The sequence below is a fragment of the Nyctibius grandis genome, chromosome Z (assembly GCF_013368605.1).
Source record: "Nyctibius grandis isolate bNycGra1 chromosome Z, bNycGra1.pri, whole genome shotgun sequence".
Taxonomy (NCBI): Eukaryota; Metazoa; Chordata; class Aves; order Nyctibiiformes; family Nyctibiidae; genus Nyctibius; species Nyctibius grandis.
Window position 1 is genome coordinate 18,644,070 of NC_090695.1, and position 71,461 is coordinate 18,715,530.

A 71,461-nucleotide genomic window follows, 5' to 3' on the forward strand; every position below is an offset into this window, starting at 1 on the left:
CTTTTAAAATTGTCTTTTATGGCAGTAGCCAGATTAAGTTCTAGTTGGGCCTTGGCCCTTATAATTTTCTCCATGCGTAGCCTCACAACAACTTTGTAGTTCTCCTGAGGCACCTGCCCCTTCTTCCAAAGATCATAAACGCTCCTTTTTTCTCTGAGTTCCAGCCAAAGCTCTCTGTTCAGCCAGGCCGGTCTTCTTTCCCGCCCGCTTGTCTTTCAGCACAAGGGGATGGCCTGCTCTTGCACCTTTAAGTTTTCTTTCTTGAACAGTGTCCAGCCTTCCTGGACTCCTTTCCCCTTCGGGACTCTGTCAAGCAGGTTCCTAAACAGGCCAAAGTCTGCCCTCTGGAAGTCCAAAGTAGCAGTTCTGCTGACCCACCTCCTTCTCCAAGAATTGAAAACTCTATCATTTCATGATTGCTATGCCCAAGACAGCCTCCAGCCATCACATTACCCACAAGTCCTTCTCAGTTTGCAAAGAACAGGTCCAGTGGGGTGCCTTCCCTAGCTGGCTCCCTCACCAGCTGTGTCAGGAAGTTATCTCCCACACCCTCCAGGAACCTTCTAGACTGTTTCCTCTCTGCTGTATTGTATTTCCAGCAGACATCTGGCAAGTTGAAGTCCCCTATCAGAACAGGGGCTAAGCGATCGTGAGACTTCTCCCAGCTGCTTATAGAATATTTCATCTACCTCCTCATCCTGGTTGAGTCGTCTAGAGCAGACTCCCACCACGACATCTGCTCTGTTGGCCTTCCCTCTGGTTCTTTCCCAGGAACACTCAACCCTATCACAACCATCCTCAAGCTCTAGACAGTCAAAACACTCCCTAACATACAGGGCCACCCCACCGCTTCTCCTACCTTGCCTATCCCTTCTGCAGAGTTTATAGCCATCCAGTGCAGCACTCCAGTTGTGTAAGTCATCCCACCATGTTTCTGTGACAGCAACTATATCCTAGTTTTCCTGCTGCACAACAGCTTCCAGCTCCTCCTGTTTGTTGACCACACTGTGTGCATTGGCGCAGATGCACTTCAGTGGAGCTATTGATCCCACCACCTTTTTGGGGGGAGAAACACTAATTCCTACATGACCATTCTCAGGTGCTTCTGTGGTTTCCAACCCATCCATAACCCTTATGTCTTTGCTGTCACATGGCTCTCCATCCCCTGCCTCCACAGAGATGGCAGACAGAAGGACCTCGCTAGCACACTGTCCCACAAACATTGGCGTGCTGCCCCCAGGCTTATCTCTAGCGAGCCTAGTTTTATCCCTTCCCCCCTTCAAATCTAGTTTAAAGCTCTTTCATGGAGTGACACAAAAATGTTTAATATTAAGGAATTAAGTATGTTTCCACATTTTTCTTTAATATTTGCTTTCTTAACAATCTAAGTGTGTAATATACTCGCAGAAGTATCTTGTATTCTACTCCTAGAACAAATGAAAGTCAGCACATTTCAAGTGCCTGCCAAAATACATTTTTAACTTTTGGTCTCGTACTTCATCCTGTCATCCAAGTTTGTGCAGTAAATAATTTAATTTTAAATTCATTATACATTTTTCATTTTAAAATGAGTTCTAAGACTTGTATTTAAATATGCAAGGTTAGTATTTGGTGGGAGTTAAAATGTTTCTGGTTTAATTTCTTATACCTCATCATTTCCCATACATTTTTGTTCCATTCTCTTTAGTCAATGCTTTCATATACTGATGTAGATAGTCCCTGAATATGGAATAAGCTATCTCTCTTCAGTTATCTCACAGTCCATAGTCTGACCTACACCAAGTGGAACCTTTAATTACATATGGTATTCAGAATGCTCGATTTCACTGAAAGTGCTGAATGTGTTTTTCTTCTTTCTTCATCGAACTACCCAGAAGTACCCCAGTCATTCAAAACCAGTAATTCTTAGCTTTGTTCTTAAATCTCAACTGTTGTCTAAATTCTGCATGAGTTACCCTTTGCTTATATCATGGTTCATTGAAAGGACTTTTAAAAACATGTGTGAGCACCTGTGGCAAAAATCTTGGCCTACTTTTCGAAGTTTGCTTAACTACAGAGAACTGCTCATATGAATATATCTTTTCCCCCTCATATTAATTTCCAATGTAAATGTCATCGTAACCTCCTACAGCAGTTCTCCAAAACAGACATGTTCTGCTTTACCTAGTTTCAGAAGCTGTTTCTGTTAAGTTCCGATCACTTTGATGCTCCCATCCTCTTCTGTGCCCTATATACTTCTGAAGATTCAAGTGCAGTTTGGGTTCAGAAAACGAAAAGACATGTTTTACAACCAAAAAATGCTATAAATATTGCTTCACAAATTTGCCATTCTGGTAATGTTCTGTCTTTTCTCTTGTTCTTCATGACAGACAATGCCTATGTCTATGCTAGGATTTCAGTAATAGAATATGTATGGTTTTATCAGTGTAGTTTAATTATTACCCACACAAGCAAAACAACCTGTATTAGTAGAAGCATTGCTTTGCTGGTATAAACTATGTGCATACCAGGAGAACCATCTGGTACAGTTAGGCTCTGCATGGCAGGAACCTCTTCACAAATCAAATTCACATGCCAGCAGGCATGCAGATAAATTCCTTTAAACTAACCCTTGCACACTAGGAATGGTCCTGTTGATTTTGCTGGAACTGCTTGAATGCTCGTGACATGTAAATTAAAGCGTGCTGTAAGAGGAGAGCTCTTGATTTGAATTCTGTGTGAAGTTTGGCACTGCTCTCAGTAAAGTAAGGGCATCACCTCAGCTGTTCGCTGGGTCAAAGCCTTGCTTTTCATGGAGTGGAAATGGCATTATACCTTCTTCTATGAAACAATTAGAGAGATATAAATCAAACCCATTTTCCATCACTACTTTAAAGTAATTTCCCCAATGACTATCACAGCTTTTCCTGTGGTTACTGAAGTTGATGTGGTTATTGTCACTGGAGGGAAACAGAAGGATCATATATGAAGCAACAAAAACAGAAACCTATTAGGAGGATTGATACGGATGAATTGATAATCTGCTGCTACTTAACTGTGTTTCTCTTTTGATGCCCACGGTATATAATGTACCACAAATCCAGAAGACGCTCAGAATAGTTGGGCAGCGTGGAGGCTTTAGCCATAACTCACTTGAATGAATTGAAAGGTCATTTCAGATCATTAATATAGCCTTAGGTGTGTGTTACCAAGGTGGCCTGGAGATGCGTTATTGGCTCTATATACTTTGTTTCCATATTGCTTTCCATTCATTTATCTTGTTTTCCTAGATAGTTACCCTTCATATTTTAGGATTGTATATGTTGCTTTGGGACTTGTATAGGATTCCTTTGGTCGGAGCTTTCTTGGTATTACATGTGGTTGAATCACACAGTGTAGTGATTCCTGGCGTCCTGAGATGTTTTTGGTGACTTTTCCTGATTGAACAAACCCGTTAGCTTCTAGCTATTACTGCAGCATATGTCTGATACGGGTTAAATTGATCAATATGTAGGTTACAAATTACTATTTTGAAAAAGATTTTAATAATGAAACTTGAGAGTGTGAGCAGGTTTGGTGCTACGGTCCTAGTGACCGCACATAGACGCATCAGACTTGGCTCCTTGATTGGCGCTGTGGTTCATGGTCGGTCCAGGTGGCAGAGCACTGCCCTACCTTTCCTGGCTGTGGTTTCAGGCTTGGCAACAGACTGTGAACATAACCGAGAGGCATGGGGTACCATCTTCAGTATGGGTCAAGGTAATAAAAGGACAAACAATTTAAAGGGTGAGGCAGAGAAAGGAGATTGCAATGCCATCAAGGTTGTGATGGGAACCCAGAAAAACACCGTTGCCACTAGGAATTGGAACTGGGGTTGACTATTCAGAGTTGAGCTGAAGGTAGATGTGACCATAGCAGTTTCAGAGGTTCTGTTGGTTGTTTAAAGATGAAACTCTCATGTATTTTTCTACTTTCTAAATTTCTCAGTTGTTCATTTTTAGTATTTTTTCTATTAATTTTATCAAATGATGAAAATGGGTTATTTTGACAGCATATATACATCTGCAAAATACATTAAAAATCCTATTTGTCAGGGACTTTGAGACATTTTCGTAAAAAATCAGTGCATAATTTCAGTTCCTACAATAATTTAAATCTCTCTCATAGAGGAAACTGCCACTGAAAGAAAATCCAGGATCAAATGCAGGCTCTAAGAACACTTGCCAATACCCTTTCTAATGATATTTAAACATAATTTCGTATATTTTTCGCCTAATTAATTGCAAAATAATTTGACTTGCGTTGGAAATGAGATTTCCAAATCGCGAAAAGGTCACTTCAGACTTTCAGTTCCCTGGCTGCAAAAATCCATCACGTTTCTCTCAAAAAGGCGCCCGCCGAATGGCAGCGGGTACCCGAAGCGTATTTCCACTCGTGCGCTTGCAAGGGGCAGCGATCGCCGTCGCTTCGGTGAAGGCGCTGGTGTTTGGTTGTTGGTTCCACCGGCGGTGATTTGGCTCTTTTAGTCGCCTTGGGCACCGCCGGCTCCGCAGCTGTATCCCGCTGCCCGTGCCGGCGGTGCTCACCGGCCTTGCTGCGGAGCGGGGGGGCCCTGCGGCCCCACTCTGCCCGCCGCTTCCCGCCGCACACCCGCACCTCGTCGAGGGGGCAGCGGGGCTCCCCACCGATACCCACCGGGCCGCTGGCGGGGCCGCGCTCACCGGCCGTTCCCGCCCACGGACGCGGACCTTCCAGCGGTCAGCCGGGGCTCCGAGGCGCCCGCCCGGGCTGGTTCGACCCACCCGCGGCCTGAGCCCGAGTCTCGGTTTCAGTGGCCCGTTTCGGGACCTCAGCGTTGTACCGCGCGGCGCGCCAGCTGCGGGGCTGCGCCGCTGCGCGAGTAATTACGGCGGCGCCGGGGTCTCCCGCGGGCGGGGTGGGGGCGGGGCGCGCGCTGGGGATTCCCCCGCCGCCCCGCGCGGAACGTTCGGGATTGTTCCGTGACGTCACGGCAGAGGGGCTCCCGCCGGTGGGGGCGGGGTCGCACCCTCGGCGGCGGCCGGGAAGCCCCGCCCCGGGCTCCCGCGGCGGCTCTCGCGAGGCTTGTGCGCACAGAGCACTGCGGCGCGGAGCGGCGCCATTTTGGGAGCGAGGCGAGCGGGGTGTGTGTGTGGTGTGCGTGCGCGCGCGGCGGGTGTGCGCGTGCGGCGCTCTCGCGCCCGTGGCACCTGCGGCTCGGGCCCGGGGCACATACACCCCCTGTCGGGGCGGTCTGGCGGCGGCGGGCCGGGGCAGGAGGCGCGGGGCGGCCGCGGCAGGGGCTGGCGTGCGGGGTGCCGGGCCGCCCCGTTCCCTCCCCCGCCGCGCGGCCAGGCACGCCCTCGGGGTGGGCAGGGGGAGCCGTCCCCGGGCCCCCGGCGGGGCGCGCAGCGGCCACGGCGGCTGCGCGGGGGCGGTGCGGACCCCCGGACGGCCAGGGCGAGCACCCGGCGGAGCCATTACCCATGCCCCGCCGCGGCGCCGCGACTAAAGGCGGGTGGTGGCCGGGGAGCGGGGGCCCTGCGCGCGCACACCTGGCAGGCGGGCGGCCCCGCAGCGGCGAGGCTTCCCCCGGGGCTCGCTGGGGATTCCCCCGGCGGCTGCCGCGGCTCCCCCGCTCTCGCTTTGTGCTTCCGCTCGGTGTCCCTGGCCGCCGTCGGCGCCTCCCTCCCGGGTGCTTTCTGCAGACCTGATCATATTTCCCAATAAAATGAGAAATGCCCCTTTCCTTCTTTCTTTCTTTCTTCTCTCCCCCGCCAATTTTTTCTTTTTTTTTTTTTCTTATTTTTTTTAGTATCTCGGTAATAAGAGGCAGGATAACGTTTTCGCTGAGAGGCTGCCTTCTCTGATAAACACGTCTGCTGCTTTCTCCGGGGTGTGAGTGAAGGTTTAGCCGAGGCTTCTGTACCCGGCTTCGGCTCCCCGATTGCACGTGTGTTTGCTTTTTAAGACTCAGGTTTATGTGTTTGTCTAACGTCAGTTCAGATTTCAAAAGGGAGAACTGATTGTTCTGATGCTTTTTACCCAGGCAGTTCGGATTACGGAGAGAGCCCTGGATGTTCGAAGCCTTCTGCTGATAGGGAGGAAGAAAGGTGGAAACCGACCTGCGGCAGTTGCTTCTCGTGAAAGGGGAGAAATACTGGACACTGTTTTGGGATTATTTGTCCAAGTGGTTCATCCTGAAAACGCTTCTGAAACAGTCAGTGGGCATCGGAAGTGAACTGGAAGTTTGAACTCGTGAGATTCTTCTTTCTAGCAGCGCTAAGCAGCTCACCCTTGGATGCTTTTGTCCACATGGCATGGATACGTGGCTAAGTTTATCAAGTTCTGAATACTTCAGCTGCCAAAATAAAGTGTTCTCTTGCTTTTAGGTAGTTTTTTCTTTTATGCAGCCTTCTGTCTGAGTCGTAGGCATAACCAGTTTTGTTAACTGGCTCCAGGTTAAGTGCAGCCTGAGTCACTGTGTAGACATTGCTGAAAAGTTTCATGGCAGATATTTTTCCCCTTATTTTTTAGATTTTCTGACACAGCCTTCTGTCATTTTACAGTGAGCCCTATTTTCTAAATGAAGAATCTAATAGGTGTTTGTTTATCATTTTTTATTTTATATTTTATTTAACATTTTTGTTGAAAAATGTTGCCAATAAGCAGTATGGAGGTATCCAGATAGCTGTCGTTTACAAAGGCCTCTGTTATCCGAAGCTAGGAAATGTTCCACAGTTCAGATGTGAAATTTGGATTTTTGGCTTCGCAGTTTGTGGTGTAAAAAGTGTATTTATTTCACCTGGAGCTGATGCTTCTTATAGTGATATGTACATGGAATAGACAAGAAGCTGTCAGAGGAAAAAAAAAGCTTTTTAAGACAGAGAGTTTGCAAATTTTGGAAATAGCCTTGTGGAATCTGTAAGCAAGAAGGATGGGCAGCTGATTGCTGTGAGGTCGAATCTATGTCAAACAGCTACGAATGTAGTATCAACAAGAACTCGGGATATTATCTCAAGGAAAACAAACTGGAAAAACATAAATCACGCAGCACTAACACCTTGTGCGGTCGTCTTGAATTAGGTAAGTGTTGTAGAGTTCATAAACCAATTTACACCGGAATAAATATTTTATCAGTAGAAGGGTTAAACCAGTAACGTTTATTGCCTAGAGGCTAATGTTTCTTTTGAGAACGTTGAAATGAGCTTGCAGAATCTAATTTTTACTTGCTTTTTAATAATTAATGGAAGAATTCTTTAAGAATTTGAAGAATACATGTACAAGGAGAAATGTGTAGGTAGGAGTGTGATTTTTCTGGGAGATTAAAAAACAGGTACATCTAGACTGAATCAGTAGATGACTTAGCCTTCACATTAATACTGTAATCTTGACAATGAGCTGTTATACTTATTGAACAAGTCTGCTGGATGGCTTGCACATCTCAGTCTTTTCATTTGTATTAGATGTTTTTGCAGCATGAAGGTACTAATAATGGAGTGTGTTTTTTGGGTTTTTTTTTGTTTAATTCCCTTTCGCTGTTCATTGTCACTTATGGAAGCCAGATATTTTTTAGCAAAAATTAGTTTACTGCCTATGCAAACTCACTTTTTCATGTGTTGATATTTTAAGGTTGGGTTCAGAGTGATTTCCTGTTCTGTAATGGGAATGAATGAATCTGACTGTTCTACAAGTATAACACTACAAAAAACCTCCACCTTTTTGGAAGGATTCAAAACAAAATCTACTGGTGAACTAATTAATTTTACGTGTTATTTTTACATGTGTTGCTGTCCCCTTCCTCCCATGGTGGTTAAATGTTTCTGAAGATAGATATAGTTTAAATGTTGAAATTAATATGCTTGCAATAATTTTCTTGCAGGTTTGCATTCAGATGAACTGCTACTGCCTCAAAGAAAATTAAGATGGACAGAACAACTTAATTCAAAAGTCAGTGTTTTTTACTTAAGTACTCTCCCCCCTGCCTCACCTTGATTATTCATAACGCTTTAAATAATTAAAGCATTACTGGGTAGACTGTAAACTGAGTGTCTGGTAAAGGTGACACATTTACTTTAGTCGCCACCTTTTAAAAAATTTTTCAGAGCTTCTTCAATACTGAAATATTAGTGAGCTAATGGAAAAATAAGATTTTTTTCTAAGGGCAATGCAGAGATGTTTGGGAAGGTGGCTTGGGTTAAGGCCTTGTAGAAAAAGTAAAGTTAAGCATGTGAAACTGTATCTCAAGATTACTCCAGTGTTTTTTTCCCCTTGGAACTTGTTATTTGGACCACAAATGAAAGACTTGCATCTAAATGTTTTTAAATTCTCGGGCTCACTGAACTGTTCTGTGTGTTGTCTTGTCAGTATCTAAAAGTTGATCTAGCTTCAGTATTTTGCTTTCTTTGGATGGCCTTGCTGTTTTGTTATTTTAACTTATATTTAGTTTTGTTGTTTTGAAAACATGAAAACTGTGGAACATGAATAGGAGTTTCTGTTTCTGTAATCTGTTGTGACTGTGGCTTGTAGCTCTTCTACATCGAGTCTCAGCATGGCTGGGGATTGAATGAACTGAGCCACATGTGAAGGAACCAAACCAACAGAGAAAAATGATCTTCCTCGTTCTTTTAGTCGGACTAATCTGTATTTTATTTGAAAGCATGTGGTAAATGGAAAGAGTTCAGGCATGAGTGGCCATTTAATTTAATTTTTCCCTGTTGTATGGTCATAAACAATAGTAATACAAGTACTTGCTTCTTTACTCATAGAAAAAGTGATGTCTCTTTTTTCAAGCTATTAATTTTTAGTGCTGTGAGATACTTCTACCTCTTGGCAAGAGGCTGTCACTGAAATCAAGGAGCTGCATCCCCCATTTACTATTTTGGGTGACATTCTTTATCTGGACTCTTCCCTCTGGATGTTTTGAAGAGTTTGCTTTTTAGCTTCGTTAAATTAACTCTGTCTTTACATCTCTCTGCTGGAAGGGTAATTATTTTTTTCTCTTCACCGTGTTTGCACTTGGAAGTGCAGTTGTTCTTATTTGTATGCATATGTATTTGACAAGGATTCAGGCGTGTTTTACAGCTGTGCCCTTGTACCCTAAGCAAAATTAATACTTGGGTGAAGCCTACTGAGGAGAAAATGCCTAGCATGCTGGTCCACTTTAAATCCTTCTTTAGGTTTTTATTTGTATAGTACTGACAGTCTGTTAAGTGATCTGCAGACGACTTTGAAGATAAGGTCCTTGCCCCCAAGAGCTTATACTCTAAGTCTTGATGTAAACATAGCTTTTGTACTGGAATAACTGTCAGCAGCTTGGCTCTTTTACTGATGTGTTTATTCTGGTAGAATCCTAAAATGGGTGCATTTGTATTGAGAAATTGTCTTGAATGGTGTAGGCTGCTCTGCTGTGTGAAAACACTGTTGGTGGAAGCTTGTAAGAGTAAGCAGAGTTTAAACTTGCAGCAAACCTTAAGCGGAATTACATCTCTAAAATGATATAGGGAAATTGTGTAGATATTTAGCTTTGTTAGTACTTCACAAGTTAATGGACTTTATGCTCCTTTTTTTCCTCCATTCTAATGAGATTATTCTTTTTAAAATGTGTGGATAAAACTGACAGCGATAGTTCATCAATACTTCTGCGAAGTTGCTTTTATTTATTTTTTTTGTACTAGAAGTAAATTCTGTCCTGCAAGGAGAACTATTTGCAGACCGTATTATAAACAAACTTGAATGAGACTTGGCATGCTTTTTGTTTTGTTTTGTTTTGTTTTTTACTGTGTGTGTTTGAGCAGTAGTGTTACACAGTAACTGATGATAGTGCCCTATGTGATGCTATCAACTCTTCACAATCACCTCCTTTCATATTTTGGGTAAACATAGACAGGGAAACAGCTGAAATACACAGAATTGTTTTTCTGTTTTATATGCTCAGGATATGTCAAAACCACTACCTTTTTCAGCTGCATTTTCTTCAGATCCTTGTGAAGACTCCAAAGTGCAAAGGAATTCCTGGTGATCTTGTTACATAACATATGCTGAACGAGGTGGTGATGTTATTGCACTAACACTTCAGCTTTTGGACTTCAAACCTTGCAAAGGGCAAGAGATCAGTGTTTATTTAGCTTTCCGCTAAATGGTACTGCAAGTGTGTAGGGTTTCAAGCAGAAGGAACCTGGTTGTAGTTTACCTTCAGATATGAAGTTATTCTGTGTTACAAAATAGTTTGTGTTTTTTAATTTATGTTTTGGTACAGTGCAAGAAGAAAAAAATTTTTTTGTTAGAAGTGATGATTGAGATATTTGAAGCTCTCTTATTAACTTTGGCTGTTTCTAAAACATTTCCTAAAAGATGTTTTGATTGTTGTGACATTAATATTTGATTCACAGAAGTGATGTAAACCCTGCTGCTTGTAAACCATATCTATATACAGAAAGGGGACCATACGATAAAGGGCAATGGTTGGGATTTTTAGAAATCAGTGTCCCCCCAAGTCTGCCAACATTCTAGATCCTTCTGCAAAACAGTGTACTTTAGTTGATTCATCCTCACATAAGGAACTTGAGCCCTAAGTAGAAAAGAAGGTGAGTTTTCCTTAGTTTTTTTTGTTTGTTTTTTTTTTTCTAAGTCACTGTAAAGCTAGGTTTTAGGGCTGTGGCTGTACTAGAGAATGTGTTGGCTTTGAATGGTTAAAAAATTGACCATTACAATTTGACTCCATACACTTCTCATAGCTAGGCATGTCAAAACTTTTGGAGGTGTTCAGATTTAACAGAAGACTTCGCTCCTTCCTCGGTGTTCTGCAGGAAGCCTTAGTTCTTATACTTCTTTTTAAAAGATGAGGCAAGAAGGTAAATTTAAAAAATGTATGGATGTTTTGTTTTATTATTTGTTATTGTCCAGTGCTAGAATACTCATCAGAACAGGTCTGTATTGGATGGTGTGGACAGCGACACTAAAACTGGAGATTTTAGTTGCTCTGCAGTAACACAGTTGAGAAAGAAGAGGCTTCCGCTGAATTGTTCAGAACTTTTTGATGTCTGTTGAACCAGTGGGAGAGAAGACCTTTAAAAGTTCAGCTCCCTTTCCTTTTGTTGGAGGTGTGAGTCTCTTGACAATACATTTTAGAGAACCAAAGAACTTGAGAGAATTACCATACCCCAGCTTAACCTTGTTTGTAAATTTTATGTCTGTAAACCATCTTCTACATTGAAATGTAGCAGGGGAGTGACATGCATACTTTCCCTTCAAAGTGTTAAAAAGTTGATTGTAAATGTTTAAGCTTATTCTGTTGTTGTGGCTGTGCATTTGCATGGAGAGAAAAGAAGGGAAATAAATAATCTTTAGTTCAAGTAGTTGTCATGCTTTTGCAGCAATTTGTGGTCAGCAGGAATGCTTCTGTTTTCAAAAACTCTATGAAGCTTGTGTTAGGGTTTGAGTATTATTTTCTGTTTTATTAACGTGCAAATTTTGGATTGCAAATTAACTTGAAATTAGCTTATTTTGCTTTGTTCAAACTAAATGAACAATGGAGTAAGGAAGGTCTCTAATAAGCTGTGTCTTTAAAAGAGGAATGAAAATTGAGACATATAGGGTTTAAACAGAAGTGTTTAAAACTTACACTTACCAACTTCAAATTAACACTGTTGATTAGAGATAACAGGGAAGGATCTGTTATCACAAGAAATTTTTTGTTTAAAAGATGATGTGTTTTGTGGCAGAAGGAAAAACTTAATGGAGTGGGTTATTTTAAAGGCCTGCTTAGTTTGAGAAAAATCGTGAATGTGTTTGTTTATGAAAAAGAGAGGCTGTGTAGTCTGATGACTGGGACTTGTGCATATAGTTTCCTTGCCTAATTCAGAGCAAAACTTTGTTGTTTTTCTATGGCTGATGCTAAGTAGTTGAAATAAACATTTGAAGCTGGCCCAAGATGGGAGAACTGAAGGGTCAGTTTATTCTGCAGCTTGGTTATTCCAGAGTTGCTCTGTTTTAGTGAGAACTTTGCCTGCTACTGATGCTTCTTCAGGGGAAAAAAATTACCTTCGCAAATAGCTTTCTGTTTTTGCTGTCATGAAATGCAGTACAGTTGGTGTTTGGCATATCTCTGATACTAAACGTTCAGTTTTAATTCCCTTGTAGAAAATTATGTGCCTCCTTTCCATTCTTGTTAGATGGTCACTCTTTTCTAAGATGTCAACCAGACTTGCTTATTAGACCCCTCTGAAATTCATATGTACGCTTCATTTGTCTTCCTGACTTAATAAGGATTTGATATACTTGCTGTAGCTCATTACCAAGGAAGCAAAGCAGCAGCAACAAACTTGAGACACTGAATAATATATAATCTTTAATTTTTTTACTGTCTTAGCAACACTATAGTATACTTAACTTCTGATGGCTTACAACCTTCTTTGACCCGATTTATAAATATTATACTAAAAATTATGGTGACAAGGTGAGGGTGGGTTGTCAAACAAGTGTGTAGCTGAGAGGTGTAGTTAAGTTCCTACATGTAGTTTGTGGTGTGCTGTACTTATGGTAATAATCTGTGAGGCATTAGGTAAAAGATCATAGGTACGTGCCCCTTAGATATGCGTACATGCTAATTTTAAACTTTCCTGAAAACTATGAATGTGCATATATCCATGTGTGTTTAACATTTGTTCTGTTCATGAGTTTGTCTGTGCAAACCCATACACTGAATTTCTAAACTGATCTTCAAGGAACATCAAGAAATTTGAATTCATATCTCCCTTCTAACTTTGGGAATTCATGGCTTGAAGCTTCCTTATTTTTTTCCCTGTTGATAACTTTGCGATTCCACTCACAAGCTTCAGGTATTCCTAGCTATTTCAGTTTATATTGCCTTTTATTTTAATCCTCTTCTGACAATCTCTGAAATTCCTGGTGTCACAGAAACTGCTTCCTGTAAAGTAATACAGGCTATCCGCATAGCATGGGAAGTATAGAAGCTGAAAAAGTGGAACTATTTTTCCTTGTCTCTTGCTTCTGGTGAGATAGGTTCAGCAGTCAGGGATTTTTTTTCTATTTTTTAGCATTGTTTTAAAATTTTTCTTATAAAATTTTGGTCAGCTCCATTTAAATTGGATATCTTTATTAATATGGTAAATCGATAAGATGGCCAAAAGCATACAATCTTTTATTAAATTAAGTTTTTAGATAGTAGGTGTTTTGGCTATTTTACTATTATACTGACCAGCCTTTTCTTTATTATAGCGATGTCACCATTTTTATCTGTTTCTTCGTGCTAGGACATGATGAAAAAGCAAAGCTGTTTTTATTTATTCTGATAGTTCAGACAAATAGTGTTACCAAATGTATCTCGCTAACAGTAATGAAACCTATCTTAAATATTGAAGACAGTTTTCTGGGCTAGGGAAATATTTTTTATTTTGTACACTTGGAGAGACCTCCTTGAAGTTGGAGCTTTTCAATACCAGTGGGACTGTCTTTCCTCTGCCAGCTAAATACAGGTTAGGCAAGTTGAACAACATGCCCTTAAAGTTGGGTGGGGATGATCTCTGATCTCATGCCCTTGTCATCTTAAAGTTCTGTGCTTTTTTTCTCCACCTTCCGTCGAGAACGGATCAGATTAGGGAACACTTAAATAACATATATGCAGACCCATGGAGCTTGACAGCATGCTGCGATGAGTGCAGAGGGAGCCGGCTGATGTCATTGCAAGGCCGTTCCTTATTGAGCGGTCTCACGGTCATTGGGAGAGGCTCTTGAGTACTAGAAGAGAGCAAATGTCAATCCTATCATCAAGAAGGGTAAGAAGGAGCATCCAGGGAGCTAAAGACTGGTCAGCCTCACTTCAGTGTGTGAGAAGATGATAGTGCAAATAATTCTGGAAACTCTTCCCAAACACATGAAGGACAGGAAGGTGAGTGGGAGCAGTCAGGATGGCTTTATGAAGGGGAATCATGCTTAACCAAGATAATAGCCTCTACAATGAGGTGACTAGCTTGGTAGATGAACAGAGAGCAATGGATGTTGTTTATCTTAACTTCAGTAAGGTTTTTGGCATTGTCTTCCATGGCATCCTCATAGAGAAGCTGATAAACTATGTGTAGAGACGTGGATGATGAGGTGTATCAAAAACTGGCTGAATGGTCAGGCCCAGCTTGTCAGGGTTGTGATCAGTGGCACAAAGGGCATTTGGAGGAAGCCATTATTGTACCTCAGGGTTCAATACTGGAGCCCATACTATTTAACATCTTCATTGAAGTCCTGGACAGTGGGGCAGAGTTTACCCTCAGCAAGTTTGCAGATGATACAAAATGCGGAGGAGTGGCTGATACAGTAGATGTTTGTGCTGCCATTCAGAGGAACCTGGACAAGATGGAGAACTGGACAGAGGATCCTCATGAAGTTCAACAAAGGGAAAATGTGAACTCATGCCTCTGGGGAGTAGTAGCTGTATATGCCGGTACATGGTGGGGTCTGACTAGCTGGTAAGCAGTTCTGCAGAGAAGAACCTGGACAATAAGCCAACCATGAGCCAGCAATGCATCCTCATAACAAATAAGGCCAACTTCTCCCTGGGCTACATTAGGAAGATCGTTGCCAGCAAATCGAGAGGAGTTCATCTTTCTCCTCTACTCAGCCCTGGTGAGCGCACATGTGGAGCGCTGTGTCCCGTTATAGGCTCCTTGGCACAAGAAAGATACAGACTTAGTGGAGCGAGTTCAGCAACGGACCATGAAGGTGATTAAGGGACTGGAGCATCTTTCCTATGGGGAGAGGCTGATACTCTTTTTGATCTTCTGAGGAAGCATGAGTTGGTCCTCAGTCTTTCAGAACACTCTCTGGATGTTAGGTTTTAATTTTTCAGAAGACACTTCCCGCATTTAAAATTAGTAAGTCATCAAACTCATATTTTTCTCATTTAAAATTCAGTGAAGGTGAAAATGATGAGGGAGACTTTATCTTTGTTAGTGCTATTGATGGGACTACAGGCTGTTGGGACAGGAGTAGACAGTATGCCCTCAGAAGCATGTTACAAGGTAGCAGTGCTTCATTACAAGGTGGTGCTTGAAGTTCATAGCCCTGCCTGTGATAAATTGAAGAGTTGTGTTGTTGAGACATTCCTCCTATTATCTGCAATGTGTGTGGACATGGGAAAATAAAAGGATTACATATTTTTACACTTTACAACAATTTTGCAACTCATAAGAATAGTGTTTATAGTTAAATATATTAAAAATGTGATACTAAATGCATTTCCTCTAGTTAGAACTACTTAAACCAAATAATGAAAATAGTCTCAAAAAATCCTGGCAGTTAAATGTGAATGCCTGTTGCCTTCTGTGCCATAATCCTTTCAGGATTCTGTACTTTAATAATCAGGCTCTTTTTTTTCTTGTTTGACCTGATTATAGAAAACAAAACATGAAACTAAAATTCAGAATGCTTTGATTACATCTGCTTGCTGTGCTCTCTGCCCTTGCAGCATCCCAGAAGATTGTTTCTTCCACGCCCCCATCTGAGGGCTCTCATGTGCTCTTATGCAGCCAGTGCAGAGATTCCCTTGAGATGAATTCTCATGGGAGTCACTGTTCTAACTCCTGAAGAGTATTGTGCACTTCCAGAGATGCTATGTGGCTGTTTTTAGTGTTGTGTAAATAGACAAACAGAGAGAGGGGGGGCGTTTCTAATGCTGGAAAGATTTGATGAATGGAAGTGAAGCTGGAAGAAATTCTGGATGAAGGATCTTTTTTATAAGGGAGCAGGAGTGATCACTTAAATTATTTTTTGTGTAACCAGTTTATTTCACACCTCAGTAGCCTTTGTTTTCGTGATGATGTAAGGCCAGGTTGAAGACATCTGTGAAGAAAATGACTACTGTTTGACTGTGTTAGCAGGAGCAGTGCTGGAGACGTGAATTTCTAGTATATGAAGGAAGTCAGGTTAGATTGTCAGTGTTCTAGTATTTGAGTTGGAGACTTGGTGGCATTTTTTTTTTTATTTTAAAGCTTTGTCAGGTCTTAATTGTTTCCAGCATTTTATGGATGCCTGACATGGGGAAAAAAAAAGTCTAGGTCTGTGTTCTTGCTTCCTGGTTTAGTGCTGCAGCTGAGTGAGTTAATAAGTGCACCTGATTCTGTTTGTAGTGACTGTACAGTTACACTGTCTGTAATGAGTCTGGTATGTGACTGCACTGTATTCCCATTGTTGATGTGCTACACAGAGGTACAAGCTGGCCTAACAGATGCTTGCTAGGGTTCTGCACTATGCTTAGCCTGCAATGCTCTCACACTTCACTAGTGCCATGTATTGCCAGTCTGCCTGTTTGAAATCTTTTAGGAGCGAAGGAGGGTGAAATCTGTAACTGACATCATTGTGGTGGCAGGAGTCCCTAATTTAGGACAAATGGTATGAGAATGAGCAAGCATCCTCGCCCCCACGGTGAACATAGAGGGGAAAAAAAGAGATTTTTAAAAAAAATATTTCTACTGCAAGAAATTACACAAATTTTATTAAAATGTGAGAAATGGTGTTTGTTAAACCTGAGAAGTATTCCATAACACTGTTTTGGATATTATGTTCAACTGGATCCCCTTGATCTATGTATTTTATGCCCCTGTTTTATGTGCTATATATGGAGGTTTTTAGCTTACAAACAAGCTTTGCAAACAACACTTAAATTTTAGTCGTTTTGGCCTTTCCATATTTTGTCCCAGTAATAGTGAATTAAAGGTTGCAGGTAAGGTGAAAATTGTCATATAAGATGAAGCTTGAAGAAGCACTTTGCTAAAGTAATCTGAAAGTAAGTTCCTAGAATCATAGAATGGTTTGGGTTGGAAGGGACCTTAAAGATCATCTAGTTCCAACCCCCCTGCCATGGGCAAGGACACCTTCCACTAGACCAGGTTGCTCAAAGCCCCATTCAGCCTGGCCTTAAACACTGCCAGGGAGGGGGCAGCCACAACTTCTCTGGGCAACCTGTTCCACTGTCTCACCACCCTCACAGGAAAGAATTTCTTCCTAATATCTGATATAACTCAACCCTCTTTCAGTTTAAAACCGTTCCCCCTCGTCCTATCACTACTTGCCCTTGTAAAAAGTTCCTCTCCAGCTTTCCTGTAGGCCCTTCAGGTACTGGAAGGCTTCTAGAAGGTCTCCCTGGAGCTTAATTAATTAAGTTAATCGAAAGTTCATAAATACAGGGTGTTTTCTGCTCTTGCAGCTTATTGAATTCTGTGTTATTGCCAGAAAAAAAAAATTGATTTATACTTTGGTTGTAGTGGGTGGTCTTCATTCTTAAAAAGTTTATTTTTAAACACTATATTGATTTCAGGTAGCAGGGGAGAGAGGGGAAAAAACTTGCTGGGGATTCTCATACGGTTACCACATAAGATGAGAAAAATGGATTAATTATCACAATGTTATTTTTGTGTACATGCATTGTGCTACACATTAAACCTCTTTAGTTACAATTATTAGTTTCTGACTTAGAAGCATAATAGGAATTGACAGGTTCGAATATTTGTCTTAAGTGTTAAAGTTGTTCCAGGATCTTGTGCTTCTGATCTTCAGGACTGTGTGTCCAGCCAAAATCTATGGTTTGTATCTTTTTGTGATTCTTACAGTGCTTTGGATTAAGACATCTCTTTTCTTGGTGGAATTTACTCCTTCAGATGTTTATAACATTTAAACAACTGTTTAAATACATCTTAGGTCCTCATTTTGTGAGGCAAAGCAAGCCAAGTAGTTTTCTTAGACTTTGCTTGTCCCTGATCACTGAAATAGTTCTATTAGTGCACCAAGTAAAATTTTAAATTTCTGTACTGTTATTCTAAGTCTGATTTTACTTGTGTCTTTTTCTGTGATGATTTAAAAAAGAAAAATGTAGTAGTGCTGGGAAAATTGTACTGTTTAATATTTGTTTTCTTAACAATATGGTAAGCACAAGCTAAACTAATGATAGTTATTTTAGTTCCATTTTTTTTGTTATTTTTGCAGAGTTTTGGGAGTTGACTCTAGATGGTTTTTCTTAGCCTTTTCACACAAGTCTTGGCTCCTGATTCATGCAGTGGATTTCTACTGCCCTTTTCTGCACGTTACTTTTTCTAAAACAGAGGCAGTATATTAAATTTTCCCAAATTTTCTTCAGATAACACAAATAAGTTCATTTAAAAAGTAGTGTTTCCAGCTGCTTAAAACCAGTGAAAATAGTTTCTGTCACAAAAGGACCTTGTTGACTCAACCAAAAAAAAAACCAGCCCAACATTTTTTCAACGTTGGTTAAACATACTTAGTGCAGTGTTCTTATTCCAGCTGCTAATGTGGCTCAAAGCAGATGACTGAGTTATATTTATACAGATCTCTTCACTGTACATCGTTTGGAACCAGCTGTTCATTATTCCTTGGCATTTACTGCCTTATTATTGAAGATTATACTTCACACAACTATAGAATTAAATTTTATATGATTGAATATTAGAATAATTATTGCATGTTACCTGAAACAAAATGCTTTAGAGACTTCTCTCAGATCCCCCCAAGATGTAAGATTGCAGAACAGGGCTTTTTCTTTGCTGAAAGTTTTCTACTATCCACAATACAGCAAAACCATAAATTTTATCTGAATTTATGGGCTATGGAAGACTTTCTTTTCTATAGTCACGTTGCAGTACTTGAATCGGACACCAGCAGCTATTGCTGAGATGAGACTGACTATTTAAAGGCATTTGAGTGTTAACAGTATGAGGATAGGAGTATTTCAGTATCTTTTTCTTCCCTTTCTAGAATTGTGCAGCTCAGCTTTGGTGAAAGACAACCTGAGCCAAGTTAGCTTTTATGGCACTTTGGTTAAAGAATGGCATATATATTTTGAGTTTGTGATGCTAGGGAGCGGTGACTTGAGTCGGCAGCAGTGGTGGCAGCGATAGCGACTGAGGTGAGTGTGGGCGAGGGTGAGATCGGGCTGTACCGGGCGGGTTCCGTACTCAGGGCCACCCGAGCAGCAGCCCCTGAGTCCCGTCCTAGGAGAGGAGGGGGCGTAGCCGGAGGCACCGTGGGAGATTTGAAGAGCCCCTGGGGAGCGCGAGCGACCTGGAGCGTGCAAACAGGGGCGTGGCAGTTTGCACAGCAGTTCTCGCAGGCAGGGCGGGCGAGCAGGGTAGGCGGGCAGGCAGGTATGGTTTCCACTCGGCGGGGCCCTAAGTCCCTTGCGGGTGCCAGAAAAGACATGGCAACCCAAACGGACCTGCCACGGAAGCATGCGGAGGTGCAGGTGGCAGGCTGCAGGGAGTGCCAGAGCCTGGCCCTGGCACTCGAGGGTAACGGAGACCTCACCTGTGTGAGGTGCAAACAGGTCGACGACCTGATCTCCTTGGTGGCCCAACTCAAGGAAGAGGTGGAAAGGTTAAGGAGTACAAGAGCATCCCAGGAAGAGGATGGCGGGCAGTGATGTTCCCTGCCTGTCCTGGGGAAAATGGACGGGCCTAATGCTCCCCGGGTAGTGGAGGATCCTCTTCCTCCTCCACAAGGAGCAGGAGGAGACCTAGCGGATGGGGGGGGAATGGAGGCAGGTCCCTGCTCGGGGTGGCAGGCGAATCCCATCCCGACCTTCCTCCCCTCTGCACGTCCCCCTGCAGAATAGGTATGAGGTGCTGGAGCCTGAGCATCTTCCTGAGTGTCAGGAAGATACAAATCTAGGTGAAAGATCCTCTACGGGGCTACGTCAACAGAAGCAACCAAGTAAGAGGGTTGCAACCAGCTCCAAAAAGGAGAAAAGAAAAGTAATTGTTATAGGCGACTCCCTGCTAAGGGGAACGGACGGCCCCATATGCAGGCCAGACCCGACTCACAGGGAAGTCTGCTGCCTCCCAGGGGCACGGGTAAGGGATGTTGCCAGGAGGATTCCTCAACTGGTGAGGCCCCTCTGACTACTACCCACTATTAGTATTCCAGGTGGGTAGGGATGAGATTGAAGAGAGAAGTCCCAGGGCAATCAAAAGGGACTTCAGGGCCCTGGGGCATTTGGTAAAGGGGGTAGGTGCGCAGGTGATATACTCTTCAATTCCTTTGGTATTTGGTGAAAATAGGGAAAAGACTATGAAAGTACAACAGATTAATATGTGGCTAAGAGACTGGTGCTGGAGGTGGGATTTTGGGTTTGTTGACCACGGGGCGGCTTTCATGACACCGGGCCTGCTTATGCCGGATGGGGAACAGCTGAATCAGAAGGGGAAAAGGGTTATGGCCCAGAAGTTGGCAGGGCTGATCAAGAGGTCTTTAAACTAGGTTCGATGGGGGAGGGGGATAAGACCAGGGCAGCCACAAATGAACCTAGGGGTGACAGGCCTGCGTCGGGGGCAAGGCCGCTAGCCCAGCTGAAGTGCATTTACACCAATGCACGCAGTATGGGCAACAAACAGGAAGAGCTAGAGGCCACTGTACAGCAGGAAGGTTATGATGTGGTTGCCATCACAGAAACGTGGTGGGATGACTCTCATGACTGGAGTGCAACTATGGATGGCTATAAGCTCTTTAAGAGGGATGGGCGAAGCAGGAGAGGCAGTGGGGTAGCGCTGTATGTTAGGGAGTGCTTGGACTGTGTTGAAATTGAGGAAGATGGTGAGGATGACAAGGTTGAATGTTTATGGGTGAAGATCAGGGGGAAGGTCGGCAGGGCGGACATTACGGTGGGAGTCTGTTATAGACCACCCAACCAGGATGAGCAGGCGGATGAGGCGTTTTACAAGCGGCTGTCAGAAGCCGCCCGGTCGCCGGCCCTTGTACTCGTGGGCGACTTCAACTTGCCGGATGTCTGCTGGAAATACAACATGGCAGGGAGGAAGCAATCTAGGAGGTTCCTAGAATGTGTGGAGGACAACTTCCTCATGCAAGTGGTAAATGAGCGCACTAGAGGAGGGGCCCTGCTTGACCTGTTGTTTGTGAACAGGGAGGGACTAGTGGGAGATGTGAGGGTTGGTGGTCGTCTTGGAAATAGTGACCATGAAATGCTAGAGTTTTCGATAGTGGGGGAAGTAAGGAGGGGCAAGAGTAGAACTTCTGCCTTAGATTTCTGGCGGGCTGACTTTAGCCTGTTTAAGAGGCTGGTGGACCGAGTCCCTTGGGAATCGGTCCTGGAGGGCAAAGGAGTCCAGGAAGGCTGGACATGCTTCAAAAGGGAATTGTTAAATATTCAGGAGCAGGCTGTCCCAGTCTGTAGGAAAGCAAGCCGTCGGGGAAAAAGACCGGCCTGGTTAAACAGGGAACTTAGACTAGAACTTAAGGAAAAAAAGAGAGCCTACTTGCTCTGGAAGAAGGGTCAGGTAACTTGGGAGGTCTATAGGGACGTGGCCAGGTCGTGTAGGGAGAAGATTAGAAGGGCCAAAGCTCAATTAGAGCTTGATTTGGCTGCTACAGTCAAAGACAACAAAAAAAGCTTTTACAAATAACATCAACAGCAAAAGGAGGGTCAAGGAGAGCCTCCACCACTTGCTGAATGAGGAGGGTAGTGTAGTGTCAGGAGATGAGGAAAAGGCAGAGGTGCTCAATGCCTTCTTTGCCTCGGTCTTTAATGTCAAGATTGGTTGTCCTCAGGAGACTCGGCCCCCAGAGCCTGAAGTTAGGGACGGGGGGCTGTGTGAACCTCCCATGATCCAGGAGGAGACGGTTAGTGACCTGCTGTGCCAGTTGGACACCCACAAGGCTATGGGCCCAGATGGGATTCACCCTAGAGTAATGAAGGAACTGGCAGATGAACTTGCCAAACCACTCTCGATTATCTACCGGCAGTCCTGGTTAACTGGAGAAGTTCCAGCTGACTGGAAATTAGCAAATGTAACGCCCATCTACAAGAAGGGTCGGAAGGACGATCCAGGGAACTATAGGCCTGTCAGCCTGACCTCGGTGCCAGGCAAGGTGATGGAACAGATCATCCTGAGTGCCATTACACGGCACATGCAGGACAATCGGGGCATCGGGGCCAGCCAACATGGATTCATGAAAGGCAGGTCCTGCTCGACCAACCTGATCTCCTTCTATGACAAAGTGACCCGCTTAGTAGACGAGGGCAGGGCTGTGGATGTAGTCTATCTAGACTTCAGTAAGGCATTCGACACTGTCTCCCACAGCATCCTCCTGGACAAACTGGCTGCCTGGGGCTTGGATGGGTGGACTCTTAAATGGGTTAAAAACTGGCTGGATGGCTGAGCCCAGAGAGTGGTGGTGAATGGGGCAAAGTCCAGCTGGCGGCCGGTCACTAGCAGTGTTCCCCAGGGCTCAGTTCTGGGGCCGGTGCTGTTCAATATCTTTATAGATGATCTAGACATAGGGATTGAGTGCACCCTCAGCAAATTTGCAGATGACATCAAGTTGGGTGGGAGTGTCGATCTGCTGGAGAGTAGGAAGGCCCTACAGAGGGATCTGGACAGGTTAGATAGATGGGCCGAGACCAACGGCATGAGGTTCAACAAGAACAAGTGCCGGGTCTTACACTTCGGCCACAACAACCCCATGCAGCGCTACAGGCTGGGGGAAGAGTGGTTAGAAAGCGGCCCGGTGGAAAGAGACCTGGGGGTGCTGATCGACAGCCGGCTAAACATGAGCCAGCAGTGTGCCCAGGTGGCCAAGAAGGCCAATGGCATCCTGGCCTCTATTAGGAATAGTGTAGCCAGCTGGTCTAGGGAAGTGATCGTCCCTCTGTACTCGGCACTGGTGAGGCCGCATCTTGAGTACTGTGTCCAGTTCTGGGCCCCGCACTTCAAGAAAGATGTTGAGGTGTTGGAGCAAGTCCAGAGGAGGGCGACCAAGCTGGTGAAGGGTCTGGATGGTCTGACCTACGAGGAACGGCTGAGGGAGCTGGGGTTGTTTAGCCTGGAGAAGAGGAGGCTCCGAGGTGACCTTATTGCAGTCTACAACTACCTGAAGGGAGGTTGTAGTGAAGTGGGAGTCGGCCTCTTCTCCCGGGCAACTAGCGATAGGACAAGAGGACACAGCCTCAAGGTTCGCCAGGGGAGGTTCAGGTTGGACATCAGGAAGCATTTCTTTTCAGAAAGGATCATTAGACATTGTAAGGGGCTGCCCAGGGAGGTGGTGGAGTCACCATCTCTGGCTGTGTTTAAGAAAAGACTGGACATGGCACTTAGTGCCATGGTCTAGTTGACAGGGTGGTGTAAGGGCAACGGTTAGACTCGATGATCCCTGAGGTCTCTTCCAACCTGGTTGATTCTGTGATTCTGTGTGACTTAAACATTCAGTGATAAATTTTGGGCCTAATCTTTTGTTACCAAGAGAGTTTCAGAAAGCAGTGAAGTAGTGTTCAGATCTGTGGTGTTTACCTCAATATGCTCACTTCTGGTAGCTGGGAGTACAACAACTGTTTTATCTGCGTTAATGAACGGCAGTTGATCCGTTGTGTGGTGTGTACATAAGAGAAGGCTTGCTAGCAGACAAATGGGTTCTTCATGTCTGTCAGTATAATGAAAGCAGTTTCTTGTAAATGCTGGTGTGGGTGCATATTGCTGACTTTCATCGTATGCAAATACTTTAAATGTTTTTGGGTTTTTTTTTTAATTTAAAAGTAGTCCTATGCTTTTGAAAGGCAGAAGTGTTCTTCTGAAGTACGTTGCTAATCAATGTTACCTATTTGCCTTAGTGGCTCCTCAGTTTTAGTAAAGGCATCTCGTGTCTGATGTGGAGCTGGAAGGATGTATCGAGTAAGTTTCTAAAGAAGTCTCTTCAGTATTTTTATTAATAACTTCAGTCATGAAATAGAGTGTATGATTATTAAATTTGTAGATAGTACGAGTCTGAACAGAGGTCACAAGTGCTTTGAGGGACACAGAATGCAGAAACGTCTCTGACTGCTGGGGATAGCTTAGGTAATGGACCTGAATAGCAGGAAGAAACGCTTAGGTCAGACCTGGTACAAGGAACCTTTCTAATGAAGGAACGTGTTGCAGAATAATGTGGTAGTCTCAGTTGTTGGTCTAACTTAAGAGGGAAAGCAATCAAGGAGAAACTGGTGTTTGGCAACCCAGCTGATCATGAAGGGTTTAAGCATAGTAAATCCTGCCTGTGGCAGCACAGTGGTGTTGCTGACATCCCACTCTCACTTTTTGTGATCTGTTTTCAATTTACTAAAAATAATCTTCCTCAGAGTGAAGAATACCCTAGAGCTATCAAATATTTGCCAGATCATCAAAACAAAGCTCATGCTTGTAATGAAAATGTTTTTATATTAAAATACATTCTAGGACAAACTTGTTGGCAATATCAGAAAGATAGCATCTGTAAGAGTATTTATGAAGCCTGATAAAACATGGAATTGGCAACTTAAAGCTGGGTAGACTATGTACTCTAAAATACAGTTTTTAAAAAAATATGTTAATATTTGTCCTTTCCGGATCTGCTGTTTGTTTCCCAATTTAATTATGGCTAGGGGGTGTGTGCCTATTAGAAGTTAGTCAAGTTTAATAATGAAACTACTTGATTTTCCCATGTCTAATTGCCAGACCGATAATATGTACAGTCAGATGAGAGGAAGTGTTTTCTTGACTTTGGTGGTGTGGAGGTCTGTATTCTCAATGGTTGCTTTTCTTGGTAGTCTTTAACTGTAAACCTGTGCAATTGGTCAGGTAGGGTTCTAAAAATACATCTGTGCTTTTGTTACTGCTGTTCTTTTCTCAAAACTAGCTGGACGAATTAGGCCTAAAAGAGTTATTACTTTATGGGCTTATTGAAATTTACAGATACTCTGCTGCTGACTTTGCAATCTGAGTATTGTGTAGTTTTGGCCCAGGCCTCTGTCTTTATCACTTTACTATACTGCTTTGTAGGAAAGAGATTGACTCATCTGTCAGAGCAGCACTATCAAAAACCTTTTTAGAGCTTTTAGTTGAAGAACTGAGAACATGAGGAAGACTTAAATCTGCTTCTAGGGTAATTTTTGCAGGAAGAAATACACACCCAGTATCAGTGAGCTGTGGACAAAGCTCTGTTGAAAACACCTTTCCAGTCCTCAGCTACTTGGCAATTACCAGATCTCACCTGAGCTCTTGATTTATGTGCAGAAGGTAGAAGGTGGGGATGTTAGTGAGTTAAAAATAAACTCTTTTCATGGCAGTTGGATAAACAGTAGTGTTAGGAAGCTTGACTAGTTTTCTAAAACCAGTAAGATGGATTTATTAAGAAATCACATTGTTAATGCCTTTGTTGTCCCATACCTTAATAGCTGATTCACCAATAACTTGGTAGTACTTCTTGGATCCTTTGTTATGTTCTTATTCGGTATAAACCTAATCTCTCCCTTTGTTTTCCTCGGTCTGAAGACGTTGTGCTGATCTTCCAGTATTGATACCTGTCTTGATCCTTTCTAAAGATTTTGTGATTCTCCTGTTTGGAGATGAGAACTGTAGCTGAGGGAAGGAGAAAAAGAAATTTTTCTTGCTGCAGTCTTCTCATGTTTAATTTGCTGTTTCTTAATTTACCGTCTGTTGTATTAGTTCATTTGTAAACTTATAACCTTTTATGTTTCTATATCATTGCTGAACGTGATTAATTGGTAAAAGTGAACTTGTTTCCTCTTAGAAAGAGAAGCCATTTTTGTGGCAGTTCTGTGACTCTAGGACTTCCCTGATTTGTTTTTTACTTGTCTGACATAATTGGATTCTTTAGAAAATTTCTCTGGAATTTTTGTTGAAGTAAATTTAGAAGAGTGTTGTATGACTTCAATAGAGTAATGAATAACAAGTTATTTTGTGTGAGACATACCTTTAAACTTGTCTCTATTTAATGATAGTGGATTTTGTGCATCTTACATTACAGTTTAACTCTGATACCGGGGGTACCTGAAAACCTAAGTATGAACTCATGGCATAAGAAAGAACCAGCAGCTCAAATAAGTGTAGTGTAACACTTACAAATCTGTTAGACTTCGTTTTAGAAGATGGAGCGTTCTCGTCTGTCATTGGAAATCTGCAATAGCATGGTTCAGACCAGAGTACAACAATAATTATCGGTTAACAAGTTCAGATTCCACAGCTCTTACTAATACTTACATTACAGTAGCCTTAGATTAAAGTGAACTACATCTGTGCTCACTGACTAACAGATCTGCACTCTGTTGTGCAAAGATGTGGAATCCACGGTTATTTGGGTCTCCCTATGAAATGCATGTGGGCTTTTATTATGTTTTCAGTAGCTGAATTTCTAATGTGTGTATCTCATACTTAAAATATTTTCGAATCATTGACAATTTTGCAGTGTCTAGCTAGAGCATGACTCAGATACCCTTGTAATTCAGGCAGTGTTTCATCCATTTCTTTCCTTTCTGTGCTGTAGTTCAGCTTCGGGTAATATAGTTCACATTATCCTGCATTCTCTTGCTACTAAGAGATGTTTTCCTACCTGTGGGGAGAGCGTGGGGTAGAAAAAGTATTCTTGGGTTTTAATCTTAAGCCATTACTTTCTCTTGCCTATTTTCAAACTAGGGAATTGTACTGGATTTTGGTGCTGTTTCTGGACACGTAGACTCTGTTTCCATTGAATCTAGAGAGAATATAGAGTTTGTGGTGGCTCTGAGCATTTAGTTTTTTCATAAGGAACCTTAGTATGGCCTCTGATACTGACTTTTATGGACTAATTAAAAAAATCAGCTTCTTCTGGGAAGCTAGTGAAATAGCTCCTGAAATCCATTCTAGATAGTACCAGAAGGCATTTCAGCAAGCTAATTTTGCCACAGCTTTCTGGATCAGACCTTACCCAAGATGCTTCATCTCATTTGTAAGAGGAAATAAAGGAAGGAATATTACAGTTGTATTTTCATGATACCTGTGATATATTTGATTTGTGTGACACTTTGGTAATAAAAGCACAAATGTGATGCTATAAATGAGATGAGGATAGTTAGATTCTAAACCAGATCTGTGTGAGAAGGTAATACCAGAAAACAGAAGGGGAATAATGATCAAAACACCACAAGTATAATCCTCTTGTAACATAAGCATCTGAAAAGTACTTTTTTCTTGTTTTACCAATTACAGGGGCTTGCCATGAGGTGCTGAAGCCTTGTTTCATTGATTCAGAGAGACTGGACCTAAATGGCGCAGCATGACTTTGCTCCAGCCTGGCTTAATTTTCCTACTCCACCGTCGTCAACAAAGGTATGTTCTTTGTTGTTCTTTTGAACAGGCACTTTCGTTATTAGAGAAGTCCAAATGTCATAACCTCACTCATAGTAAAAATGCACATCTCTTTATGAATAAGGTGATAACAGATGATATCTAGCAAGTCTTGTTATCGTGATTTAAGTATTTGTACTGTGGTTGTCAAGCTCATACCTCCAGTAGAGTTTTTTGCCTGAGCAGATGAGTTCATGGAAAGAAGCATGTGCCTGGTGACATTATCAGAGCTGTTGTTGGATTAAGATTGCCTTCATCAGGACTTCAAAATGAATTATTGCATTTTGTGCTAGAAGTACCAAGACAGAGGCATGTGCTCGATGTTCTTGCTTCTGATTTTGCTCTGTGTCTTATAAATTTTACAGAAGTGTTATTCTGTCATCCAAGTGACTGAAAAAAATGCTTTTGAAATAGACCTTCTGAAGTGGCTCTTCAGTTGCTGGTGGGATGCTTGTTACTACTGGTGGAATGTGGCGCTTTCAAATAGATGTGCATCTTCGCTCTGGTTGTTTCATCTAGACTACTGTTATTCACTTAATACAATGGAACAGTCAGCTTGGAAACAGGAAATAGCAATCTCTGAATCGTTAGGGTTTGTAAATATTCTGGGAAGCCATGAGTATGTCTATCTAATAAAAGTCTATTTTTTTCTGGCCTATCCTTCTACTCTTCCTTAATTCGTGTGAATGCAGAAGCAGAGGCAGCACTGGATATTCAGACTCCTGTCATCTCTTCCCCTGTTTGTAGACCTGTCTTCTTTATTATAATCTTTTGAGTGTAATATCCATATCTGCAGCTATGAGAGTGGCATTGACTTACCTTAATGTATTTATCTAAGTTTCTTTTCGTCTTTCATGGCCATGGAAAATGTTTGGCTTTTATAAACTAACAGAAATAGGCTTTTGCTATTGTTAAATGCACAATTAGTTGTCAGTATTCGTTGTGTTTGCATTGCTTTGCTTATGTATGTCTACACACGCATACAAGCATGCGTTTTTTTAGACAGGTCATTGAATGTCCTTATTCATATTGCTCTATTTATCTTTCTTCTACACTGACCTAGCTAGCTTCTTTGTCTAGTATAGTTTGTCAGCAACTGTCAGTTTCTGTTCTGGGAACATCAGGCCTATCTGTTCCAGGGTGGTTCCTGTGATCTGTTTGTTTTCATTCTACTAGATTTCTGATATATTCAACTCTTTTGATCTGCTTTTTCCAATTTAATACATTTTTGACTGGAAAAGTAATCAGAGCTTAGTTTAATATGGTGTCACAACAACAAAACAGTCTTCACCACATATTTCAGGAACCTGCTGGAAGACCTTTACCAGCTTAAAGTGTCAATGTAGCAGGATAAAAGTAAGTTCCAGAACTACTCCAGTACCACTCAAATATATCTGAGGTATGGATTGTATTTGTCACCTCATTCCTGAATTGTGGGAACTTTTGCTGCAAGCATATGTGGATCCTGTTCTCTTCCATGATTCTTTGCCTCAAGGAGTTTAGATAGACTTTCTTTCATTTCTTCCAAAAACTCCATGCTTGTATGCTTTCTCCATTATAGTCTTTGTGCTTTGTTATTTGAAATGCAGCTTATTTCCTCACATTACCTTCTTCCTCAGTGATCAGCATTCTGTGATATACAGCACATTTGGATATTAAACACTTGCAAAGTCTTTTTGGTCCTACCTGGTGTGTAGTAATTCTTATTTTACAGAGTAAGGCTTGTTCTGTCATTCCTCTACAACAGAGCTCCCAAATGTTGTGGCCCCCTGTCCCCTCCATTTCTTAGAACAGGTTTTTATTTCTGCTTCCCATTTATCAACAAAGCAGCTGAAGAGAAGAGCAGAGGGGGATGGAGATGAAGAGGAGGGACGGGGTGAGGAAGGCAAGGTGTCTCGTGTTTCATGCAGAATGGAACTGGGGTGAGGCTATGGTATCAACAACATTTAGACTTGAGAAAGAGAAACTGAACTCTGCCCAGTCAGTTTTTATTTCCCTGAAGAGGCACTTCTAGGAATTGTGTCTTTTGGAGCTTGGTTTCCTTCCTTGATGCTGGGTTGCCGAGGCTTTTCCTTACATAGGTAAAGGCTAACGTTAGAAAAACCTGATGCCAGGAAGCTGGGACTGTGAATGAGTTTTCTTAATGTGACTGGTATAGATACAGCTTGACTGAAATCCATCTCACCTATTGCTGATGATTTCCTCTTAAGGATAAGCTTTTATATTTTCTCTGTGTCACTTACATAGCAAAGTCCACCTAAATAGGTGGGTATCCATTGCTCAGTATCACAGAATCACAGAATCAAAGAATGTTAGGGATTGGAAGGGACCTCGAAAGATCATTTAGTCCAATCCCCCTGCCGGAGCAGGATTACCTAGGCCATATCACACAGGAACGCGTCCAGGCAGGTTTTGAATGTCTCCAGAGAAGGAGACTCCACAACCTCTCTGGGCAGCCTGTTCCAGTGTTAGGTCACCCTCACCGTGAAGAAGTTTTTCCTCATATTTATGCGGAACCTCCTGTGTTCCAGCTTGCACCCATTGCCCCTTGTCCTGTCAAGGGATGTCACTGAGAAGAGCCTGGCTCCATCCTCATGACACTTGCCCTTTACATATTTATAAACATTAATGAGTATCTTTCGTTAAGGTCTGGAACGACTATATTTGCAGCAGTGCAGTATTGCAGTTGGGCAGATAGAAATGGGAAGTGTTGTGAATAGTGAAGCCATCTTGGGATATGTATGAAACTTTTCAGAAAAGCTTGCTGTAGAATGTGTATGGGGAGATTGCAGACAGACTGGTAAACTCTGCAGTCTTACTTTTCTGGAAGCTTACTTTTATTTCATGTTAAGCAATAAGACTTCTTATACTTCAAAAATCTGTGTTGCATTCTTTCTCGGCTGGCTGAACCTAGTCAGATAATTTCTTAACTTCCAGAAATCACCAATAGATTTCCTGTTGATTATAAAGTTTACTGTCATCTCTGCGACAAGGGGCTTCGTAGACTGATACCTCCATCATGTGGGGAAAATGCAAACTGCGTGATCTTTGCACACAATTTAAAGACTTCAGGTTCATAATATCATGTACGATGCAAAACACTATACTTAAAATGCTGTCAGTTATACTTCGTGAAAATGTGATTGTTCTTCAAAGTTCATACAAAAAAATGAAAGTTAAACTCCAAAAGCAATATTAGAAGATTGTCGTATGTAAATGAACACATGAAACTGTGTTCTAAAATTTCAACTATGATCAACGGATCTGGAGCTTTTTGAAATTTTTGGCAGTTTATTCAAAATTTGCTTATAGAGATTTATTTTTTTTACTTAAGTATTGAGATTCATTATGATAATTTTTTGAACTACTTAGATATTTTAATAGTCTCTTGTGGTTTTCTGTTTTTTCTCTCTCTCCAAGTTTGTCAAGGAAGTAATTCACTTCCCAGGTCTCAAATTGAGAGGGCAATCACTTTCCATTTGACCTCTGTACTGTTTGGAAATACATGCTTTGTATGTTAAACATATCTGTGGCTTACTTGAGTTTGAATTTTAAGCAGTGAATTTTAACAGCCCCTTGAGCACTGCTGGACCATTGTCAGTAGAACTTGGGTATAATTTTTATGTGTGTTTGTCTCGGGCAGGGGAGGTGAGAAGAAGGAAATAATTTTCTTCATCATGTTTTCCAAAGTAGTTAAACTTATTACTGTGATTTCCTTTTTTTCCCTTACTCACTTTGTTCAGTGGAGTACTTTAAATATTAACATAGCTTGATTAGATGTTAGTGGGTAATAACTGTTGAAATAAACTTGGGGCTTCCATTTTCAGACGTACACCATTACCACTGTACTTTTTTTCCTGAATGTTACTCAGTCTGGAGAGGGAGTGAGCTTCAGGCAGTAAAGTTGATAGTGTGGGTGCAGTAAAGTTGGTACTACCTGGAATCATTAAGCTTAGTTTGCTGACTCAGTACATTTCCACACAGCTGTGCGTTTATACATGCGTAGCTCTTACGGCCCTGGGACGTGTTGGATCTCTTGTACATGTGCAATACAATGGACATATGCGCAGAGTAAGTCCGCTGGGAGGGGAGGGGGCTTTGCTTCATCCGCAACAACGGCTGGCTGTGTGGCAGGGAGGTGCTGGGTAACACAGCCCTCTGCTGTCGCTCACTGGGAGTTGTGTGGTGTGAACAACAGTAAGGCTGAGCATAACTTTTGCAGAATGAAAATTTATTCTTGAATTTTTAAGATGTAACTGCAAAATAAATGTTGTAGTGTTAAAATAGTAAAGTCAGAAGTAATAGGGAAAACAACTGCTGTAAGATGTGATTTTTTTTGGTTTAATCCCCTTAGGTATGAGTTCTAGTCAGGATGTATTTTGATTTGAGTGCTGTTATCAGTATAAGGTTTTAGTTTATAAAGTACTTCTTACTGACATATTAAAGATTTATTTCTTTAAAATTTCTACAGTGCCTTCGTATAAGCTTAAATTTGAAGTATATTTTTGAATCGGTACACTTTTGACTCTAGATTTTTATTTGTATTTCATAGCTAGTTGCATTTGCCGTATTAAATTATAATGACAAGACTAATAAATTGGGCCTTTTTTGTGTACAGCTGCCTCTGGTGGAAGTGACTCCTTGCTTTCCATAGAATGTCCGTGTGTAGTCTCTGACTACCCAAATTAAGATCCCAGACTTCTTTTCTGCCTTCCACACGGTGATCTCTGTCCTTTCTTACCTTGTTTTAATTTTTCCTCTGCTGCAACGCATCACCTGTGCTCTGTTCTGCTGTCAAAACTAAATAGACACTTGGGTTTTTTACCTTGTGTCACAAGCATTGTTGTTAGCTCTGTTTCAGCGTCCTGGAGCAGACGATACAGCTTCCACTTTGCTAGCATGGGAGATGGTGACATAGCTCTGAACGTATGCATACTTGAGGACTGCTGCATTGTCTGTCATTCAGAGTCCTTTTGAAAATGAATTGTATATACCATGAGTAATGTCCAAGTTACAGTTCTGATAATTCAGTTTTGTTGTTAATCAGGTATCTCACGTCTACCACTTGTGCTCATTTACAGTCATCATTGAAATTTGAGAAACATTCTGAAAATTTTCCGTGGACAGAGAATCGTTATGAAGCAAATCGCAGAAGACACAACTCTTCAGATGGGTTTGATCCAAACATTGGACGGCCTAATGGAGGTATAATTTAACTTTAATGGAACATTTTGAATACGTTTACATTATTGCTTTGTAGCCCTGTAGCTAGGAAAAAAGTCTGATAATAGCTGTCCTATGCTAAATTCTTACTCTGTAGTAAAATAGAGATAATGGAAAGACAGATCTTCTGGGAGAGAATGTGATGACTAAAGGTTGGTTTTATAGTGTGATTCCATGTGTATTTCTCTCTTAAGAAGAGTGTTGAGTTAATATTCTAGCCAACAACATATAAGTGAGCAGCCAGAAAAGAAGGCTGACTTGTCTTAATGTTAGGCTGCTATCCTCTTTCTCTGGCACTGTTTTGTAAGATTCTTCCCCGCTGCTTACATGAATGCAAACTTAAGTTTACTAGGTTATCACGTCCCAGAGTATAGAGCTGCTGACTTAACTTCTCTAACAATTTTGCAAAAGTAGAATATTCTTTTAAAATTGTTTGTGGTTACATTTCTTTAAAATTTAAAAATCTAAGGGCATTTTGGGAGAAAAGAGAAGAATGGCTGGCATTCACAAGGCAGAAATGGTACAGAAAATACAAACCATCGTGGGGGATACCATGGTGGAGGTTCCCGTGGTCGTACCAGCACTTTCCACTGTGGAAAAGCCCAAGGACTGCGTGAAAACAATGTACCTGATAATGAAACCGGGAAGAAGGAAGACAAAGAAGTTCCCAAACAGTTTGAGGCTGAGGATTTTGTAAGTTAATTATAATAAACAAGGTTTCATTGTTTGCGCAAGTGCCATTTTGTCCATTACAAGCTACCTCATGAGATTTCACCAGTTTCAAATCATCATATAAGGGACCACCCTTACCATAGGTAAGAGGGGGTTAGTCATTTGTCCACTAACTTTCTTCTCCTTTTATATGCAGTTTTTGTTGTTATATGTTTACTACTGTCACTTAAGTGTTTAAGTGAAACTACAAGTGGGTTCCAGTTTACTGTGGTATGTGTATGTATTAAATTCTACACAGTTAACTTTACTGGAAATCTGAAGTACTAATGAAGTGATCTTTCTGCCAATGGCCCTTTGAGATCCTGTGCTTCAGCCTAGAGTTGTAGGATGTAAGAGGAGGGGTGAGCTTCCTCTTTAAAGAATGATATATAGCTATTTTTTGCTTTCTCTGGCCAGTTCATTTAATGGTATTGACTGCTGCCTGAGATGTTTTGTTGGAGAAGAGAAACAAGTGAGCATTGACCTATTTGGGTCGCAGGGGGAAGTGTCTAGTCTGTCTCCATTTAAAAATCTGTGACAGCAGAGGTCATACTGCCAATATTATTGTGACTCTTATTTCATTGTTCCCAGAATTCAAGACTTATTTTTTTTTAATAATGATAAAACTTTTTTTCAGCCATCTTTGAACCCTGAATATGAGAGGGAAGCAAACCAGAATAAATCTTTAGCTGCAGGTGTGTGGGGTGAGTATTTTTGATGTTTTTAAATGTAAAAATGTAGCGGAGATCTGAAGTTGTTCTATTTGAAACATAGGATTTTGTTTAGAATTATAAAGGTATAGATTGAAATTGAGTAAATTTCAATATTATTTCACTCTAAGTATCTTTTTGTTAAAGAGGTAACACTTGTATTTGAATATCAGTCTGTTGGTCCGTAGATGCAGCCACAACTAGGATTCTTTCCCAGAACAAGTATACATCTTTTTTTGTAAAGATGTCAAGAATTTATCTTCACCTTTATTTTCAAGAGGAAATGCAACAAAGTTTGGTCACCTAAACTAGTGATGTGATTGCTAGCTGAAGACTTCATAAAAGAATGCTTCTGACTGATCAGAGCTGTTGGAAGCATTTGGAGAGGAACCTGGGAGGGCTAGGAAGAACAGGTTAGCTTGCAGAGGTTTAAGATCTCTTCCTGGAAGCGAATGTCTTGAAATGTTGGTTGTGTTTACGAATTACTTATAACAAATCCAATCCTGAGAGTGAGCCTTGAACTGAACTGTAATCTGGGATTGTTTTCTCATCTCTTCCTGATTAAATTTGGCTACCACTTTACAGTTCTGTGGGCTTTATGTAGTCAGTTGTTCACCCTTCAGAAGGTGGCAGCTTTAGACTGCACAGGTTTTAAAGTAATAAATATACTCAAGATAAGAACCTTTCTCTTTATGAAGAAATAACTTTAATTACATAAAAGCTACTACTTAAACTGTTCCTAATACTGAGATCTGAAACTTGTTGCTCATTTTAAATGGTACTTTAATTTGCTGGTTCTTTTTCTCATACTTCCCCAGTATGTTTTGCATTCTTATGTAACACTAGATATAGGCCAACCCCTCAATATAAATATCTAATTGCTAAGAACTTTTGCAGGACCCTAAACACTAGGACTGCTTTCCATTTTGTGTGTTTAGTAGCTTGCATGTGAAAGTCAGGAAATACAGTTATCTTTCAATGAAAGAGTAACAATAACTAAATTCTTTCCTAATCAAGTTGGGAAGAATTACATAGCAGTTTTGAGTGTTTTACAACCTTTGCAGCACTCTGGCTGTGGCTGCTGCGTGATGTGGCTCAGTTTGATCTGAAGGAGGGCAAACTTTCCAGGCTTTTTGGGTATCACTCTTCAGAAGCAAAGGAAGGACAGTTCCATTAGCTACATAAAATCATAGAGTGGTTTGGTTTGGAAGGGGCCTTTAAAGATCATATAGTCCAACCTGTAAGCTACAGTGCAGTGGCTTGTTACAGCTTACAGCTTGGTATCTTTATTACAGCTCTGCTATTGTAAACTTTGTTTTGTAATTGAAAAACTGAAATTAAGGCTACTGTTCCCTTTTAAAGGAAACAATATTCAGGACAGAAAGAAAGTTACCATCTGCTTCTAATGGCGATTAAAAATGTATGCTTCTGTTAGATTCCATATCATAGTATCATAGAATAGTTTGGGTTGGAGGACTAGGACCTTCAAAGGTCATCTAGTCCAACCCCCCCTGCACTGAGCAGGGACAACTTCGACTAGATCAGGTTGCTCAGAGCCCCATCTAGCCTGACCTTGAATGTTTCCAGGGATGAGGCATCAACCACCTCTCTGGGCAACCTGTTCCACTGTTTCACCACCCTCACTGTAAAAAATTTCTTCTTTAAATCAAGTCTGAATCTACCCTCTTGTAGTTTAAAGCCATTACCCTTTGTCCTGTCGCTACAGGCCCTACTAAAAAGTCTGTCCCTATCTTTCTTATAGGCCCCCTTTAAGTACTGAAAGGCTGCAATAAGGTCTCCCCAGAGCCTTCTCTTCTCTAGGCTGAACAACCCCAGCTCTCTCAGCCTGTCCTCTTAGGAGAGGTGTTCCAGCCCTCTGATTATTTTTGTGGCCCTCCTCTGGACCCATTCAAGCAGATCCATGTCTTTCCTGTGCTGAGGGCTCCAGAGCTGGACACAGTACTGCAGGTGGGGTCTCACCAGAGCAGAGTAGAGGGGCAGAATCACCTCCCTTGACCTGCTGGCCACACTTCTTTTGATGCAGCCCAGGATACAGTTGGCTTTCTGGGCTGCGAGTGCATATTGCCGGCTCATGTCCACATTTTCATCCACCAGTACCCCCAGGTCCTTCTCTGCAGGGCTGCTCTTAATTCCTTCTTCCCCCAGCCTGTATTGATACCAGGGGTTGCCCAACCTGCATGTAGGACCTTGCACTTGGTCTTGTTGAACCTGAGGAGGTTCACATGGGCCCATTTCTGAAGCCTGAATGGTCTCTGAATGGCATCCTTTCTCCTCAGGTGTGTCAACCACACCACTCAGCTTGGTGTTGTCAATTTTACCTTGTGTATATGTGATGGGAGCATGCGAGTATTATGAAAAGTCTTTTCATAAAGTTTAATGAGATCTAAGTATACCGTTATCACAAATGTTTTGTAACATCTGCCTACTAAACAAAGCTGAAGTCATTTATGCTTTAAGATAGGTTTTTTTAAATGTAGGATATGGTGACTCTGACCGTGAAGTAGAAAAGCATGTGCATTGGAACACATGTGCAAAAAAAATGAAGTATTTTTTTCACTTTTTGAAAATTTTAGAACTGTTTTCAAGAAGTGTTGTTTAAAACTGTTAAATGTGAGTTACTTAGTGTGGCAGCTGACTGTATGTCTCTTAATTAGTGCTCTCTTGAACGTGGAAATGTAACCTTTAATGTTCTGTTATGCCCATCTGAGGCATGGAGATAGAGAAACTGGTCATTGTCATGGTCTGGAGTAGTGCCCATCTCTTGTCGCGTGTTAATAGAGCCTCAGTGTGGAGCATTTAGCTCTAAACTGAGCTGTTAATAAATATATAGTAATTATTCTTTTAGTAACCTTAAAGGGAAATATGAAAACCATAATCTCTTTTGAAGATTAGGTAACTATGAACAACTAATAGTATTTGGATTTTAGATTTGCAAACAAGAACTGCGTAGCTGGCTTCTTTGAAGAATATCTTTACTTTCTGAAAGTAAAATTTCTGCATTGCCAAGTGAAATACTTTGCAAATGGTGGTTGTAGAAAATGGAACAGAACATGTGTTTATCCAAGTTTGTACAGTGTGTTATTTGTGGAACTAATACTGGACTAAGTTCCTGATTTATGCCTGTTTGCTCTGGACCATAGGGCTATCCAGTACCTTACGAACCAGAAACTTAAGACTGTATACTCATGCACATATGTTTATATATACACACTTCTCTTTTTTCCAGAGTACCCTTTGAATCCTAAATCTAGATCTCCGAGAATGCTGGTCATTAAAAAGGGCAGTACAAAAGAACTGCAGATATCTGGATTCCCAGTAGCAGGAAGTCTTCATTCACAGCCAGTAAAGAATGGAACTAGCACAAGTGTTTATAAAGGATTAGTCCCTAAACCTGTCACTCCACCTGCAAAGGTGAGTGTTGGATGAAAAACATGCTGAAAAAAATCATGCTGTAATTCTGAATCTGCTTATTTCACCCCGGGAGTACTGTTCCCAGAGTATTATGTTTTCAACTCTTGCTAAATGCAGCGCACCCCAAAAGTGAATGGAAACAACTTTTTCTTATTTTTCTTTTTAAACTATACTGTAATTGGATCTCTCTTTGTTTCTCATTTACTTTTTTTGAGAAGTGCAAGAGCTGTCTGAGTGAGAGTGAAAAGGATGTTTTTAACTTACAGAATAGCAGTACCTTTTGTATATATGATTATAACAGAAAAATAGATACCTAGTGGGGAGAGATAGTTGACATAACGTACCTTCAGAATTTATCCCAATAATTGATAGAGATGATGCTGCAACCTATTAGTGTCATTCTGATCCCTTTCCAAATGCAACTGTCCATGTTCATCTCTTGATTTTTGTTTCAGGAATTTTTCTGTGCTCCTGAGAGCATATGATGGAGTAGTTCTTAACTCTCTAATGTTCTACATTAGAAAAACAATACTTGCAGCTGTTGAAGGCTCGTATTTTGATTCTTAATACCTCAAATATGACGGTCTTAATTGTTTTGAAATTTTACTCTTTATATAAAAAGTATAAACAGTATTTGTGAGTGGATTAATTGCTCATAGTGTCTCTTCCACAAGAGAAAAGGTGTTTGCACTAATTATGGTTGTAGCTATGATTTGCTTTTGCTTAATCATTTTTCTGAAGATTTCTGAAAATAATCACATTATAGTTAATGACTCTTTAATTTCTGTTTAAATTTTTGTTTAGCCTACGCAGTGGAAAAGCCAAGCAAAAGAAAATAAACTTGGGAATCCATTTCCTCATGAATCTGCATATGGTGTTGGCAATTTCAGTCCTTTCAACTCAACTGCCAGGGCATTTACTGTATCACAAAATTCAGTGAAAGAGGTAAAGGAACGTGTGTAGTTTTTTATCAAATCTATAAAACGTTTAATTTGGTTAGATAAGGGCATCGGTACATTTTAAGCAGAATTGTATTAAATAAGTTTTTTTGGAAGTTAATGTGGGAGAAATATGGAAGGCATATCACTGGCCTTTAAGTACTGCACAATTTGCTTTGTAGGATTGATTTGGAGTAAAAAAATGGTGCATTAGGAAGTATAACCTGATAGGTTTAAACATCAAAACTGCTAATGGTATGGTACACTTCAGAAGGTCCACTCTTCATTAGCAGTGCTCCATAAACCTGCATCTCTGGGTTTACATGTAAGAACTGTATGTACTGAAATGACAAATTTCAGTAATTTCTGCTTTTGACTGTGGATGTATGTGAAACCTGAAACTACAGGTGCCAGGGAATCTTTTTGTCTTTCATTCAAAGTTTTCTAAATGAATAAACTTCTAATATTCTTTCTTTTTCTGACTTTCTACATTAGTGTAATAGGTCAAATTCTTCATCCCCTGTTGACAAAGTTGGTCAGCCTCGTTTAACGAAATTGACAAGAATGCGGACTGATAAGAAGAGTGAATTTTTGAAAGCATTGAAACGAGATAGAGTGGAAGAGGAACATGAAGACGAGAATCGTCCTGGGCAAGAGAAGGTAGTTTTGTTCATACCTATTGTAGATCCAGCAGTAGTACTTTTCAGACAGACCATAAACTACTTATTTTGCTGTAAACAGCTGTTAAGTCATGGTCTTGGATCTCTACATGAAGGAAAGGAATTACATGTTGATGAATTTAAAATTGTTCCAAGTACTACTTTTCCTCCAGTGCTTCTTAGTAGTTTATTTTTTTCTTTCTGCAGTGTCTCTTCATACATGTTAATAACTCAGGTACATCTCTGTCTTTAGCAACAATAAATAGACTAAATGAAGCTTAGTACACTAACCTAATCATAGAATCATTTAAGTTGGGAAAGACCCTTAAGATCATTGAGTCCACCCGTTAACCTAACACTGTCAAGTCCACCACTAAACCATGTCCCATATATACACCACATATACATGTCCTTTACATCCAGGTGTGGTGACTGAACCACTTCCCTGGGCAGCCTGTTCCAATCCTTGACAACCCTTTTGCTGAAGAAATTTTTCCTGATATCCAGCCTAAACCTCCCCTGGCGCAACTTCAGGCAGTTTCCTCTCATCCTATCGCTTGTTACTTGGGAAGAGAGACCAACACCTAGCTGGCCACAACCTCCTTTCATGTAGTCTTCTCCGAGCCTACTTATCTCCAGGCTAAACAACCCCAGTTCCCTCAGCCACTCCTCATAAGACTTGTGCTCTAGACCCTTCACCAGCTTTGTTGCCTTTCTCTGGACTCACTCCAGCACCTCAATGTCTTTTTTGTAGTGAGGGGCCCAAAACCGAACACAGTATTGGAGGTGCAGCCTCACCAGTGCCGAGTACAGGGGGACGATCATTTCCCTAGTCCTGCTGGCCACACTATTTCTGATACAAGCCAGGATGATGCTGGCCTTCTTGGCCACCTGGGCACACTGCTGGCTCATATTCAGCCGGCTGTTGACCAGCACCCCCAGGTCCTTTTCTTCCAGGCAGCTTTCCAGCCACTCTTCCCCAAGCCTGTAAAATTGCATGGGATTATTTGTGCAGGACCCGACACTTGGCCTTGTTGAACCTCATACAATTGGCTTCAGCCCATTGATCCAGCCTGTCCAGATCCCTCTGCAGAGCTTTCCTACCCTCAAGCACATCAACACTCACACCCAACTTAGTGTTTTCTGTGAACTTACTGAGGGTGCACTCGATCCCCTCATCCAGATTATTGATAAAGATCTTAAAGAGAACTGGCCCCAGTACTGAGCCCTGGGGAACACCACTTGTGACCGGCCACCAACTGTGTTTAGCTCCATTCACCACAACTCTTTGTGCTTGGCCATCGAGCCAGTTTTTTACCCAGTGAAGTGTACAGGCGTACACTTAAGGCCATGAGCAGCCAGTTTCTCCAGGAGGATGCTGTGAGAAATGGTATCAAAGACTTTACTCAAGTCCAGGTAGACACATCCACAGCCTTTCCCTCATCCACTAAGCGGGTCACCTTGTCACAGGAGGAGATCAGATTAGTCAAGCAGGACTTGCCTTTCATAAACCCATGCTGACTGGGCCTGATCGCCTGGTTATCCTGTACGTGCCATTTGATGGCACTCAAGATGATCTTCTCCATAACCTTCCTCAGCACCAAGGTCAGACTGACAGGCGTGTAGTTTCTTGGATCGTCCTTCCAGCCATTCTTGTGGGTGAGTGTCACATTTGCTAATTTCCAGTCAACTGGGACCTCCTCAATTAGCCAGGACTGCTGATAAATGATGGAAAGTGGCCTGGTGAGCACTTATACCAGCTCCCTCAGTACCCTTGGGTGAATCCCATCCGGCCCCATAGACTTGTGGAGGGCAGTGTTTCATACCTTGGCGGTTAGTTATCCTACAAAAGAATTAATGGAAAAACTTGGTTCTGCTTCTCAAACCATTTCCTTTCTAATTACTGTGTTTAGATAGACAGAAGTTCTCTATTCTTGATCTAGTCATAGGAGCAATAGTCACAGAATCACAGAATGTTAGGGATTGGAAGGGATCTCAAAAGATCATCTAGTCCAATCCCCCTGCCGGAGCAGGATTACCTAGATCATATCACACAGGAACGTGTCCAGGCAGGTTTTGAATGTCTCCAGAGAAGGAGACTCCACAACCTCTCTGGGCAGCCTGTTCCAGTGTTCGGTCACCCTCACTGTAAAGAAGTTTTTCCTCATATTTATGCGGAACCTCCTGTGTTCCAGCTTGCACCTGTTGCCCCTTGTCCTGTCAACAGATAGTTCAATTTATGCATCGATAAAGAACCTGTTTTTACTTCCTAATTGAGAACTTGGAGACCTGTGCTGTCTGTATATAATATGTGTCAGGTTTCTTGCAATCTGAATTGGTTTATGCAGTGCTTGGCTGACACCAGAGAATATTTGTGTCAGTGCTGCCAGCCACCAACAAGCCATAAGCATAATTGTCATACACAGTCCAAGTGAAGATAGGTATTGTAGTATTCAGGATGAGGTGATTACAAGCCTGTTTGCTGTAAATGAGTGGTTTAAAGTGTTTCAACAAAACAAAAAAAAAAACACACCATAAATTACAAATCAGCCGGATAAATGAGTGGTTTTGAGGAAGTTCTATTTAGATTCAGAGATGTTAAAAAAGAAACAGTGCCAGTGTGCATTGCTCATAAAAGTAAAGTTGACTTTTCTGACCCTGTTCCTATTTCAGGCAAAATTAGATTTGCTGTAATGGGACGGTACAACTTAGCTCTATGTGTGAGTTAAGAAAGGTCTGCATCTTTCCATTAGGCATTCTGTGGCTGAGCACCTTGAGATGGGTGTGGGGGTAATGTTCATGTGTGTTTAAGAAATACACAAAGATTTTGATTTAAGATTAAAAAGATATTGGGAAACACTGTCTTGAGCTTCAGAATTCTGAAAATAGTACATGAACTTGGTGGGCGTTTCTCTTCTTAAATTGTCTGGAGTTCATATTATCTTTGTGATACATATGTCAAATGCATTGTCAAATGGAGCCTGAGAAGCTGTGGTGAGTGCATGTGCATAGGGGAAGTTGTTGTCTGAACTTAAAGAGTAGCATCCAGTCTTTCTGAACTTGTGGCAGATTAATTTGCAGGTTGAGGTATGGTGGCTGTGACCTGCCCCTTACACTAAGTAAACTTGAGAACTTGTGCTTTCAAACTTCTCCTGACACACATGGATGGCTCTGATATTTAATTAGGAGCATTTTTTTGTTAGTTCAACAGATAACCTGTTATTTCTGTAAGTATGAAAGGCAGCTTAAATAAGTTTGAATGTTAAGATATGTTTGAAACTTTGTAGAAAAAAGTGAGGCAGAGCATGGGTGTTACTTTCCACATTACTTGATCAGTGGCATAACTTAAGATTTCTGTAGTATCCAGGTATTGCAAACTCTGGAAGTATGAACAGAATTACCCCCAAAGTGTAGTATGGAGTATCTCCATTTAAACTTAAATTAAATGGAATCACTGAATTACAGCATTTGCAGACACTTACTTGTGAATGTAATTAACTTTCAAATTTTGTAATATATAATTATTTTTAACAGGATGATAAGTCCTTCAACTTGCTTAACAGCAACAGTCCTCATCATGAGCGAGATATAAACCGAAACTTTGAAAATGAAATTCCACAGGAGAATGGCAATGCTTCAATTACATCTCAGCGGATCATTCGATCTTCAGCTTTTCCTCAGGCAGATATTCTTTCAAGCTCACTTGAGGCAGAGCATAGGTATGTACTTTATATAACATAAAGAGTGTTCATTCATGGTAAGTGAGCACGTCATAAATTCTTACTAGTTCAGAAGTCAGAAACTGAAAACTGAGAACACATAAAATGTTTAATGAGTATTGTCAGAGTTTAACTTTTAGCCATGTACTAATTGAACGTGGAATACACATAGTTTCTACTAGACTTGTGTACTGACTTAAACTTGCTTACTAAAAAATTTGAGGTATTTCCTTATAAAGAAATAAAGCAAACTGCATAGTGACTTCATCCCTCTGATTTTGGTCTGCATGTCTAGGAGGAACAATGCATGTAGTTGCTATTTGTATTAATAATACTTTAAATGCTGCATCTTATGTAAAACTCCGGTGAGTTTTTCCTCATTGTTAAAGTAATTAATTGTTCTGTAGCTGACTAATTGACACTGTCAGTGATATCACAAGACCATGCACTGGAAAGGGAGAAGGTAACTTCAAAAATAGTTTGAAACAATTCTAGTTATCTCATAAAAGTAACCACAGAAGCAACTGGTAGAGATGAGAATGATGCAGCTGGGAAAACACAACTCAGTCTGGAGATGGGCTTGTCATGAGCTCTGTCAGATTCTTACTCTTTCTGGCAACTACAGAATTGCAGTGATTGATTAGATAGATTTTTTTTTTTTTTTTTTTTTTTTTTTTTTTTAGTGAGAGATTATAGATATATGTTGGACTAGAGAACTTCCCCTTTTGTACTACCTGCAGAGGAAACTTTCATGACCTCTTATCCCTCATGAGTATGAAAAGTGAAATGCACCCTGCTCTGTTCCTTTTTTTCCCACCATTGGCTATGGAGACAGAAATCTTTGGCCACTAGAGGCTGCTGATTACAACTTTTTGACTAGAAGATAGGAGGCAAACCTAACTCTCATTTTTCAGTTCAAATGACTTTAGCCTTCATAGGGTTTCTGGGCAAGTGTTGTTCCTTTGTGGTATCCTGGAGAGGCTGTCTCCATATTGTCCCAGCCCTTTGGCTGTGACCTCTGCATGCATGTAGACAGATGCGATGGTAAGCCTTTTTGTGGTAAATTGGACTTGAAGTGAACAGCTTATCTTACAAGATACTTGTGCATACCTAGTTAACAATATTGGCACATCTTGTACAAAACATATCTTGGGCTTCCCTTCTGCTGGGGAAGTTTCCAACATGCAGCCATCCTGTTGGTGTCAAGTTTGCTAATGTGAAGTTTAATTTTTTGTGTAGTTCACACTTTTAACCGTTCTAGAAGCCTAGTGTCACTTTAAAGGAACAATGGTCCTGTTAACTTTAGACAACGTTGCTTAAAAGTTGATTAGCCATAGCCCTAAATTTTATTTACATTAACAGGAACTTTATAACTATTCACTTTATTGTACATAATAGTGTTAACAGCTTGCTTGCAGTAAAACTTTCTAACTCAAATTACTGTTGCCAAAAATACAACTATTATTTAACTGCATTTGGTATTGCGAGTCTTTTTCTGTATGTCTATACAAATGTATGTAATTCTCTTAAAAGAGAGTTTTGGATGACTTGTATATTATTTCTGCTGCTTCCTGATGATTTAATTGTTCCTAGCTATAACACTGTCCAATTTGGTCCAAATACTACAGAGGATATAATTTCCATTTCTGTTATTGTCCTGTTAACCTTTTTTTTTTTTTTTAAACAGAGTAGTGCTGTTCTCCCCTTCTCCTTCTACAATTCCAGGCTTTTATTATGGTTTTAACAACAGCCATTGGTGTCATTGGTCGCCTCCAAGTTTGCCTGCATATTGTATTGGGAGCTAGAGTTCTTTGTGGGGAGGGTTATGTTGAAGGGTGTTTTTTTTCCTGACAGCTGGCTAAATGAAGTACCTGGCACATGACATCAACTGTGAGTGCATCTTCCCTGTTTTAGTATATTCACCATTCTTCAGCTCCAAGCGTCAGTTTCGTGTGTCAGTTCCTTGTGTCAGTTCTGGCATATACTTTAGAAACCTCTTTATTTTTTGTGAAATAGCTTTAACCTCCTTTAACATTTAAGGTCAACAGGCGCATGGTTTGCCTGGAGAAGGTGCTGATCCTTTTGGCAAAAACTTTGCAGCAAGGCAACATACTGCCTTCATTGTTAAATGTCACGGTGTCTTCACCCTCAGATAACCCCCGTTTTCACAGCGTCTTTACCTGTAAAACCACTTTCTTCCTGCTCAGATACTGCTGTCCCACTTCTGGCACTAGCTAAAACATGTTGATTGTTGCATCTTTGGATATTTCAAGCTTAGTCACAAGAGGAATCTGTCTCTTGTTTCTTTTCCTCCCCTCATCCCAAAACTCACTCCTAGTTGTAGTCTGTGCTGAAATAGCAGCATCTACCTTTGGGTGAGACGCAATTGCAAAGGAGCCTATCCTGGCTCTGACATTAGCATGTGCTAGAAAAAAGAAACTAAATGAGGCCATTGCATCCCAGATTGGTTCCCAGCGACACCACCAGTATTCCTCATGGCTGCTCTGTTATCTAGGAAAATATGCAGATTCCCTCAGTGTGAGTCTTTGTCTCTTCGTACCGTTTTCAAGGGGGTACACTGCTGCTCCACCAGAGCAGTTATGCAAAGGAAACACATTCTTATTTTCCCACCTGACACAGATTTTGTGCCTTAAAATCAAGGTACAGTTTTTACCATGTGTAGTGGTAAAACAGGGTCAACTGTGAAGAGCCTGAGAACTTCTCATCTTCTATGCTTTGTGTATCTTTTGTAAGGCTTTTAACCTACATTTATGTAAGAGTTTGTCTAAAAACAATTATGGACTGATTAATCCATTTGTTACAAATCTTCACACATATATGGAGGCAGAGCTTGAAATGTCTGAGTGCATATAGAAAATTCCTTAATGTTGTCCTTTTTAATTTAAAGGTTGTTAAAGGAGATGGGCTGGCAGGAAGACAGTGAAAATGATGAAACATGTGCTCCGCTAACAGAGGATGAGATGAGGGAATTCCGAGTCATTAGTGAACAGGTAACACCAAGTTAATGTTGCATTATGAACTTGTAGTTGGCTACCCTAAATGCCTACCTTTGAGGAGGATCTGCAGTAATTTTGATGGTTAGGGATGTTGCTGTTTTAGTACCATTTCAGTGTTGTGCTTTATGAAGAACAGTTGCTTTAAAAAGATAGGGGACCAATGCCTATTGTAGGTAAGGCCTATTCTCAAAATAGCAAGGGAAGGGTAAGGGAGTGCTTCTGAGTAGTTTCAGCATTGCTGGTAGTAGTATTGCACAGGCTTTCCAGCTCCTCAGCTTAACCTGAGAAAAGGGAGTTTTCTTTCGAGGTTTTTATGCAGTTTCCTTGGTTCTCCAAAATCTGAATTTTCTGTGTTGGAAATTGAGAGACATTTAATTTACTAGTAATGAAGTCTGAAAAGGCAATCTAGACTTTATTTTTTTTTTAATTTATTTTTTTTAAATTGGAAGTGTTGTATATACCTGGTGGGGTCAGTGAGGAGGAGCTGAAAGGGAGAATCTTGTGCAATGTTAAATCTGAACATTTGGCATTTCCATGAGTCTAGCCACACACATACTAATTAGAGCATTTGGAATATTAAACTCTTAAATGCTTGGCTTATTGCCCAGCTTCTGGGCTATGTGTGGAAATGAAGTAATTCCTTTCTTGTTGTAGAATCAATTGTTTCTCTCCAGTGTCTTTGACTTTCCAACAGCATCAGGTAGACAGATTGGGATACCCATTCCTCCCTGCTGCTTTTCCTCTGCTGGGCCCCTTCCTTACTTCAGACCCTGCCCTTCTTAGCACAGATAATGGCGTCCTGGTGGAAAAAGGGACTGCATCGCAGGAGAGACCATGTGGGAGGAGGGATCACTGGGGCAAGATGTCTGAGAAAGTGGGTGAGAAGAGGGTAAGCTCTCGTTGGCTGCAGGAGCTTAGCACAATGGAAGGTGATCGGATACAGGTGGCTGGCCAAGAAGTGAGGGCTCTTAGGGGAGTTTTCCTTTGGATGTATATGTGGAAAGGGAGTGCTGTGGATCTAATGTAGCCCAGAGATGAAGATGTAGAGAGTGTTGAAAAGCAACAGATTGTTGTGTTTAGCTTTTTCTTTCTCTAAATACAGCTTGTTTTCTCATTTCAGTTACAAAAAAATGGCCTTCGTAAAAACGGCATTTTGAAAAATGGCCTCATCTGTGGTTTTAAATGTAGCCCCTGGAAAAACAGCACTTTCAAACCTGCTCTGGAGAATGAGGATTCTGAGACAAGCAGCAGTGATACATCAGATGATGATGATGTGTGAAGGCTTCTGTAACATCTGTAGAAGCCCGTTGTGATCTCATGAAAATTTGGGGATATGTTGTCCAAAAAAAATTTCTAATTTATGTAGTAACATACCCACTAGAGGAAGAATGATGGGACTTTTCTCTGAAGAAAGCAAGGAATGTTGTGTTGGGTGTGTTGAACATTACTATAATTTCTTTGTAAGCGAATGTTGTAGAACGAGGACTTGGGTTGACCCAGTATTGACTTTCTTCGTCACTGAAGCATTTCTGACTAGCAATGTGACAATGTAATGAATCAGACTTTCTCATTTAATAATAAAAAAAATTGTGTAATGTCTTGAAAAGCTTCTGTCTTAAAATGTCCAAGTCTATAAGGAAAAAAAGGGCAGCTTGACACAGTGTTTTGTTTGCCAAGTCATTTGTTTCTTAAAATGGTAATCCTTGAGTCCACTTTGTACACAAAAAGGGCAACGTAGCATGTTGGCTAAAATGAACAAAGTGCACTAAAACTCTTTTCCTTAATTGAGCTGTTGTACTGTTCTACTTCTTCCACACATAACTGCTCTTTAGCCATTTGTAGTGTAATCGTTGTTACTAATGGCAAAAGACCCTGATGTTACAGTTAAAAATTTCTAGAACTAACCTTTAAATTGAAAGCTTTATGGGGTATTGCAAGATCCAATATTCTCACAGTGAACACATTGTGGGAAAATAAGCCCTTTGATTTTATTATTCACATGCAGAAAAGTAATTACACTGACTGGTTTTGTCCACTACATGGAAAATAAACTGATTTACAGAGTATTATCTCAGTGCATAGCATCAAGGATATTGTTTTTAAATCTAGTAAGTTTTGTTTGCATTTATATTAAATGTACTCTGGCAGCAGTGACTGCATTTCAGAATGAGATAAAAATATTTTCATCACCAGATCTTGCTTTTATAGCAGCAGAAGTATATCTATGCAATAAGCACCTGTTTTGCTTACTTTGTGTCAAACTTTTTCTTTATGACCATGCATTTAAAAACCAATAATGTATTATTCATAGTTTTGTTTGGTTCATTTTAGTTCTTTAAATATTTTCCACAGGGTTGTACACACAAACTATGTAGCATTAATTCATAAGCACAACTGCTATTGGTGATGTCACATACATTTATAGCGTAGTTTATATATATAGGTAGACATTCCCCCTTCAAGATATTTTTGAATTGTACTATTTCTTATAGTAAATAATTTGCAATTTATAACTCTAAAGCAAAAAATATTTATGAATGCTGAGATTTTGACCATATTTAACTTCTTTAGGAAAAGACACTTTTTATAAAGTGTCATCTACCAATTTTGGGCCAAAAGTGGTATGTTTTAGTTTTTTTTAATTACTTTAAATAGAGATTTCTATTGAAGAGGTCAGTTTTTGTCTTGGAACAGGCATGCAAATGTTGATGTACTTAATTTTGGCACAATGTATTGAAATACGCCATTTTATTGTCTAAGAGGATAAAAATGTTCCTTTTTTTTTTTAAGAGAAAGCTGCCATATCAGTAATGAAATCTTCCCTACCTGTATGCCTTACACACCTTTCTCCTTCCTCTCTTGTGCATTTTTTTTTACTAACTTTGACTCCTTGGTGTAGTCTATTCCCTTTTCGGTTTTCACATCCTGTCAACAGGATCTTCTCCCTATCCTAATTACTTAGTTGTATGTGAATACCCTGTTTTTATTACTCAGTGAAAACTTTTTTGCCTTGGTATTTCTCAAAGTAGGACATAGACTTTTTTTTCCCTCTTTATTCAGTTCAATAACAAGTGTCACCTCTGTAATTAACCCTTTGGGAAGATATGTTAAGTGTATAGACTTGGGAAATTTACTGGTTGCCATTGAGAAAATTCTCTTTAGAGAAAGTAATTGTTACACTTAGTACTTCTGTTTTGCTAGTTTAGATCCTGAAGCTGGTAATGGAAGCACTGGTTATAATGAGGTGGGAGCAAAGGAGGTAGCAGGAATTGAGCAGTGGTTTTGCTTTGGGGAATGAAATGCCTTTACAGCCTTTGTAAGTTCTTTTCTATTGTGGCTTCTTCTCTTACGTCTGGTGTGTTGTCTGTCCTGGACATAATATATACATGACATAATTACTCTGTACTCCTACTACACCGTGTTTGCATTTCTGAAGTCTGGTGTGTTTGATACTGTGATTCGATGATGTGCGGACACACAGCATTAATCAACTGATACTTGTGGATTCAGTTCCAGTCCTATACAGTGGGCCATTCTGCTAGTTCAGAGGCGCGTCAGAGGCCTACATAACCCCTAGCTTAAATGGTTACCTGCCTGCTCTGTTACTTTAGTTTGCCCTTCACCGCAGTTTGGAAGTGGGGAAGCTTTGATGTTTCCACTGGGAACTGGATTGCCTTATGTTATATTTACTTACGGGAAAGCTGAGTAGTGGTCACTGAGAAATGCTGTTTTCAGTTGAGTTTTTGATTTTTGTTTTCCTGGGAAATGTCACTTGAAACAAAGCTTGGTTTTCATATTTTACTTCCATAAAATGTATGAAAGCTTTCTTTTATGCTGTCCCCACCCTTTTGTTCAGTGCTTGAGGATGTAAAGCATAATGAAATCTGATTCTCTAGTATGTAACAATGCAACATTTTCCATCTTTAACTTTGTTCCTTTCCCAGGACAATTTTAGTAGTTCACTGGCTTTTCTCTTCTGTTGAACCTAAACCATGATCCATTCACAGGATACATCCTCCCTTGTTTTCCTGCTTAAACACCAGCAAGGAAGTCTGCCTTAAAGGCTTAAGAAGTTGGTGGGCTAAGCTTGCCCGTTCCCTTAGTAGGTTCTGTCAAGCTTTGGATGTTAAACAATGTCTGCTGGCGATAGTTCGCCAGTGCTGGGCTGAAAGAGCTTGACTTTAATGACAGTAATCACTGATTGCTGCATGCAGACAGGGCACTGCTGTACGATTTGCAGTCACCGCCATTTCTCCTCTTCATCCTCTGTTGGCAGAGAACCATATCTTCCTGGTTCCCCTTTCCATCCTTCTTCAAAAGAGAGATGAGTGATGAGTCACTCACTGATTTTCTGATGGTGAGGGATGTGCCCTCTGTCTGCTGATGGTGTGGAGGGTACCTGTGTTTCTGGTAGGGAGCTGGAGCTCCTTTACCTCATCTAGAATGACCAGAGGCCTTCCTTGCTGACTTGTACAGGGCCTTTTTCTCTCTTAACTGCTAAGAGAAGCTAGTTATCTTTCCTGAAAAGTGTTAATTACAGTAAAGTTGTCCATTGATGCATATTGGACCCAATCAAGATTCTGAAGTAGATTTTTGATGCTTGTTATCCCAGTCTTTGAGAAATGTTAGCAAGTGTGAAGGAAATTGATCAAATCACAATTATACAGCAGGTGAAAGATGATGAGCAGAGCTGGTTAAATGAGATCTTCTTTAGTGGCATAACATTATAGAAATAACAGTTATATATTAAGAGAAGCAAAGTCCTACACCCCACAGATCTCTGGAGCATTGTTGGTAATAAGTACAATATTCTCTCCATAGCGATGTTCTGCTTTATTATTAATGGGCAATCTAATGAATTAACCATATCTATAAGTGCAGTCAGCACAAATGCCTTTAGAAAATTACTTCATTATTCACAGAATCAGAGAACCGTGATGCTGGAAGGAGCCTGGGAGATCATCTGCTCTCTCTGTCTGCCAGAGACATCTCAACATTTTCAAAGGGTGAAACTTCCCCAATGGCAAAAAAAAAAAAAAAAAAAAAAAAGTCTTAAAAAGGCTGTGATACACCAGCTGTGGTTGATGGCAAGTGTTTTTATTTTCCTCTACCTTGATTAAACAGATAAAATAACTAAATCATTAGAAAAGGAGGGCAAATTTGCAAGAAGCACAAGTAGCAAAACCAAAAGCTTGTTATAAACTATGTCCAGGTCATACTGAGCTGTCAGCTCTTGTAGGTGCCTCAGTGAGTGAAGTTACTTGCGCACTGCAGGCTTAACTGGCATGTGGAGATCGACTGACAGCTAGGAAAATGCACAAAGTGCTCTTTGCAGCTACAGGGTCAGAGGAGAAAACATACTGAGGAGAGGTTCTTGGAGCAACCTACTGGCAGGCTTCACATGGGGCAAAATGTTTGCACCTACTGACTGGCACTTCCCTGGCCAGCTGGCTGGCTTGCGTGTGGGATGTGCCTGTACTAAAGGCACATTGTGCACATCCACAACTAGCAAACCACTTGAAAACAGTTTGGCTGTTCCGTGGTCCTTGCAAGATCGCTGATACGCAGCAGCATCCGAGGTGAGGCTCCTGCAGAGCAGACTTTGCATCAACTTCCTGCACGAGTGTAGGAGATACCCTGCAGTGCGGGGAGGCTCAGGCTCCAGCTCACGAGGATTTCACCAGTTCCACATGACAACTGCGAAAAGCAGCCACTCTGCTGTCCCAAAGCTGTCTTTTGGAGGGGAGCCTCTACCACATCTGCTGCAGGGTGCTCAGTTTTTATGCGGACACGCAGCCAGCTGCAGTTTACCTTGTGGCTGAGAGCGAGCATGGCAGAGAGGAAGCAATCTAGGAGGTTCCTCGAATGTGTGGAGAACAACTTCCTCATGCAAGTGGTAAATGAGCGCACTAGAGGAGGGGCCCTGCTTGACCTGTTGTTTGTGAACAGGGAGGGACTAGTGGGAGATGTGAGGGTCGGTGGTCGTCTTGGAAATAGTGACCATGAAATGCTAGAGTTTTCGATAGTGGGGGAAGTAAGGAGGGGCAAGAGTAGAACTTCTGCCTTAGATTTCCGGCGGGCTGACTTCAGCCTGTTTAAGAGGCTGGTGGACCGAGTCCCTTGGGAGTCAGTCCTGAATGGCAAAGTTGTCCAGGAAGGCTGGACATGCTTCAAAAGAGAATTGCTAAATATTCAGGAGCAGGCTGTCCTGGTGTGTAGGAAGACAAGCCGTCGGGGAAAAAGACCGGCCTGGTTAAACAGGGAACTTAGACTAGAACTTAAGGAAAAAAAGAGAGCCTACTTGCTCTGGAAGAAGGGTCAGGTAACTTGGGAGGTCTATAGGGACGTGGCCAGGTCGTGTAGGGAGAAGATTAGAAGGGCCAAAGCTCAATTAGAGCTTGATTTGGCTGCTATGGTCAAAAATAACAAAAAAAGCTTCTACAAATAGATTAACAGCAAAAGGAGGGTCAAGAAGAGCCTCCACCACTTGCTGAATGAGGAGGGTAGTGTAGTGTCAGGGGATGAGGAAAAGGCAGAGGTGCTCAATGCCTTCTTTGCCTCGGTCTTTAATGTCAAGACCGGTTGTCCTCAGGAGACTCGGCCCCCAGAGCCTGAAGTTAGGGACGGCGGGCTGTGTGAACCCCCCGTAATCCAGGAGGAGACGGTTAGTGACCTGCTGTGCCAGTTGGACACCCACAAGGCTATGGGCCCAGATGAGATTCACCCCAGAGTAATGAAAGAACTGGCAGATGAACTTGCCAAACCACTATCTATTATCTACTGGCAGTCCTGGTTAACTGGAGAAGGTCCAGCTGACTGGAAATCAGCAAACGTAACGCCCATCTACAAGAAGGGTCGGAAGGACGATCCAGGGAACTATAGGCCTGTCAGCCTGACCTCGGTGCCAGGCAAGGTGATGGAACAGATCATCCTGAGTGCCATTACACGGCACATGCAGGACAATCGGGGCATCGGGGCCAGCCAACATGGATTCATGAAAGGCAGGTCCTGCTTGACCAACCTGATCTCCTTCTATGACAAAGTGACCCGCTTAGTAGACGAGGGCAGGGCTGTGGATGTAGTCTATCTAGACTTCAGTAAGGCATTCGACACTGTCTCCCACAGCATCCTCCTGGACAAACTGGCTGCCTGGGGCTTGGATGGGTGGACTCTTAAATGGGTTAAAAACTGGCTGGATGGCCGAGCCCAGAGAGTGGTGGTGAATGGGGCAAAGTCCAGCTGGCGGCCGGTCACTAGCAGTGTTCCCCAGGGCTCAGTTCTGGGGCCGGTGCTGTTCAATATCTTTATAGATGATCTAGACATAGGGATTGAGTTGCACCCTCAGCAAATTTGCAGATGACACCAAGCTGGGTGGGAGTGTCGATCTGCTGGAGGGTAGGAAGGCCCTACAGAGGGATCTGGACAGGTTAGATAGATGGGCCAAGACCAACGGCATGAGGTTCAACAAGAACAAGTGCCGGGTCTTACACTTCGGCCACAACAACCCCATGCAGCGCTACAGGCTGGGGGAAGAGCGGTTAGAAAGTGGCCTGGTGGAAAGAGACCTGGGGGTGCTGATCGACAGCCGGCTAAACATGAGCCAGCAGTGTGCCCAGGTGGCCAAGAAGGCCAATGGCATCCTGGCCTCTATTAGGAATAGTGTAGCCAGCCGGTGTAGGGAAGTGATCGTCCCTCTGTACTTGGCACTGGTGAGGCCGCACCTTGAATACTGTGTCCAGTTCTGGGCCCCGCACTTCAAGAAAGATGTTGAGGTGTTGGAGCAAGTCCAGAGGAGGGCGACCAAGCTGGTGAAGGGTCTGGATGGTCTGACCTACAAGGAACGGCTGAGGGAGCTGGGGTTGTTTAGCCTGAAGAAGAGGAGGCTCCGAGGTGACCTTATTGCAGTCTACAACTACCTGAAGGGAGGTTGTAGTGAAGTGGGAGTCGGCCTCTTCTCCCGGGCAACTAGCAATAGGACAAAAGGACACAGCCTCAAGCTTCGCCAGGGGAGGTTCAGGTTGGACATTAGGAAGAATTTCTTTTCAGAAAGGGTTATTAGACATTGGAATGGGCTGCCCAGGGAGGTGGTGGAGTCGCCATCTCTGGCTGTGTTTAAGAAAAGACTGGACATGGCACTTAGTGCCATGGTCTAGTTGACATGGTGGTGTCAGGGCAACGGTTGGACTCGATGATCCCTGAGGTCTCTTCCAACCTGGTTGATTCTGTGATTCTGAGCAGCCTGAAGAAACCAGGTTCCCTGGGCTGGGATTGATTTCTCCAAGCATTGGCTTGGGCAACTGCCTGCAAAAGAATAAGCAGAATTGAAAAGACATTATTGACTCAGCTGCAATGTTCTAAAGGTCTTCAGCAGAGGCAGGACGGCATTTAGCCTTAAAGTGGTATCCAAAAACAGCTTGCTCTGGTGTTTTCTCTAGGTGTGTCTTTCTCTTTTGTTACCAGGGTAGGACTCAGGGAGCTGAATATCCACTTGTCCAGCGCTAGCAGCTCAGCATGGAAATGTGATGATTGCACTTTGTATGTTATAAGCATACAACACATTAAGGCTGTAACATCAGCACTGTTGTCAGATGATGTATTTTTGGAGGAGACCCTGATTCTCCAGTGCTTCCACTAGTTGTTAAATCAGTGTAAAACTGGAGTCAGATTCTGACATTTAGATGTTCTACAAACTTTATGTCCAAAGGAGAAAGGCAAGAGGATGGTTTTAGCTGGGTTTTAGGGCAGCTGGGTGGAGGCACAAGCCACATTAGCACTACAAGGGGGAAAAGATGATACTAACGAGCTGTCTTTCTCTGCACATGCTTCTGTCACCAGTGGAAGCTCCTCTTCCACCAGTAGAAGCAATCCTCGTGCAGGACTTGAGCAAGCATCCTTTCATGGGCTTGTGACAGTTGTGCTCTGGGTTGTGGCCACTCAGGTCTTGAAGACCTCCAGGCTCAGGGATCTCACAACCCCTCTGGGCAACCGACTCCAGAGCTTCACGATCCTCACAGGGATGGACTGATACATCTCCAAGCAACAGACCGTGAGGTCTCCTAGCGATGGACTCTAACGTCCCCGAGCGATGGATTGTGACCCGGCATCCGTCACAGCTTGTATCCAGGTGCCGAGTCCCACCCAGCCGGCTGGTGCCCACACTCCAGCTAAGCAGCTCGCGAGGCTGGAGTGCTGAGCCCAAGCTCAGTGAGAGTGTCCACACGGGAGAGCTTTTCTTGCAGCTCTTGGTCTTAGACCCCAGAGCCACCACAGGATTAGCCCCGGCCCTGCCAGGTTCAGGCAGCCGGGGCACCTGGAGGCACACTCACGGCAGCAGAGGTGAGCTGGGAGGGGACACCTCACCCTGGGCAGCTGGGAGGGTTTCCTTCTTGGGGGACGTGGGCATTTCTTGCAGCCCTCCCCGGGCCAGCCCATGACTGGGCCCTCTCCTTCTTTTCTAACGTGACAGGGGCTGCTGCAGCGCCGGTGCGAGGGAGCGTCTCAACATCCCCAGCTCCCCCCAACCCACCGCAGCCAGTGCAGAGCATGGCCACAGAGCTGGAGGACCGCTGTCCCATCTGCCTGGGCAGCTGGGAGGAGGCCGGCTTTGTGATGCTGTGCCTCCACAAGTTCTGCTACGCCTGCATCCTGCGGTGGGCTGAGAGCAAGCCCGAGTGCCCCCTCTGCAAGAGGAGGATCTCTTCCATCCTGCACTTGGTGCGGGCAGACGATGACTACAGGGAGCACGTCATCGCACCACCCACGGCACCATCAGTCATCGTCCGCCGGGGGGGAGCAGCTCCTGGGCACGCAACCGCCCACCGCCTCCATGGGCCTGGAGCACCCCAGCGGCGGGCTGCAGAAGGGGTGCCCGGGGGTCCTGGGAGCGGCTTCCAGCCCCCGAACTGGCTGAGCCAGCTCTGGGGCAACCTGCCGCTCTTCCAGACCCTGCAGTCCTGTGTCCGTCGGGAGTTCGAGGAGCTCCTCGTGGATGCAGGGCTGCGGGGCGGGATGCCGGGGGCGTCCCTAGAGCGTCGCACGGCCACGCTCGAGCAGCAGTGTGCACGTGTGGCTGTGCGGCGGCGCAGGGCAGAGGCCGGCCGTCTGCCTGGCGGGCAGGACGCCCGTGCTGCCGGGGGACGGGAGGGCAGCCCCACGGGTGCCCCTGGCCCCGCTGCCTCCTGACGAGGGTCTCCCAGCCCCGGCCCAGCCCCCTCGGGCAGCCCTGGGAGATCCAGCCCGGAGGAGCTCCCCGCCGCCTCCTCTGCTGCCGTAGGTGGGGGTCCCGGCAGCCACCCCTCTGCTCCAGATGCCATCCGTGCGGAGCGAGGAGAGCCCCAGGAAGAGCCAGGGGAGGCAGTGCCCGGGCCCTCCACTTCCACCCAGGGCAGGGCACGCTCCCCTGGGGGGCCACGGCGACCCCCAAAGAGGAAGACCAGCGGCTCCGAGGCCTCTGAAGCCAGCAAGAGGCCAGCACCGCCTCGCTGAGCCTGGGCGGTGCCTCGAGGGTTATGGCCAGACCATGACCAGGCCACCAGCTGGGGTATGCACCGCTGAGGGGTCCTTCTACGGGTGCCAGGTGCTATTTTGTTTTTCCCCCCAAAGGCATGCGCTGCCCAGCTCCAGGCCTCCATCTCTGCAGCTGGTCCCGGGGCAGACGTTTCCAGCCAAGGGGTCTCCAGGGCCAGCCCGTGCCCCACCGCTCGTCACCCCAGGCCTGGTCTCCTCCTCACCACACCCTCTGCCCCCACGTCCTGGGGCTCTGCTCTCCTACCAGCCTGCACTGCTGGGTTCAGCCTTGTTACAGCGGCACCCAAATCCCTCCTCCTGCGCGCAGTCATGACCGGGTGCTGCTCTCTGCGTCACCCTGGGGTCTCACCCTGCCATGGCAGGAGCCCCGAGAAGTTCAGCAAGGGGAAGCGCCAAGTCCCTGCACCTGGGGAGGGACAACCCCAGGCACCAGCACATGCGGCCGGCTGCCCGGCTGGAAAGCAGCCAGGGAAAGGTGACCATGCTGCTGCCCTCAGGCACAGGCTTTCTTCCTGCTCTTCTGGATCCAGCCTTGGCGCTGACATTTCTTCTCCTCCACTTGGAAAGGACCCACCTTCGGCAGATGCTCGGCAGATGGATGCCAAGCAGCTGAGGACTCTGGGATTGTCCAGCTTGGAGAGAAGGAGGCTGACGGGGGACCTCATTGCTCTCTACAGCTGCCTGAGGAGAAGTGGAGAGGGAGGTGCTGATCCTTTCTCCCTGGGATCCAGCGACAGGATGCCTGGGGATGTTTCAAAGCTGCACCAGGGGAGGTTCAGACTGGACATTAGGAACCATTTCTTTACCAAGAGGATGGTCAGACACTGCAACAGGCTCCCCAGAGAGGTGGTCGATGCCCCACGCCTGTGTCGTGGTTGAAGGCTGGGCTGGCTATTAAACTGATGGCAGATGCTCTCTATTAACCCTTCTCCCCCTCAGAAGGGGAAGGAAAAAAGGGAGAGAGACTGTCAGGTTGGAAAGTTAAAACAGTTCCAGTAAACAATAACAATGAAAAAGACTACAATAATAATGATGGAAATAATTAAATGTATACACATGCACACAAAACCAAGATTGAGCTCCCCTCCGATGACAGTCACTTCACCACTGATGCTGCAGGTCAGGCTCCAGAAAGTCCCGCACTGGACTCAGTGACAGTTGGGATCTGGATTCAGGAACGCACAGACTGGGACTGAGGGCAGGAGGAAAAAAGACAGAGTCCTCTTCGCATGCTGGCCATAGAGGAAGAGAGGAGACCCTTGTGATCCCCCTGCTTTATACTGAGAATGACGTGTATGGGATGGAATATCTCATTGGTCGGTTTTGGGTCACCTGTCTCGTCCGCTCCTCCCTGGAGGGTAGACCCTTCTATGGCTCTTCACTCGTAAGCAGTGAGGAATTTAGCAGTGCCCTTGGTTTCTCTAGCAATAAGTACAGCAAGAGCCTTCCTGCATAACATCCCTACCGGTGCCTCAGTGATAACTATAAACTCCGAGCGTTACCCGTCCTCGAAGCGGACACTGTCTGCAACACACGCAGTTAGTTTCAGAAAGTGCATGCTGCTGAAGATGGCAGGGTTATCACCCTGTTTGCGCTAACACAGGGCCAGAGAAGCCTGAGTCCCGCTGAAGGTGGGCGTGGATGTGGAAGGCATTTTGCCCCCTGCCCAGCCCTGGCACCCAGGCCCCTGGGTGAATGGGGCATCCAACAACCGCCCACCACCCCCCAAATACAGAACTAGAGGAGCCGTCCTCGCTCCGGGAGCGTGGGCTATTTGCTGAGGTAACGTCTACAGAAATTAAAGATGCTGTTATGGAAAGCCTGTTTGGGGATCAGTGCAGTCACAGCTCCCAAGGGACTTTGCCTCTCGCAAGGCAGCTGTGCCAGATGGAGCCCATGAGGCAAATGCATTGGGAGGGGAGAGGCCGCTGCCCTGAGAGAGAGGGATGAGCTACAAGTTCTGCTATAAGGGGGTGGAGACAGGAGCCCTGTCACCTAAATGCCCCAGGAGAGACTGAAAGAGGTTAAAGACACAGCTAGCCCTGAAGCGGGGCCAGCCTGAATCCGGGGGCACGTTAAATTCACAGGAACACACTCACATTCACAAAAATTAACTTAAAAATTCTGTGGCTGTGGAAGCACTGGCCACTACAGTGCAAGAGCTTTGCTGTTAAGTTGTCCTGGTTTCATGGGATAAAATTTATAGAATCAAGTTTCTGTTAGATTTTTGTTTCAGTTTGTGGCCAGCCATGGTGATCAGGGCCACTAGCAGCTAAAGCCAGGGCAGGTGACCCAGGCTGGCCCGCAGGTGTATTCTATATCACTAACACCAAGTTCACTACAAAAGGGAAAGCTTGCTGGGGGAGGGGAGAGGATGACTCTCTTTTGCTCTCCTCTCTTCTCTCTCTTTCTGATTCCCAAGGACAGGTATTCCTGGAAAAACCTGCTGCAACTCTGTAGCTAAGTATAATTTTGTGTGTTTTGTTTTATTATTGATATTGGTTTCTTTATTTTAATTAAATCTGTTCAACTTCAACCCACGAGTCTGCCTCCTTTTCCCACTTCCCTTCCTCAGTTGGGGAAGGGACACGGGGTGAGAGAAAAACTGTTATTGTTTAGCCCCGGGTGCGGGCTAAACAAAGACAACATCTTTTCCTTTTAACTACCTGAACACTCTCATTCATTCAGAAATGCTTTCCAGATTGTTTCATTGGAGGAGGATTTGAACGTAAGCACCCGGCCTTTCACTACTCAGGGCAACTGGAATCGCACCGCACACATCATATACGCCAAAGAATAACAAATCCGAGGCCAATCACTATGGTAACGCTCCACTTGCCCTACCTGAAAGCATCCTCAGATCACATTTGTCTGGTTTGGACTGTTGGTGACTAGGGAAAGGTTTTGCCTCAGTTCATCCTACCGCTCGGTGTTCGCTTAGGACATCCTGACTGTAGCTAGAAGCTACACAAAGCTCTGGAGGGCGTAACTGAGGTGGTCCTGCTAAATTCTCTCTGCTCTTTTCTTGTGCATTTTGCTCAGGGCTGGCTCTAATTAGTCATAAAAGAAGTATGAACATGCATGAAGCAATTAAAATTATATCTTAAGTCCTCTTCCACATGCATTTCTCTAACAACACAAATACAGAGGCTACCCCCTTTATCCTTCAAATAATATTTTAATAGAAATACAAATACATAGCTATGAAAATCTTAACACCTACTATCAATATGAACACGACACCCTCTTCTTTCTTCTTTCTTCTTTCTTTTTTCTTCTTTCTTCTTTCTTCTTTCTTCTTTCTTCCTCGGGAAAGCACCCCTGCTTCCAGGATATCTCCACCTGCACCTGCAGATCTAGGAGGAAAAGGGAATACTGAGTAAATATCAGTCCTTGTGCGTGTTTCACTTGGCAGCATGCACAGCAATTGTACTTCTATCCGGTACTATAAAATATGGCCTGAAAGGCAGACGATAACTTTCTCAACAGAGAAAGAGAGTTTTTCCCTTAACGTATCAGTATCAGCTTAAATGCTTAAATCCAGAAGTAACAAATTCCACCTGCTCCACTCTGAGAACCCTATTTCCAGAAAGAAGGGCTGCAAACAAAAATTTCCCCCATCAGAATCTGGTCCTTCTTATGTCCTCTTTCAGAAGAGGAAGCACAAACCATTGTCCAGCTATGGACATTAGGTCCAGCACAGCCATATTCACTAGCTGAGTGTACCTGGGGAGTACAATGCAGAGGGGACGGGGAAGGATACGCACAGAATTTACAGAGTTCCTACCAATCATTCCTGAAGTTCACAAGGACTCCTGTTGCAAGTGTAGATGCTGCCAATACAAGCAGACAAATTTACTCAAAAAAATCTAACTAGAAAGTAGCAGAGAAAGAAGATGCATCATCAGCACCTTCAAATCTATGCCCTAAGAGCGAGCCTGGGGCTGAAAGCAGCAGTCCCTGAAAGGTGAACTATCCCTTACACCTCCGTGGGATAAACACGCCAGAACTAGAGAGCTGTACCGACTGTCTCTCAAGAAAAAGAGTGGGAAGGGAACAAATGACACAGCCTATACTCATTTGCAATGATGTATCAGTGCTGAACTAAGTTCTGTGCCCTCTGTTGCAGCCTCTGACTTCCGGGAGGGCTCACAAATAGTTGTTCTTCTCCTGCTGCTACCGAAGAAAAGAGAGTCCCTCTCCCAAGTTCTCAGGTACGAAGACAATTAGTGCATGAGCAGTAAAGATATGATTAAAGAAAACACACGCATTCAAAACAAACAAAGAGGAGGGTTCTTCACCCGCTGTGTAATACCCTTTTCTTTGGTAGCAGCAGGAGAAAATTTTTATGATGCCATGTTTTAGCACAGAAACATTAAGGAAGAAGTTGTTTCCAAAGACTCACAGAGGAAAGCAGGTACTGACACAAAAACATGTAGTCAGAGCAACAGAAGTCAGCTTATATTTAAACCTGTCTGCTTCAGGCTTACAGCTGAGATGCAGGAGATGGGCTGCGGCAGCTTCGAGGCTTCTGTCATGCCCGGTTTATTTAGGGCCAACTTGAGCCTGATTTGGTTTGGCTCAGGTGTACTGTCTGTGTCTCTACCCTTTACATGTACACCAAGCCCAAAAGGTACAACAGTGGAAACGTAGATCTGGATGACTATCACATCTCCCAGAGAGCAGACGCTACGCTAACTGTTGCTAATTAGCATTAGCGGAACAGTGTTTCATCTCTGTGGAACAACACCATGGAAACGCTTTCCAAAATGTTCCTGTACATAACTTTACAACTGGCATATTAAGCAAATGTTTTGCTTTAGATATGAAAGCTGAGAAGTTTGCTAATTGTCCGTGATACCAGGAAATAATTGAACAAGAACTCTCAATTCTGTGTTTTAAACAAAAGCCTGTCTTCTTTCAAGATGACATCCAACCTTTTTTCTCAGCTTCCTGACAAAACACTTGATTCCTTACTTAAATGTTTGAAACTGATGGGTGTTAATGAGCTGAATTATGAACTAGCATCATTATCTGGAACCTAGAAACTACCCTTTGAAGTGAGCAACAGCTGTTGGAGTGAGTCCAGAGAAGGGCCACGATGATCAGAGGGCTGGAGCACCTCTCCTGTGAAGACAGGCTGAGAGAGTTGGAGCTGTTCAGCCTGGAGAAGAGAAGGCTCCGGGGAGACCTTCTAGCAGCCTTGCAGTACCTGAAGGGGGCCTACAGGAAAGCGGGAGAGGGGCTTTCTACAAGGGCAAGTAGTGATAGGATGAGGGGGAAGGGTTTTAAACTGAAAGAGGGTAGATTCAGACTAGATATTAGGAAGAAATTCTTTCCTGTGAGGGTGGTGAGACACTGGAACAGGTTGCCCAGAGAAGTTGTGGATGCCCCCTCCCTGGCAGTGTTTAAGGCCCGACTGGATGAGGCTTTGAGCAACCTGGTCTAGTGGAAGGTGTCCCTGCCTGTGGCAGGGGGGTTGGAACTAGGTGATCTTTAAGGTCCCTTCCAACCCAAACCATTCTATGATTCTATGATTCCTTGTTGGTAAGTATACTAAGAGGCTGTACAAGTATAATATTTTAACTGAAGGCACAATCAAGTACTTACACTGCAGACAGTAACTAAACTGTTCTGATCTCCCCTTTCTCTAACAGTTTCAGAGTAGCTGTCTCAGTAATCTCTAAAAAAATGTAGCATCTCTTCTTACCAGGGGACTCGCCGTCATCTGAACTGCATTTTCTTTTCTGGCAGTGAGGTTTTACAGATGGATCTGCCGCTTCTACAGATTCCTTCAGAGGCTCCGTTGCTGAAGGGAATTCTCTCTCTCCTGCCTGTAACATAGTGGATTCACATAGAGCACTAGTAATCTCCTTAAAAACAAATGATCAAAAAAAGAAATAAACCCAAAGATCACTCAACATTTTCTTGTAATCACTTTAGGGACAAAATAATAACTATTCTTCTCCACTCCAAAAGGGCATCTAACAAGTGGTGAACACTGCCGAGACGGTTTACATAACAAGTGTTTTTAACTCAGAATTAAGGTTGCCAAATTGAAACTCAAGCCCTTACAAAATATTCTATTAAGCAAAACATGAAATCCTAAAACTAGAATATACAAAGTTAGGGTACATGTCCTCACAGTCTGAGCTTTGCCCTCAGTTATCAAACTAGCCAGAAGAACTAAGCTACAAGAAATCCAGGTGCGCTCAGTGTTACCAACATGTGTATTAGTAAGGACAGATGTAGCTCAAACAACTCGACGGAGCTGTGTGATGCAAAACCACACATGGGAGCTGCACGTTTCTGCTTGGACATCTCACCCCACCCAATTGTTAAGACATTAAATTATAATGTGTTGCTTGGTTTTTGGAGCCCTCTGCTGCCACTCCATATGTATCTTGCAGGCAACCATTTACTGAACTGGGATATTTCCATGGTCACGTGGCAAAAATCTGTATGTTAAAAAAAAAAAAAAAGCCAGCCAAGTTGTGTTTCTACTCCACTGCAGAAGTAAAGGCCCAAAGTTAAGCGCTTGGAGTTCACCTTTGGACAGAAAGATGTTCTCACTATCACCTGTTCTAGAATATTCATCTCTTCTGCAAATATCCTAGCAATCAATACCCTAAAGATGAATGATTGTCCAGAGCCTGCACGTTTCCTTCTATTAAGGAAAAAAAAGCTTTTGAAAACTGGTATGTGGGAGTTTACGGAAGACAAAAGGACATCACGCTTGGTAATAAGATATTAGTAATCCCAAAAATCACACTCTCTGCCTTGAGTCTGTCGTTACTCAATGTTCAATAGATAAAATGTGTATGCACATTAACAGAAATACATACACATTCTCTGACAAAGTTGTCTAATAATATTCAAAAAGGCCTGTGCGAATATAGCAACTGAATACTGCAGGGAGAGCCAGTTCCCCCCAACACGCCTCCTGCACTTGCTAGATACCCACTTTACTCCAGTAGTTGTTCTTTCAAGTGTGTTGTCTGTCTGTATTGCATTAGTACTATCAACAAGGCCATGTGAAACCCATTTGGCGAGCAATGCCTTTTGTCTAACATGTGAGCCAAAACTCCTTCCTCAGCATAAAAACAAAGAGAAGGAAGGAGGGCTGTAGTTCACTGCCTTCACCAGCTAGCATCCAAATTTCTCAAGTGATGATCTAAACCTCTCCATTCCTGGTGACATTTACATAATAATAAGCTCTAGAAAAATGAGTAAGCAGCCTTAACCAACTAGTGAGAGAAGGGAAGATCTCTCAAGTAAGCATCCTAATTTGGATACTCCACAGGACAACTGTTCTCGGAACAATTCCACAAATTTCGTTCTTTAAAAAAAATAAAAGAGAAAAATGGATACACTATGAACCGAAGAACAGTATCAGACAGGGGATGTAGAAAACAAACTGCACTGTTTGATAAACAAAAAAACCATTCATATTGGGATAAGCATTATTAAGAAATTATTACTAGCCTACAAGCTGAAAGAAGCCTAGAAACTCTGACTAGCCATTCTTCTAGAAAGGACCTGGTCATGCTGCAGGGCCCGGTAAGGCTAATGACACCTTGGGCTGCACGGGGACCTGCATGGCCAGCAAACTGAGGGAACTGCATTTCCCCCTCACTGAGGAACGTGTACTTGCAACGCTGTGTCCAATTTTAAGCCTTACAGTTGTGTGTGTGGAAACTGAAGAGCAACGATACCAGACAGGACTGCTTTCAGATTCCTTTTTATCACTGTGTTTGTAGGATCTTACACACCAGCTCTTTAGTAATCTAATATAAAAACAGCAATAACAAGATTTTCATCCCAATACCATCAGGCTAGCCCCCACAAATCTGCTTCCCAGGTTATCTCTTTTTTTTTTAATTGTTTTTTTTAAGTGAACATGCTTCTGACCATGGATTTACCACATCTGTGGACAGACTCTGCACTCAGGCCTAGTACTCCTGCCATTTCAGAGTCCCAAACGTTGTTTGGCAGAGAATCAGACAAAGCTACCAAAGCTGATGGATGTGAAAGTTTTGCCTTTTCACTTCAGTTACTGAAAAATGCCAAATCTGCTGCATCTCACTGGTTACATGACTTACAGGACAGCGACTGCACTATACCTATATCCAGCTGGAACCGTAATGAGAAGCTAAAGTACTAAAATTAACAGCTCACAGGAAGGGGGTTTGCTGGATTAACCTTCACCAAAGAAAGCAAGAGTTTCAACCTTCGCATCGGTATACTGCCAAGGACACTGAACAAAACAGGAGGCAAATTCCTCTTGGTCAAGTTTACAGAAATGCTGTATCTCCACTTTAAGAAGAAAAGAAAATACTTCTTAGCAGTAGGAGTGGAATAAAATACACCCGTTAAAGGCCAAAACCTGTAAAAGTCTACGACAGGAATTTACTGAGGCTAAGAGGACAACGCTGCATCTGAACTGTTGAATGTATTAACTCTTTTCATGTATAGAATTGCTCTTTACTTTGCTATCTTTTAGGAAATCAGGAAAGCAGAATAAAGCAGAATAAAGTTAGAACCTAAACCAGCTTCCACTTCATCACCATGAATACACCCGCACTATCTATTTTTCCTATGCAAATGAGGACCCTAACTTGGCCAACACAGGCTAACGCATCTCATGCTCATTAATGTGGGATACTTTTTAATTCCCTCTTCTTTTTTAAGTCTTGCTTTATCAAGCAAACTCTTCAGTGCCCATTAAAAGCTTAATTAAAGCAGCCTTCAGTTCTTAAGCACGCAAGACTATTAAACAGCTATCACTCCAGACCCAGCATTACTATCCAATACAGTTATCTCAAAAGAGATGATGTTTTCTCTCCCTTTACCCCTTACCTGGCTCTCCACAGGTTCCACTTTCACCACTTCAGATTTGGGTAGTGGATTCATCTCATCAGCGAGGTGAAATACCGCTTCGAGATTTACTTCGGTGTTGTCTCCATCAGATGTATTACACATCGAGTTGGAGGGCAGAAATTCTGCTGGGTAAGGTGACTGCACTGGAAGACTCTGGGGGAAACAAAATACAGTAAACTTTTATATCAAAAAATTACAGTGACAGGATGTGTATTGGTTCTGTAAGGCATCAGCTGAAGTGTTTGTTTATCCAAAAGCCTGAAAGATTGTTATTTTCAGTCAAAACAGCAGGTTTAATTAAAAAAAAAAAGAGGCTACTACTACTTTGTCTTGTTTTTCATTAACCACCTTACTCTTGGCACACTTGCTTTCTTCTGTCCACTGACTATCCTGGAGAGAAAGGAAGGTTACTTATCAGTAGCTGCGTACTCCCTCAGATGCATTGGCTGCATGCCCTCTGCATTGCAGGTGTAAGGACACCCAAGCATTCAAACCACAGACTTGTAGCCTTAGGAGGACCTGCGGGGGTACATTAGAACCACTCCCTTCACATGCCACATGTGTGATAGAAAATGATAGAGCAAATCTACCTGCCTTCAGTTCTTCTAAAACTCAAGCATTCCTGTTGTGTATAAAACCAACACAAACCGCAAGATTTTTAAGCAAGAGAAAAAGGTACATACGCTGTGAATGTGCATATGGACAACACAGTTTGAGGAACTCAGTTACCTACCAATAACACCTTTTTCCACTTCAAGTAATTGTCCCTATACACATCCACACAATGGGTGATTCCTAGGGATGCTCCAGTGCCAAAATGAACAGCAGTTCAGACACCTATGAAAACAAATACTGTACAACTGCCCTGTCTGCCACAGCCTCACATCTGGATGCTCCTGTCACAACAGTGTCCCACAAATGCATGACTCAAAGACTACAGAAATCTGTCTAAAAGCCCTCTAGATCTTCAGGTCAGAAACACTTCTTGAAGAATCTGTAGAGGCTGCCTTTGCCATCATGCAAAGCAGCTTTGAACCGAAATATTTCTCTGTAATGACATCACAAGATGACAGGATAAAGTCAGCAAACCAATGATAATGTTTTCAGTAGAATTCATCTAAATCAAAGAACGTTTAAAGCAGAAAGAAGACAATACAGAGTTTTTCAAAAGCAGCAAGTCCTACCCAAGGGAAATGATAAATCCCATTTTAACGGACGGTGTCTGTACGGCTGTTTCTTCTGGAGATGAGTCAGAGTTAAAGGACATGGAAGGGTATTTTCTTCTGACAAATCCAAGTCATATAATGATGTTGAACAGAAAGTCAGGTATATTTAAAATACAATCTTCTTTTGGAAGAGATCTGGTATGAAGGATTAGTCCTTAGCACCTGAATATCCTCAGACCTTCTAGCTGAGGTAATGGTTAACAAAAAGCTACTTCCATAGACGAATAAATTAGAGAACAGGAAGCCACAGGATCACCTACTATGAAAGCCATATCAGATCAAATGCCAGGGAAGGACTAGGTCTCTCAGCAGCATGAGCATCAGAAGGCCCTGAAAAGAGATGAGATCCCTTCCTCTGGCTGTATGAAGTCAACTCCTCTTGTGGATTCATGTAGATGTGCCAGTCTGCAGATAGCCATAAACTGTGGAGGGTGGGGGGAAAGAGAGGGGAAGAGAAAACCTGCCATTTCAGAAATGTAGGTTAAGCCAAGTCTTTTCATTAAAGGCAAGCCACCTTTATTTTTTTATGATATAGGTTTAAAAACAGTTCCTTGCATTCAATACTTTTTTCAGTTGTATTTTTTAAAATATTAACAAGGTGTTTCACTTTTGTTGCATTGCCTGTTTGTCATCTCAAGTAGCCAGGATTTTAAGTAAGATTTGGGTTACCAAGTCAACTGTCCAGGGAAGAGATCATCCCTGTCAAAACCAGCAAACAAACAAACCCACACTGCAACTTCTTCTGCGTCTTCTTAGGGGACCTCAGCTTGAAGCTGTTGTAACACACTTCATCTTCCTGGACGCGCTCTAGGATCTCGTACCCATTTCCAATAGGAGAAAGTGCCCACACAAAGATGCAATTTAAATCCTTTTAGTTTATCTAGAGAAGTTAAGGCAGGCAAGGATGGGAAGGAGGCAGCAATGAAACAATGAGAAGTGATGAAAGATGGAGAAGTCAGGACTCAAAAGACTAATAGGTTGCTGTTCATTTGAGCTCAAGAGGAAAAATGGTCTAATTTAGCAAAAATGGTGAAAGGGAAGATGAGCACTGCACTTACAAGATTAGCACAGCATATACAGGTAGTAAAGCACAACCACAACTTTTCAGGGGCTGCTACGACCAAAACAGTGTGGCTTGAGTGCTTGGGCAATCATTCAGAATTCGTTCATATTCCATTTCATTCTGAAATTATATGGCTGATTATTATTCTTATTACAAATAAAAGCAAACCACTTAGACCTGCTTTTAAAGTCAAGAAACTTTCTCTTCTCCTTTCTTCTCCCACATTTATTTCTTCCATTTCCAGTTACCTCTTGCTTCAGTTCCATGAGGAAATACTGACAGCTTAATACCAATGCTAATAGCAACAGTCAAATAGCAGGGCTGCTAGTTAAAAAAAAAAAAAAAAAAGAAAGAAAAAAAAGGAAAAAATATCACTAGAATCCAACATGAAGCCTTGGTTCACACCTGTGATAAAGCAGCAGGGAGATGCTGCACTAATGGTTGTGAGTTGCTGGAACTGCTGTTGCAGAAGATAGCAGGAGTTTTCTCTCACAAGACTCATTCCTGTACAAGGATACCGGTTCATCACACTGATCCGAGCCCCACTTCTGGAGAAGCCAAACGAAAAAGAGCAGGAAGCTCTACCTGAGCTCCCAGTTCTGTAACCAGTTGCGATGAGAGTGTAATACAAATCTCTGAAACCTTGATTTCAGAAACCCTGACAAGAGATACACCCTAATCAGCCACTACGTCTGGCTATAACCATGTACATCCCCGTGCCGCTCCATGCGGTAATTCTCTGAGGCTTCTTCTGGAGAGGAAACCGCAGGCAGACAGACATTTATTTACCCTCCTTGTCTGCCCATGTTCCAGTCAGGGTCACCTAAGACTGTGAGAAGGTCAGGTGTGTCCTGTACAAGCCCACCAGCTGGCCTCCAAGCCCCAGGAAACTGTACTTGGCTTAATCTCTCCTAAACTTCAAGTGATGCTCTCTGCAAGACACAAGTAAGGACTAGCATGAGGTTTCGGCTTTCTTGGCCAACAGTGTCTGGTTTTCCTTCTGAGACCACTAAGCGCTGTCTGGATCCAATGGAAACAGGGCTGATAATCAGCTTGCTGATACCCAGTGTGCTGATATGGCTCGCTGTCTTCTCGACTGGTCCAGTCACTTGTTATCCAGCACCAGCAGTTTCGTATAGACTTTGCCAGCGGTATCTAGTAGGCCACAGTGTGATCAAACAGCCTCAAATGCTCTGCAAACCACCCTTCAGCAGCATTGCATTGAACTCCTGCCACTGCTGGAAGATACTGAGTGGAACGATACCAGGCAAAAGTTCTGATTATTTGTGAAGAACGATAAAAATGCTTAGTCGGGCAGGGCTGACTGATTTCACTGCTTTTAAGGATTTGTGCAAGTGGTTACTGATGATCAATACACAGGCAGGGCTGGCTGCAGCCCTCAGAAGAAGTCTGGGGAAGTACCCACTTAGTACAGGTAAACATTATTCTCCACAGCTCAGTGAGAACCACAGGCAAACTGTTGTCTTTTGTACCATCTGCACAGTCCTTATGCATTACAAGTTATGCATTACGCTGTAGCAGAAAAGGAAGCCCTTGCATTTTTACTTCAGATCTTTTGACATTTGATAAGCCAGGCCCTCCAAATGAGATGCAGTTTCCACCAGAATTATATAAAGCATTTACAGTAAGTACTGTAGTTATCTTTAATAAGACACCTCTGAGGTGGGGCCAATTCCAAAAGTCAACTTAGTTTTTCTCATTCGCCAAATGAAACTCAGGACTGCAGAAAGCTGTCTGGCACAACACAGTGGAGCTGTTTCCCAGTATTTTCAGAATATTAAAGAATCTCTTTTTGTCCAGGCAAGGACAGTCTTCAAAGATAAATGCAGACTCGTTAACTAAAATGAATTCTCGTGAAGTCAAGCAAAAAACTATACAGAAAGAAACACTCCACAGAGGACAGCCGCTGTGCTGCTACCCTGAAACCTAACTTGAATTACAAAAGTACCTGTTTAATGTTCAGTGGGTCTTTGAAATAGATATTTGTAAACCACATTACTTTCACTTTCTCAAGCAGATCACTTTTCAAATTTATATCCTTCACTCCAGAAGTCCATAAACCTACAGCTCATTCATAGAGTCTCCTCCGCTTTCACCTCATTTCAATAGGCTACACTCACCTGGTAACAGCTGCAGGGGGTGTATGTCGAAGTTGTAGGACCAGCACAGCCAGTTGGAAGATCTGTGTGGGCAGCTGGGGAACCCTGCAGTGCAGCTGCAAGAATTCAAACACAGTGATCAGACTTCCAGAAGCTGCCTTTGGTATGCAGAGTTCTACCGCTTACTTTGACTAAACATTTCAATAATCACACAGTAAACTCAATTCCAGAAATGTATTATTACCTCCCAAGTGATTTTAAGACTTATTCTCTTCAACAAGAGACATACTGCTGCCCATAAAAGCTATGGATGGAAAACTTCACACCCCCTTTAGGACACAATATGCGGAATACAAACACTTATTTAGGAAAAGGGAATTGCTGTCAGCAGGGCTATAACCAACCCAGCAACGGACCCCCAAGAACAAGCAGAGATCAATGAAGAGCACAGTTCACAGAACAAGGAAAGGACTGAACACTCTGCATCCCAAATATTCTTGCACGGAAGTTGAATGTCCATATTTCAAATATGCTGCAAATATCTTTGGATATCTAAAGAGGTTGCAAAGAAATCAGGCAAAGATGTCAATACTTTTAAAGGAAGCTATTTACAAGTATGTTAAGAAAAAATTTATAAGCAAATACAAGTTATAAATCTGAGAGCTGAATAAGAAAAATTAGAAGGAAATTCAATGGAATAGAGAAGTAGTTGACTCTGGGTAGTATGTAACAGGGAGGAGTCAACAAGACTTCTTTTTGTTTAAGAGAAGTCACCCTTCATTGCCCTCTGGAAAGACAGACCTCCAGTAGGTAAACAAGCATGGATAACTGTGATCTTGCTGATACGATATTTAGATTTCCAAAAAGCTTTTAACAAAGTCATCATCAGAAACTCCTACGAAAACCAAGCAACAACAGCACAAGAGGGAAGGCTGTACGTCTGGGCATTACTGTCAGAGGAAATGATGAGCTCTATGGACACTTGGTCTGATCAAGGCTAATATTCTTATCTCCAAAGCAGACAACTATTTATTAGAGAACTATTGAGGCACTCGCTAAATCCTGTTTTCTTGGAAACTTGGATGCGTTGCATAAAAATAAGCATGTGAAATTTAACTGAGCTTTAGTTTGTTGAAGGGAAGAGTTGCTATGTTCTGAGTTTCAGAAGTTTTAGGGAAATTTAAAAAAAAACAGACACACCTCCACCCCCAAAAAATAAGCTATCACGTGATTTTTCCAATTCGAGGTAAGGGCGAGGAAAAGAACAATAGTTTGCTTCAGCTTCTCTTCTGAACAATAAAAACACTTAAGTGAGACCGAAAATTTTAGCAGAAACATTTTAGACAAAAGAAAGGAGTCAATCACTACTTTCTAGTCTTCAGTGCATAAAAATACCACAATGTAAAGAAGCTATGCAAGAAAAAAAATTGAGATATGAAAATCATAAGAGCAGAATGAAATATTCTACACAATACTTTTGACTGATCTTTGACTTTGAAAACTTAACCTGGGAAAGCATGAGACCAAGGACTAGTATACTACTTTTCAACAAGTTCTCAGTGCTTTGGTATCATCGTCCTAGTTGTGCTTAATTCAAAAAAATATGAAATTTAGCCTAACACTGACTAGTTATAGACAAACGTTTTTCTCCTCGCCCTTTCACCGCAACAGAGAGGCCCTCTGGAAAATCACCAGGGGATGCTCAACATCTGGAGGAAGGACAGGAATACCAAACAGAAAATCTTTTTGCTTTAAAGGTCTCTCTTCCTTTTAGACTTTGCACCTTCTAGCTCATTCTCACTTCAGGTATACGCATGACACAGCATTGTAGAAAAATGTTGCAAAGTATCACTTTTAAATATCTTTTTGAAAAGCAAGTGGAGAAATTTTTTTCATACCTGTTGGATGGTAGGCTTGTAAGTACTGCACTGAAGATGAGTAGCTGCTGCAATCTGGAGGGGCAGCAGCAACGCTTTCAGGCCCTTGCTGACTCGGCAGAACTGAGGCAACAACAGGCTGGAGTGTGTACATGACCTCTGTTGGAAACAGGGAAATCATAAAGCAAGACTTTACCA

At 42.7% G+C, this 71,461-nt stretch overlaps 2 protein-coding genes across 4 annotated transcripts in view; one reads left to right on the forward strand and one right to left on the reverse strand.

The window, feature by feature from the left end:
• Positions 1-5,105: 5,105 nt before the first annotated feature.
• On the forward strand, positions 5,106-47,176 carry GPBP1 (GC-rich promoter binding protein 1). Of its 3 annotated transcripts, none has more exons than XM_068423389.1 (13): positions 5,106-5,141; positions 6,047-7,083; positions 7,880-7,947; positions 27,024-27,143; positions 32,243-32,366; positions 32,854-33,077; positions 33,733-33,799; positions 37,053-37,237; positions 38,042-38,182; positions 38,671-38,835; positions 42,369-42,553; positions 45,462-45,564; positions 46,691-47,176. In XM_068423389.1, exons 4-13 carry the CDS (start codon positions 27,081-27,083, stop codon positions 46,847-46,849), a joined length of 1,416 nt encoding a protein of 471 aa, XP_068279490.1. In that variant the 5' UTR covers positions 5,106-5,141; positions 6,047-7,083; positions 7,880-7,947; positions 27,024-27,080; the 3' UTR covers positions 46,850-47,176. The 3 variants fall into 3 exon arrangements, with proteins under 3 accessions (XP_068279490.1, XP_068279493.1, XP_068279491.1); XM_068423392.1 differs by having other exon boundaries at positions 5,126-5,143; positions 6,051-7,083; XM_068423390.1 differs by lacking the exon at positions 5,106-5,141 and adding an exon at positions 5,816-5,950.
• A 12,146-nt stretch (positions 47,177-59,322) lies between these two features.
• The window catches only part of LOC137675895 (heat shock factor protein 5-like), a 14,385-nt gene continuing 2,246 nt past the window's right edge, over positions 59,323-71,461 (reverse strand). The window contains exons 2-6 of the mRNA XM_068422189.1: positions 71,285-71,453; positions 69,408-69,502; positions 64,957-65,130; positions 61,808-61,931; positions 59,323-59,453 (exon numbers count right to left, since the gene is read on the reverse strand). Of these exons, the coding sequence (XP_068278290.1) occupies positions 59,323-59,453; positions 61,808-61,931; positions 64,957-65,130; positions 69,408-69,502; positions 71,285-71,453 (693 nt within the window). The remainder of the gene's footprint in view (positions 59,454-61,807; positions 61,932-64,956; positions 65,131-69,407; positions 69,503-71,284; positions 71,454-71,461) is intronic.

Bases quoted from the DNA above. Each gene is read 5' to 3' on its own strand.
- GPBP1 (XM_068423389.1), top strand. From the start codon at position 27,081: ATGGCGCAGCATGACTTTGCTCCAGCCTGGCTTAATTTTCCTACTCCA. The intron at 32,367-32,853 runs GTATAATTTAAC...TAAAAATCTAAG, and splicing joins CATTGGACGGCCTAATGGAG to GGCATTTTGGGAGAAAAGAG. The intron at 38,836-42,368 runs GTAGTTTTGTTC...TATTTTTAACAG, and splicing joins ATCGTCCTGGGCAAGAGAAG to GATGATAAGTCCTTCAACTT.